The 61,488-nt window shown below is 41.8% G+C and overlaps 1 protein-coding gene across 1 annotated transcript; it reads right to left on the bottom strand.

The window, feature by feature from the left end:
- Positions 1-1,034: 1,034 nt before the first annotated feature.
- Positions 1,035-28,583, bottom strand: SLC26A3 (solute carrier family 26 member 3). Its single transcript, XM_047849546.1, has 20 exons — positions 28,453-28,583; positions 27,650-27,789; positions 25,826-25,936; positions 25,398-25,570; positions 23,935-24,099; positions 21,491-21,643; positions 20,998-21,080; positions 16,631-16,778; positions 16,419-16,532; positions 16,235-16,312; positions 12,765-12,860; positions 11,765-11,871; positions 10,595-10,664; positions 10,411-10,503; positions 9,016-9,111; positions 8,228-8,461; positions 6,363-6,417; positions 4,034-4,176; positions 3,844-3,909; positions 1,035-1,168 (listed from the first exon to the last, which is right to left on the bottom strand). The coding sequence occupies exons 1-20, from the start codon at positions 28,581-28,583 to the stop codon at positions 1,145-1,147; spliced, it is 2,280 nt and encodes a 759-aa protein (XP_047705502.1). The 3' UTR covers positions 1,035-1,144.
- Positions 28,584-61,488: the final 32,905 nt, after the last annotated feature.

Genomic DNA, 61,488 nt, shown 5'->3' with positions numbered 1-61,488 from the left:
GACAGTAATAAAGAGTGGGAGGGAGCTTTGACAATAAACCTTCAGAGGGGAGATCTAGAACAATTGGGATTTCCCCATTGACAAAGTTATTTTTTACAAAGTTACAAAATTATCTGTTACATAAAATAAATACAAATTTGTACCGAGAACAATGCCAGCAAAACAGAGAAGCGCGTATGCAGAATCTTCTTCTCTAGCCAAACTGAGCTCTGGAGTGATTATTCTGCCCTGTGTGTTACAAATAATGACCAGCAGTGGGGGAAAAAGTCAAACTGGGTCCTACCATCTTTTCTTTTCTCTAAGACTGGAAAGAACTGTTTACCCATCATGTTTTCTGTTCGTTTTTCACCTTCTTGCCTTTTCATTTTATATCTTCATTAGCTTATACGATTTGCATACTACGAGGTGGAAGAAAAGGACTTGCCTCCAAAGCTTAGTATAGTTACAGATATGACATTAGAAGGATTGTGTCAAAGTCTGGATAGGAGGTTGTTGAATGCGTCAAAAAGCTATAGTGATAATCACAAACTCTGGGCAAAGTTAAGGATCACTGCAGAAGTTTTAGACGATTCTCATGTGGCAGGTTTCCAGCCAGACCTCTACCAAGGGGACCCACAACAAGCATATTCCAGAAAGCTAACAAATTTAACAAAACAAGACATATCCACTGTACGATGGAATTTTTTAAAATGGAGATATATCAGTATGAACTGTATACAGTTCTGTATAAACTGTATACAGCATGAACTGTATACAGTATGAACTGTATATAGTATGAATTTATACAATATGAACTGTATAAATTACGAGATTCAAAGCAGTGGTATAAATACAGTGCAAAACATATGCATGAAGGTATAGTGACCTGGAGGGAAATCTGTCAGTGCTATAAAAATACATATAAACAAAAAATTGTCTTCCTTTGAGAAATCTACAAGATAAAAAATTGAGAGTATTTACAAAATTTTATACTAGATAGTGAAAAATATATGATGCTAGAACAATCTCGTTCCAAAGTCTGAAACATAATTCTGCTGAGTAAAAATATTCCTCATACAATGTATGAACTTATCAATAACTTTCTGGGTATAAGGTTGTTCTTTATGTGACAGTCAGATGAGGGTCCTTCCGAGTTATGTGTTGATTAGAATTTTGTTTCAACTGGTACCTGGAAGAAGATAGAAAGTTCTTGTTTTAAAAGATTTGTTAATTTCTATCCCTTTCAATAATCCTATCTTGTATTTACAGTCCATTTTATTAAAATTAAGACCTAGAATTTATCAGAGTCATTGACAAATTTTTCATCTTGATTTTTTAAAATTTAAAATTTTTTGTTTATTTTTGAAAGAGACAGAGTGTGATCGGGGGAGGTGCAAGGAGAGAGGGAGACACAGAATCTGAAGCAGGCTCAAGGCTCCGAACTTTCAGTACAGAGCCCGATGTGGGGCTTGAACCCATGAACTGTGAGATCATGACCTGAGCTGAAGTAGGACACTTAACCGACTGAGCTACCCAGGTGCCCCTCGTCTTGAATTTTAATGATTATGTACCTTCCATTGCAACTTGGTTCATATAGACCCATGGGATACCATGTTGTGATATGTGTATCTTTCAAAGGCCTGATTTAACTTAATCATCAATATAATGGCTGTAGCAATGTATTTCCTTCACAACTGTTTCAGAGGCCACACAATCCCCAAGGGCCTATGTGTACTGGCTTTCAGCTTTTTTGTGAATCACCACTGATGACCTTATTTATCTTCCTCTAAGTGATGAGGTAGGGAATTGGTGTTAAATTTTTTGTTTGTCAGTTTTAATATGGGAAACAGGTACAGGATGGTACTGACCACATTCTGCTAGATAGTTCTGAAGCTTTGATCAGGTTGCAGGTTGGGGTGCCTGGGTGGCTCAGTCAGTTAAGCAGCCAACTTTGGCTCAGGTCATAATCCCATGGTTTGTGACTTTGAGCCCCTCGCCAGACTCTGTGCTGACAGCTCGGAGCCTGGAGCCTGCTTCAGATTCTGTCCCCCCCACCGCCCCACCCTCTCTGGCTCTCACTCTCTGTCCCTCCCCTGCTCGCACTCTGTCTCTCTCTGTCTCTCAAAACTGAATAAATAGAAAAAAAAAATTAAGATAAATAAATAAATAAAAAGTAAAACTTGGTAACAATTCTGAATCCAGCCATTAGGGAGAGGATTTCTAGTAAGGCTCTCCTTGCAGGGGGCTCAGGCAAAGTGCCACATGTGGATTTCTCTAGAATGCAGCCATGAGAAACATGGCTGGTTAGACATATGACTGGTGCTCTTGGACGCTGGGCTCTGGGCTGTCACTGAGACCTATCTAGCTCCTGGGATGGCTTTTTCATAGAACCTTTTTCTATTTGACATAATTTTTTTTTTTTTTTTTTTTTTTTTGAGAGAGAGAGAGAGAAAGCACACATGTGAGTAGGGGAGGGGCAAAGAGAGAATCTCAAGCAGACTTCATGCTGTCAGCACAGAGCCTGAAGTGGGGCTCAATTTCATGAACCACGAAGTCATGACCTGAACCAAAATCGAGATTTGGATGCTTACCCCACTGAGCCACCCAGGCGCCCCTATTTGACATAACTTTTTTTTTTTTAATTTTTTTTTCAACGTTTATTTATTTTTGGGACAGAGAGAGACAGAGCATGAACGGGGGAGGGGCAGAGAGAGAGGGAGACACAGAATCGGAAACAGGCTCCAGGCTCTGAGCTGTCAGCCCAGAGCCCGACGCGGGGCTCGAACTCACGGACCACGAGATTGTGACCTGGCTGAAGTCGGACGCTTAACCGACTGCGCCACCCAGGCGCCCCTGACATAACTTTTAATAATGGTCTCGGGTTATCTTATGCAATATACTTCTTCATTTCTAATGTAAATTCCTTTTTTTCTTTTCTTCTTAATCCTTTGCTCAAATAAGAGAAACACCACTAGCCACCTCCCGTACTTGAAGAGAATCATTAGATTCTTTCTTAGGACCCTAATTCCATTAGTCTTTCACCAAAGGATAGAGCCAGTATGGCCTGGTGAGTAGAGCCCAGGTCTTGGCATCAGACAGATCTTGGTTCAAATCCTGTTGCTGTCACTTTGGTGTGTGACCTTAAGCAAATTAGTTAAGCTCTCTGAGCCCTTCCTAATTTTCTCATTTATGAAATGAAGATATCTTCTTTGCGTATTGTTGTAAGATATGAGATATTGAATGTAAACTACCAGGTACCTGACCTGGAGCAGATATCCATTTTGACTTGTGATTCTGGTTTTACCAAACTGGAGACATTTCCTTAAAGGATTGAATATTCTAAAATGAATGTTCTAAAATGAAATAGAACTATTCAGTTAAGTGACTTGACAAATCTTTCTAATAAGGAAGGAGAGGAACCTCACTTTCATTGCTGCACTGGGCCCTGTGCTAGGGACTTCCTGGGTGCATCTGGGAGTCAGGAAGTGGGTATTGGCTTCTCAGCACCCTCACTAATTCATCTGTAAGTGGAAACAGCATCCCTTTCTCTGCCCCAAGCCTAGAATAAGATTTTAGTTGTAAGTACTTTAAAAACAAAGAGATCTCTCTCTATATGATCAATATTGCACTAAAAGAGATCTAATATCATTATTTTCTATCCTTTTTTGTCCTGTCTGAGTTTATTCCTACCCCCCCCCCCCCAACCAGGTCCCTGTGAAAACTGGCATTGTTTCCATTTTCTAGGGAAGAAGCACAGGGGCTCAAACTAGTGCCGGACTTTCTGCAGCATGCTGGAAGAGGCCTTACTGCTTTTCAGCTTTGCTGTTCTGTTGTCCAGACAAAGCTACACTTGAAGAATCTTACCTGACATTCTCGATTACGTAATCCTCCATTTGTATTTATGGTAAAATCAGATTTCGGTTGTTTTTCCTGAGAAAACCAGAATGGAATTATGGATTAGGAACATTTTTTTTTTTTTAAGGTCGAAAAAGAAAGGCAAATGTAATCACAGATGCTTTTTATACAAACAAGAAAACCACCAGAGAGCTGGTACCTGACTGGAATTAAACTTTGAAGCACTGTAATCCTTCTTCATCAGAATGTGCAAAACAGCATCATGGATTGTTAAGAAGAAGATGGAGTCCTTGACTTCATCATCAAAAAATTCACACTGTACAAGCTTCTCGATGAAATCATCTAAAGATAGGAAAGGAAGAATCACAGGAAGAAGCACCTGTGTGGCCACGGGCTTCTTCCTGAGACGGCAGATTTGAATTTCCATTCGCCAAGGTGCAGTTCATTTGTATTCGGTTAGGTGTTTGGGGATTGCAATGGTGTGATACCAGTGTGCCATTAGTTTAGTGTTTTCTGGAACAAAAGGATACTTTTTTATTATTTATTTATTTATTTATAGCTTTATTTTTGAGAGAGAGAAAGGGAGAGAGAGAGGGAGACACAGAATCCAGAACAGGCTCTAGGCTCTGAGCGGTCAGCACAGAGCCCAACGTGGGGCTCGAACTCACAGACCGTGAGATCTTAACCCGAGCTGAAGTTGGATGCTTAACTCACTGAGCCACCCAGGTGCCCCGAAAGGATACCTTTCTGGTAAAAGTATACATTGAATGCCCCATTGTCAAAAGAATGAAGGAAAAGATTGAAATGAGGAAGGCTTTTAGTACTTCTCAGAAGAAAAGCAATCTGTTTTTGCTCTAGTTGGGAGCCTAGTGGATTCTCTCCCTGGCTAATGACGAGAACAGTGAGTGTGGCTTATAAAAAATTGGGGTTCTGCCAAAATAGAACATATGCTCATAGACCAGTGACATGCTCTTGTTCTGGATTGCTGGACCTGTTACTTACCATAGTCTGTTTCCTTAAAGCTGCTGTGTTCCATCAGAAAACACCTTCCTTGGCACCCTGCATTAACTCTCGAGTTATCTTTGAGAAACCCCCTTCCCGTAGGCACTAACCAGCACTTGTTTGTACAGATCCCTCAACCAAAGATTACCTCATGTGAACTATGTGCAGAGCCCTGGCTGGGTAATGGGGAGGATGAAGAGATAAATTAGACAGACATATGAAACTCACCATCAAGGAAGATAGAAATTGTATATACACCTATAGTAATGAACGGAAAAGTGATGTGGAAGAATAAAGACAAAGTGATCAGAGTTTTTTCTTGAACGTTTTCTTGGTTCTTCAAATCATGACCCGTGCATAGTAGGTCCCTGGGGTTTTGTTGAACGAGCAAGACAGGTACAGAAAACGTGCTATGGAAATTCAGAGAGAGGAAAGATGGTTTCTTCTTGATGGGCGTCTGGGAAAACCTGACAGAGCAGATACCATTGCCAAGAATGCCCAGGTTTGGAGAAAGATGGAGGAGGGAAGCTACAAAGGCGTGGAGGTGGGCAAGTCTGTTCACAGGCAAGCTTCCGACACTGGCAAGACTTAGTAGTGCCTGCAGGGGGAGGAGACAGGAGCACAGTGTGGTCTCCAGAGCCTGGATGGGACTGTGTGGTGCGCAACGGGCAGGAAGGTGATGATCTTAGTTCAGGGCTAAGAGAGGGATGCCAGGCAGCTGAGGCAGCAGGACAAGGCACTTTCAAAGAGATCTGTGATGATGCGGAAGGAGTATAATTGTTTAGTAGATTAAAGGGTTACTGAGCTCAACGGAGTATTTTTAATTATAAGCAAGCCTCGAAACTAGAATATAGATTTTACGGGCAGGAGCCAGTAGAGAGGAAAAACAGAAGATGCCAATTTCATGCCTCCCTCGGGACCCGGGCACTTGTCCCCTCTCCTTAAAATGCTTTCCCCCAAACTACTGTATTATGGGCTGAGGAATCAGGGGAGGGGAGGAAGAGAGAAAGCAAGCCTGCTTTCTCAGGAAGATGAGGGTTAAAAGTGGTTGTATCTTCACTCTTCTGCTGCCTATTGAAATAGGCCTCACCGGGGCGCCTGGGTGGCTCAGTCGGTTAAGCGTCCAACTTCAGCCAGGTCACGATCTCGAGGTCCGGGAGTTCGAGCCCCGCATCAGGCTCTGGGCTGATGGCTCGGAGTCTGGAGCCTGTTTCCGATTCTGTGTCTCCCTCTCTCTCTGCCCCTCCCCCATTCAAGCTCTGTCTCTCTCTGTCCCAAAAATAAATAATAAAACGTTGAAAAAAAAAATTTGAAATAGGCCTCACCTTGTAAAGTGGATTTAATTACATATCAATACATCCAAAATATGAAGAGGCTATTTCTGTGGGGATTTCTGTTGGTTTGGCTACATGTTGGATTTCCTTCTTGATCTATAAACAAGCTCTATACTTTGGAGAGGCTGTCTACCTTGACAGTTCGCCATGAGCCTGAAGTGATTGTCAGAACAAAAAAACCAAACAACTTACCGTCACTTCCAACAATATACACATCTACGTTGATCCTGATAAATTCTTGCAAAAGCTGTTAGAAAGAAAATAGATCTTCCTTAGGGAACAGCGTTACTTGCGAGAAATATAAAGAAAACTCATAATTATACCTTATGGGTGATGTGTTGGTTAAAGAACCTTTTACATTTTGAAAAACGACGATAGTGTAAAGAGAAACTAAAGTTAAAAACGAGACTCTGACAGAAGGAAATAAAACCGAAGGAAGGAACTCTCCTCCTCAGGGACAAGTTAAAAATCACCATTCTTGCGGGGAAGGACAACAGGGAAATCTTCTGCTTCAACTCACAAGATGAACTCTGATTTAACTTGAAAGCTGTTTCTTTTATGGGATGACCTTGGCCAGAGTTTTCTAGCTACACAGAATTAGAAAAAACCAAAGCCCTAATGACATCATTGTCCCTGCCCACAGTGACTAGATGTATCTAACACCAATGAACCGTTATGTTTTCCAGGTCTCTAGGCTAAGAATAAATCCCAGTAGTGATGTAAGGTCATATAAAGGTAAGAAAAGTCGCTTGTACTATTGATCCATTTAGATGATCAATAAATTATTGTCATCATCAGTGAACACTGAACTTCTACTAGGTTCTGAGTTAACAATTAGGGCTTTAAAAAATCACAACACAGAGTCCCTGTTCTTTCTGCTAAACTGCTGGGATTGTGTGTGTGAGTGTGTGTGTGTGTGTGTGTGTGTGTGTGGTTTCTCCTTGAAAGCTAAAACAAGCAAACACAAAAACGGAGAAAGAAAATAAAAGGCAAGCAGTTGTGAGAGTTCTGTGATGTTAAGATTTTTTTTTTCAAGCTTGAGGGAAACAAAATTGATTCCGTTTTCTAATTTTGTATCCATTTCACCCATGTTTCATAGATCTTATCTTAGCTCAGCTTTTATGTAGGCAGATTTCTGGGAAAAAAACAAGAAAAAGAGTGGTAAATGTGGAATTTCTTAAATTTTCTTTACTTCTGTTTGTGCATCTCCTTTGGAAACTAATTTATTTTGAAATGCTGACAGAACCATGGAAAGAGAACAGAGTACAACTGGAAGGTTCCAGTCCTATTTTTAAATCACATGTGACATCATTTCTTTCACATAGCTACTTTTTTGGCAGAGCGGTGGGGGCGGCGGGGAGCAGATTTTATACAGCCAACTCAAGTTCCTTTGGTGTATAATGGGTAAAGACAAAAACGAGAGGATCCACGAGTCCACTTTGGTCCAAGACCTTCTCAAATATTCTGTATTTCAGGACAACTTAGATCCAGTGCCCACAAGGGTCGGAAGGTCCTGCAGAACTAGAATTTGGTAGGAGTGTCTACTGACAATTTCAGCCATACATTAGACATGTAGGTGTGGTTGTCTTCAAAATTATATGCCACTCTCCTGGGAAATGCTGTTTGAAAGACTTCACTAAACATGCCCCACCCCACTCCCTTCCTCTCCATGGAATATCCTGAGATGTAAATCCTGACGATTTACTTCTACTTAAGTGTGTATTATCTAAAGGAGCATCTTTCTACAAATAGAACTTTTTACCTTTGGTTACTGACTTTTTTTCCCATTTTTAAAAAAGTTTTTTTTTTGATGTTTATTTATTTTTGAAAGAGAGAAAGAGATAGAGTGCAGGTGGGGGAGAGGCAGAGAGAGAGAGAGAGAGAGAGAATCCAAAGCAGGCTCCAGGCTCTGAGCTGTCAGCACAGAGCCCCAAAAAATCACAAGCCGTGAGATGATCTCGCGGCTCGTGAGTTCCAGCCCCGAAATCGGCCACTTAACTTACTGAGCCACCCAGGCGCCAGTGATTGGTTGTTTTTATTAGGAAAAAAGAAATTACCGTTTTGAGACCTCTCATTGAAGAAATGTCAAGAAATGACACAGCTGAAAAGTCGAGAATGAGGCTATGCAGGCTGATTTTAGGGACCATAGTGTTGAGAGGGAGGTCGGCATTCCAGTCTATCTCGAAAGGCAGGTCGGTGGTATTGATCGGTTGATCCAGTCCTTCTATCTGATTGTTGTCCAGCTCTTCGTCGGAATCTTTAAAGCCATCATTGGTACATATAATTCCTTTCTGCGAGAGAAGACAATAATATGCATGATAACTCTGACCAAGAAAAACAGTGCATATGTCAAAAATAACCAGTGGGTTTCTGAGGCACAGATTCAAAGTTAGGTCAAGCAATGACCTTTTCTCTGGAAAATAAACACTTTCCCAGGAAAACAAAAGTTTTAAGGAGACCCTCAAAGAAGCCATTTAAAGATATGACATCCTTGTTACCTAGCATTTCATTTAAAGAAATGGAGCCAACACCTTGAACTACTACGTTTTATATACCTTCAGCTATAACACCCAGAAATGTGGTCAAGAAACTTACTGGTTTCATTTCCAGGAAGTAGATCTGATTCTCGCGGGACTAAAGAAGCCCTTAGGAGAATTAAGGAGGCCTAGAAGGTTTTTGAGAAAATGCTCTAATTTGGTCAAATTGTCAGGTGTATACATGCACAGTCAATGCTGGGCTAAGGTTCTGTTGGTTCCAGGAATCAGTGCATAGCTGAAATGATAACCCACGTGCTGTTAAATATAAAATATAATACTTTTTCCCATAAAAAAAAAAAGACATTTACTGGTGTCACTTGCAGCAAGCCTTTTTTCTGCAGTTTTCGGATTTTCTTCAAAGCTTTGTTGCGCTTGCGTAGAATTCGTAGTGGATTAAAGCCAACCTGAAAAATCCATTGCTATGTTACAAGAGTGCTGGATATTATACTGCTGAATATTATAGCGCAGAATTCTAATAACTGTAAGTGGGATGGGTTGGGGTTGGGGCACGTAATAAAGATACTTGTAATAAAATTTTAAAATGGTTCAAACAACATCAGTGATGACATTGTGTCCGACTCTGGTCTGCTCAGGCTGTGTGCTGTTATCAACATGCAAAAACCTCTGTGCCGCCCGGGTTTGTTATAAATTATCCATCAGTAGGTCTAAACTCTATTTAAATCTGTGTGTGTGTGTTTGGCTTATGCAACCCTTAGGGGATTTTATTTACTTTCTATTTGTTGGATATGGTGACACTTGATTAGTACTTCTTCTATGTAATTTTGATTCTATTAAACTTTATATGATTGTATTTTACGATATCTATCATTTTATGATTTTATAATTTTAGCATTAGATCTGAGGGCAACCTTCGTTTCCTCCTTTTCAAAGTAAATGTGTTCTGTGGCAATATTTAGCTCCAGAGTCATAGGGAAGAAGAATCACATTATGTAATAAAAAAAATCCTTGACAAAAAAATGTAATTAGATGGAAGATAAGATTAAGTGAAAAGGACAATATAAAAAGCCATATGAGCAATATAATAGCATCTTTGAAAAAAAATAGCTGGGCAGGAAAATATTTAATGCATGCCAAATGAATAATAATAGGGCTTAAGGCAGAAGCTCTATGCAAAGTACAGAGCAGACCAAAAGGCAGGTTAGAGAATAAGTGCTGGTCTTTTGTTTCTTAACCTTAAAGGCTGCTTCTCTGTCATCTTCTCTTCAGCCCATCAGGGACATTCAGCTGTCCTTTGGTGTTAAATATTCATGTAAGTTATATTTACTCATTTCCATTTAGATCATAAATATTCACTTGCTATCCTGAATATCTTCAATGACAGTCAAATAATAAGTACTCTCTTGTTTCTGAAGTTGGTGCCTAAGGAAAATCTGTACGTTACTCTCTACGAAAACCCAGCAACCCCAAATCCTGTGATACGTCCTTTCATTCTATAGCAAAATTGGATAAAAGTTGGCTCTGTATTGAATCTCATCCAAAGGGCCTTACTTCCCAACATATGCCTGGGCCCCTTACAAGGTAGTTTCACCTGCTCTGGAACACGGGACAGAAAAATACTAACACAATCCGGCGTCAACATATGTGAAATCATTAACCCTCTGTTGGCAGAACAAACACTTCACTCCTAGATATTCAGTGGAGTTACAAAAAGTATATATATATGTAACAACTTCAAACCTTACAGCATCGATAAGTTTCTGCTTAAAGAAATGAATGTTTGCAAAGTAGATGGGAGATGGACACCTGAAGATCTTCACCCCTTCTGGTTCATACATCTGTAAGGCAGAGAAGTACTATGAGATGATGCCCATTGGATTCATATTGATATCTTTCATCAAGTCAAAGTCAAAAATGAATCTTCCTTACGTCAGAGTAATCTTTTTTATTCTTATAGACGTTGCTCCTTCCAACATTCGCCAGTGTGCTACATTTTGGACTGTAGGGGAAAATCAACACCAAGTGAATCACTCGTGCGTGTTCGTTAACAGGGACCTTTCCCAGCCTATCAAAGACGGCTCACTTTCAAAATTTAAAAGGCTGGGGATTCATCATGCCATTAGGCACCCTGGAGGGCAAACAACTCGTTGCCCTCCCACGCCTCCTAGAACAGGGCCTCCCACTTACCACCTCCCACTCTACAAAGTGCTTCCATATGCTTTTGCTGTTTGGATCCTGAATACCACAGTTATTCAGTGTAATAGACAGATGGGGTTACCCATTTGTAGTGATAAGGACGTGGTAAAGCATAATGTTTTGCCTGTGACCACTTGGTTTGTCTCTATGATTGATGGGTCCCCAAGAAATGAGTGAAAACATAAATGAATAAGAGAGTGCAGGAACATTTCAACATAAACGTGTTCCATCAGTCAGGTATTAACGTTAACTATACCACCTTCTGTTCTAGAACTCTTAAAGCAACCAAGAAGCCTGTTTCTCTGTCACACCATGTCACCTAACACAGGCTGAGTGACCACATGGTGGTGACACTGTATGGCAGAGATGTAAGAATCAGGAAGATGTTTGGACTGGACGTTAAGAATCAAGAATGCTAACTAGCTTTTGTGTCCTTTTCAGACAAGAGGCTACTTGGAGAAGTTCTCTAGTCCGGCTCCCTGTTTTTCAGGTGGGAGCACAATCTAGCAACCCCTAAAGAGGAACAGCCCTCCACTAGACGTGGAGAATCCCACAGTCTTTGTGGGAACACATTTCCATGTCCAGCAAGGCTAGGGCAAAGACATCAAACCTGCTCAGAGGATAATGACTTTTGGTTTACAGCTGGGCAAACAGGCTCCTAGATTTATATGATTTCTTTGAATTTGTGGCAAAGCCATTGGCCCGCCAACAGCTGGTGGGACCTGGGCTGACGTTCTGGGGTCACCTTGAGGCGAGCAACATGAGGAAGAACAGACTGCCCCATCTTGATAGATAAGCATGCCTGTTAACCAAACTACATTCCCCTTAATCAGTGACAAGTATTTTTCCCCTTCCAAGGGCAGGTTGAAGTCTGCAAGGATGCAGAGCACGACAAACACTCACAACTGGGTCCTGAACACAATGGTCAGGAGCTGGAATGCCACGCTGGCCGCCAGGCCCAACCCGAGTCCCAGGACAATGGCAAAGATGAAGGTCATGATCCATATCAGCTGTAAAGAGAAGACAACGCATGCAGCACAGTTTAGTCCGACTCAAGTCCAGTGTCTTAGGTCCGGAGCTCTGAGAAAGCATGAGCTTCTAAAGTCAAAGCAGAGGCTGGACATGTACAGGACAAGAGACCTGCCTCAAGAGGTCATTTCTGTGGGTTCATTCGGAGCCGCAGAAACGCATGCAAATATTTTTACAAGTCCGAAGAGAGTGGGTCCATTTCTAATCCCATCCCTGAGCCAAAGAAAGGACTGAGTCTAACACCGTCGAAACAGGACCTGTTGGTTACAGTCAGCAAACTAATGGGCAGCAAATTAATTTCTTACTTGTAGCCTGCTGTTTTAATCAATGGCTACTATCTGTACAAGAATCATAGCTTGCTCAAAGGGTGTTAAGATCCCCAACAATTATCTATCAGGAACTAAAGTAAACCAAGTGTAGCTGATTACTTTATTCCTGTTAAGTACCGTAGGAGATGTAAGCAACCTTTTTATGCCCCAGACTTTGATCCTGATAAAATTATGGACTCTGCTTCTCCTCCTCGCAAGGCATGCCAAGTGCGAGGGGAGACTAGAGTATTTCCAAGAGGAATGTTCAGAATTTAAATTCCTCCCAGATCCTCTGGAAACGAACGTGTGATCTAATGAAGAACAGGAGTACTAGTGTTTCATGGGCATTTCCTACTTGCAAGTGGCTCGTTCTTTTAAATTAAAATCCCTGAGGATGATCGTTAGCGTATGCAGTTTAAAAGCAGCAAGCGAAATAAGCTCAGATATTTGAACAGACGTAGGCAAACAACATTGCACTTAGCTTACACTACGAACACGCACTTCCCATCAGCATCAGGACGGCGTCCCGATTCCTCCCTCTTTCAAATGTCGTGGCCTCTACTCACACAATCGTATTTATCCTTTTGCCACAGTCTTCGTATTTCTGTGAACTGCATCAGCATTCCCTTCAGGTTCCCAAGTGCTAACGCTGCCAGGACAGACTGCAAAAAAAAAAAAACATTGAACAGCAGATGTACTGAAAGATAATCAAAGAAGCCATGCAAAGCAAAGGTGAAGGCTGTAGATAAGTTGTGTCCTTTAAAGGGCCTCGAAGCCTATCACAGAACACACCCTTTTCCGGTATACAGTGCCATCAAGATGCACCAGGTCTGAGACTCTGACCTGTTCCCAGTCATGGCTTTGTCTCCACCATAGTGTCGGCTGCAGGCTATGGATGGGATGAAAGCACTTACTAGCCTGTCCTTTGGGACAGAGCCAGGCAGCTCTTAAGACCTACACCTTGAAAATTTTTTCCCAAAGATAACCTGTTTGGTGATGGGGAGGCAGGTTGCTTTTTGTTAAAAACAAAAAACAAAAAACCTTGGGAAGCTTGGCACACCTGGAATCGTAATTCAAGCCTTTGATGATCAGCATTCAACCATTTGTTAAGAGGAAGCTGAGGTTAGCTGAGATTTGAGGCACCCTCTCTGGCACAGCATGAGCCATGTCTGTCTTGTTCCCTGCTATATCCCCGGGACTGCCAGGACTGGTAAACAAATGCATATAGGATGGGTTTTGATACTTCTTCGGTGAGTGAGTGGATATGCTAATGAATTAATATTTCCCAATATTAGCCAGCCCTAACCACTCATTAACACGGCCTCTTTTAAGAAACCCTGATGTTGGGGCGCCTGGGTGGCGCAGTCGGTTAAGCGTCCGACTTCAGCCAGGTCACGATCTCGCGGTCCGTGAGTTCGAGCCCCGCGTCAGGCTCTGGGCTGATGGCTTAGAGCCTGGAGCCTGTTTCTGATTCTGTGTCTCCCTCTCTCTCTGCCCCTCCCCCGTTCATGCTCTTTCTCTGTCCCCCCCCCAAAAAAATAAATAAACGTTGAAAAAAAAATGTTTAAAAAGAAACCCTGATGTTGATACAACTTGATTAGTAGATTCACGAAGAATGATCTGGGTGGTAAACTCTCCTCTAACCCCAGCAACACTTGGGGCTTCTGCTTCTCCACGTGCCAAAATGAAATCATTTGTCTTGCAGGAATTAGGATAGTTCTGGTAGAAAAAAAAATGCAGACTAGGCAATTATGCTCTCTTCCTTATTCGGATTTTAACACAACGGTAGGAACATGCTCCTGACACCCACCCCCCACCCCCAATTCAAGCTGTTCGTTTTGAATGGACGATGGCATTTGTGTATCGACTGCTGTTATGCTGTCACGGCGCAGTGCGTGTAGAAGACCCCGACAGCTTTTATTTTCCCATCTCAAAGATAGTTTGACTGGTCTGGGTGTTTTTTGATTTTCACAAGTAACATTCAGAACTTAATATCTAACCGGTTAATTTTACTCACTGTGAGAACAGAGGCCATTGTTTAGGGCACTAAATAATGGCCTTGGTGGCATGAAAGGGAAATTGCCAGTTAAAAAAATGGCGAAAACCGAATAGAGCCTGTGATCTAGTTAGCAGTATGGTTTTGTACTGGTTTTGGTAACGTACTGTGGCTACATAAGATGTCACCACCGTGGTGGCCGGGCGAGGGGTCTGCCGGACTCTGTACAACGTGCTCTCCCCCCTCACCTGGTCAGTATTCCACGGAGAAACAATTTTTGAAAAATTTTCATTGAGATCCCTACACAACAGAGCCCTTTCAAAAAATAAAGATTACAGAGCACTGAGAAGCCATAGAACGGAAAAGGGGGATAATCTTAGAGGGAACCAGGCATCCATACTGCAGTTGATATAAAGCATTAAACACGGATGAAAGGCTTTGAAGTCCGCTGATCCTTAATCAGCACTCAAGAGACATTTATCATTAGCTACTGGCATATTTCCTATGACACGGAGAAGCAAGCCAGCTGTTCCAAGCAAACAGATGTTGCACGCACAATGGCAGAATGTGTCACGTGGATCCTTTGTAGCAGGACCTTTGATTCAGGCCCTTGGTGTGCTTTATTCATGAGGGAGAGAGAATTTTAAATGGCAATTACTTCTTGAGGTTCTCTATCTCGATGTGCGTGAGGTAGAGCCCAAGCATATCCACGGGAAAAGCACAGTAAGGCAGAATTCTCAGTGGGGAGGGGGGCTGTATGCACACTTGTTTCTATTGAGATCTACATTCTTCTATTTCTTTGAGGGGCTTCTTGATTCCTTTGGAAATCAGTTAGCTCGTGGAGAAGGCACCTTTTCGGCCGATAGTACTCTGCAATGCTTGAAGACAGATTTGGCCAGTGGGGCTCTTTGGCACAACCACACTGTTTGTCCAGAAACCTGGGAACATCGTCACTTTCCAGCCACCAACCAACAAGGAAAAAGGCCTAGATACCAACCAATAAACACTGGGGGCCCGTGTCTTACCTCTATGCCCTTTGTAGTCAGAAGTGTAATATAATGTTTATAGAGTAACAACAATACGACGGTAATAATATCAATAATAATGGCTGCCATTCGTTACCTGCTTGCCCTGTGCCAGGCCCCGGGCTAAGTCCTTAATGTACAATATTTCATTTCGTTTTCACAGTGACTCTGTGACGCGGGTACTGTTTCCCTCCCCATTTTACAAACGGAGCACTTGAGGTTCAGAGAGGTTAAGTAATTTGCCCCAAAGCACACAGAGAATAAGTGCCAGGGCCAGGATGAGAAAAGTAGGCCTACAGGACTTGAGCGCCAGGGCTCCGTGGAGCACCTCAAAATTATATGACCACCACGAAGAGCAACGCATTTACCATTGTCGGTCTCCTAGAGATCCTCTGTTTCCCAGGGCCCGCTGCTGTTTTTAAAAATCTGGGTGCTGTCGCAGGTTGCAAAGCACGAACCTAAACCCTCAAAGATGACAGCAGAGATGGACGAAGGAGCATGAGGGTGAGGATGGGAGGCCTGTGTGTGGCACTCGCTTCCATCCCGCAGTCACCCGGTGCCGGGCTTGGAGTCCAGACTAACTCCGGGAGCTGCAGGGCGGATCCCTAAGGGCGGGTTGTGTGGCTGGTAGCACCACTCCCGGAAGCTGATAGCGGCCCCAGCTACCTGGGCCTTTAGGAAGATCTTCACTCCCATCAATGCACATGGAGGCAGTGGTGCCAGCGTGTCTTCCCGTCCAAACATTAGTTATATTTGGGGCTACAGACACGCCGGAGGGTAGAGTAGATAAGGTAGCTGGGGCATTTTGCATTCCTAACATTCATAAAATGCCGCCAGTGGAAAAAAATAAGTATTTTTGGCCCACGAGTATTGATTAGGAAGAGTGCTTGAGAGTCTGCAGCGAGCTCATTTTCCCATTCAGTTTGTGCTTCCAGAGTTGAAGAACCAGGGTCTTGGATTCCTCCCACAAAGCGGAGAGACAGAGAGAGAGTACCCAAACACAGACAGGCGTTACCTTTTGTAGTGGCTCCAGAAGAAATCCAATGGATACAATGACAATCAGAACGATGATAGCAGAGAGAAGCCCAGCAATCTGTTAACGACGAAAAGATGCTCATCATGGAATTGCCTTCTCCCCTGGCTTGGATTTCCCCGGCACAATCGCCAGGGGGGCCCTGGCAGCAAAGACCCTGAAATACCTGTGTTTTGCCTCCAGTGCTCTCCTGAACCCCCGATCTGGAGAGGGCAGTACTCGCGGCAAAGCCTTTGAATGATCCACTGAATATGTTACTCAATCCCAAGGCTATTAACTCCTGGCAGGAGAATGAAGAGGAGAATCTTTTTTAGAGGTGGCACCGTCGAATATTACTCACAGTGGCCAAAGGACCCCCAGCATAGGTTGTAAACTTACCTGATTGCCATCAATCGGGTAATCATACTTGAGGGAATAGACGCTGGCCACTGAGAAGGCCACCACAAAGCCAACGATCGCGATGCCGAAGCTATCCCCGATGGTCTCTTGGAAAATCTGCATGTCGGGTGCACTGGGGGACTGAAATCTGAAAAGGAAATTGAGCCGAGTTTGAATGTCACCAACCTACTAATAAACCTTCAGTGGCATCCATTTACCCTCAGGAAAAGCCCGAATTCTTTAGCAAGGCCCCCATCCCTCCCTTCCCCCCCAACTCCTGCTCAATCGCTATCATTTCCCAGAATTTATTCTCCAGCAATACCAAGATTTTTTGTTTGTTTCTCAAAGGCATCACCTGTACTCTTAACTTGGAAGCTTCGAATTTGCTGCTCCTTCTGCCCGTACCATTCCCTTCATCCCCCTCCCTCCCTCCTTCCAGAAAGTCCTCCCTCACCACCAAGGTCAGGGTTAGTTGACATTCTCCAGGCTTCTCCAGCTCTGGATGCTTCCCTTCCTTATCCCTCCCTCCCACCCCCCACCCCCCCCAGCTCCCTACCCCGACACAAAGCAAGGACTATGACTACTTCATTATTCTATCACCAGGACTGAGCATTCTTCATGGCGTACATCATGGCGTACGTCAATAATCGTCTGGCGAATCAATGAATGAATGCAGTCCAGGCTGACTTTTGTCTCACTGTGGAGTGTGGCCAGCAAGAATTTAGCACCACCACAAACTTTGGAATCTGTTATCTTACTGTTGAAAAGCAATGCTGCTTGATTTTGATACAAGAATACCAATCCAGTCTCATGATAACGGTGCATCTGATATTTTGCTAGTATAGCCACGCCATAAGGTACACTTGTATCCCTCTAAGCTTCATGCAACATGTCTTAGATCCCACTGGTATTGTTACGCTGGATTGAAAAGCATCACCCGTAATCCCTCCAACAGCCATCCATGGATGAAGGTCTTTGAACGAACACAGTTCAAGACAAGGGAAGCGAGAAAATCTCCCCTCCATTGATAGCAATACCTTTCATGGAAAGCTGTTCGCAAACACATGGGCCTCGGACTCTGCCCTAGGTTCCACAGAACTGCTAGAGCCAGCTATAGCCCCGATGGAGAAGGGCATTTATAGTGACGTAGTGGTCAGGGAAACGTTCAACTCAGAGAAGAGCCGTCTGTGTTTGTACCTCATGAATTTAGAACAGTTCAGTGATACTTACTAATTGTATTATAAAAGGTACAAGTATCTCCAAGTCAACGCCGATTTACTGACATGCTCAACTCCTGTCAACATCTGTTTCTGACCTAAATCTTAATGAAAGTAGGTTTATTGGATCCATTGGACAATTTCCTGCTTGCTGTTCATATTTTGTGAGTATCTGTGCTAATATACTTTCAACCTTAATCTTTAAAGAAATTTTTTAATGTTTATTCATTTATTTTTTAAGAGACAGAGTACAAGCGGGGGAGGGGCAGAGAGAGAGAGAGAGAGAGAGAGAGAGAGACATAATCCGAAGTAGGCTCCAGGCTCTGACCTGGCAGCACAGAGACTGACGCAGGGCTTGAACTCACGAGCCATGAGATCATGGCCACGAGATGAGCTGAAGTTGGATGCTCAACCGACTGAACCACCCAGGTGCCCCAGCTTTAATCTTGAAGAAGTACCATGACCACAAATTCTGCAGCTACCATGAATCAGAAAGTTAGCTTGGAATATTGTTTTCTACAAAACAAACCCCAAATCCATGATACAATGAAGATTTGCGTTTTATACCAAAATAACCAGAGGTCTGCTATTATTCTTGTGTCCTGGCCTCTAAATACCTTAGACAGAGTGGTGTGGTGGAGATTTACAGTCTGAAAACTTGGATTCATTTCCTGGCTCTGCTATGTACCCTTTCCTGAGCCAGTTTCCTCATTTGTAAAGGGAAGATAATAATGCTTGTTTTATTTACTTCATAATTTGGGGAGGGGGTCAGATAAAATAATGAATACTGTTAGAACTATTAGAATACTAATAGAACATGAATACTATTTACACACTGTAAGGTACGAAGTGCCTGTTAGCTATTATTATAAGATCCCTCTGGAATCAGAATATGTCCTGTGTGTCTCCTTTACTGCTTCAATGATCACTTTCAGTCAGTGGGTGTGACTTTCTTTCAGTCAGTGGGTGTGACTTCACAAAATCATTTCTGGGGTGTCACACTTATTAACAGCAGCTGAGCAATAATTAATAATCATTGTTTTCCAGGTGTATTCTTTTTGCAGTCATCGGAAATTTAAAATGCCCTCTCGGGGTCCTGGATGGCTTAGTCAGTCGAGCTTTTGACCCTTGATCGCAGGGTTATGGGGTCAAGCCCTGAGTTGGACTCTGCACTGAGCATGGAGTCTGCTTAAGATTCTCTCTCTCTCTATCGCTCACTCTGCCCCCTCCTCTGCTCACGCATGCGCTCTTTCTCTTAAAAAAAAAACTTAAAAAATTAAATGCCCACTCAATTATCACTCAGAAAAAAATGGAGTGCAAAGAGCCCAGCACCTAATTTAAGTGCTAAATTAGCAACAGTTAGTAGTCATGCAGTATGAGCGCTTACTCTAGGCCAGGCACCTAGGCATGTCACCTGTATTAACACACTTAATCCTTACAAGAAGCCAATGTGAGAGCTACTATTTTTAGCCCTGTGTTTTCAGCCAAGGACACTGAGGCATAGAGTTTAGTTATTTGCCCAAGATCAAAAAATAACTCAAGTAAATCCGAGGCTCTTTGCCTCGAGAATAGCCGAGCTTGCCTACCAGGCTACACTGTCTCCCTAAATGCGAGTTATTCCTTCCCCCACCCCACAAACACTGTGGAGAGAGGTCCACCGACATTCAAGGTTTATTCACTAAGAAAAGTCTCTAAGACTGTAACTAAGTGTTCTTTTTTTTTTTTTTAACGTTTGTTTATTTTTGAGACAGAGAGAGACAGAGCATGAATGGGGGAGGGGCAGAGAGAGAGGGAGGCACAGAATCAGAAGCAGGCTCCAGGCTCTGAGCCATCAGCCCAGAGCCTGACGTGGGGCTCGAACTCACAGACTGCGAGATCGTGACCTGAGCTGAAGTCGGACGCCCAACCAACTGAGCCACCCAGGCGCCCCTGTAACTAAGTGTTCTTAAGTTTATCTTTTATTTCCCAAATCCTTATGAAAAGATCCTCTTTAATTTTTCTATTTTATTTTAATTTTATTCTATTCTATTCTATTTTAATTTTAATCTATCATCTATCTGCCTACCTACCTATCATCTATTATCTATCATCTATCTATCTGTCATCTAGCTAGCTAGCTGTCATCTGTCTATGTAATTCATGTCTTCTAAAACTTTTAAATAAAGTATAACCACTTGCAAGTTGCAGAGTGAAGAGAAACCCTAGAAATGGTCTTTCAGTTTCAGACTAATTCCTGCTTAAAAATCTTTTAAATTAAAAGTGGTGTTTGAAATTCATTAAGTGTAACAGATGACTCTCTGGTGATAAAAATATTTTTGCTTTAAAATACACATACTTGCTTTTTTTAAAAAAAATGGTTATTTTAAAGTCCACTAAGCATGTGAATGCTGATTTCTGGAATTCTCAAAAACTCTTTAGGCATGGGGAGGGAGGGAAGTCTTTTTTTTTTTTTTTTTTTTTTTTTTTTTTAACAGGAACACAATTTGTCCTTGGAAACCAAATCAAAAGACATTGAGGCTATGGTCAGAGGGCAGAGAGAAGAAAGCCCAAAACTGGATCCTTCTTCTCAATCCGATAAATGCAATGCAATCAATACATTTTCAATGTCCTGGCATGAACTGGACCTCCCGTCCTGATCTGCAGCGTTAACTGTTGCTCTGGCCTTGTTTTGAATTTGATCACGAGGAAGGACAGAGTGTGCTCTATCTGGATTGCTCAAGCAATGTGCCACAGGTATTCCTTCTGTGTCTCTTTTGAACTGTTGGAACTTGGCCCCAGTAACCTCAAACAAAATACTACATATTGTTTATAGTAATTTATGGACAAGGAAATCTGGCTTCATTTGGTTCCTTTTTTGGGAGGAAAAGCAGGTTTGATTTTCCTATTTTTTTACTTTGTTCTACTTTTACCTGCGTGGGAATCCCTGCTCATCTGGCGTGTGCATTCTTCCACGAGGACAGACTTTCTGACATTAAGAACTGCAGAGCCTCTGTGGCTCCTTCCTAGAAGGAGAGTATCGTGCCTTCCTCATCCTCCCAAGAGGTAGGGAGGGTTCTGAGCTGGATTAGTGCATTTCAGCTTGCGGCCCTCCGTAGCTACTGCCCACTCTCTAATCAGTGCTTGGAGACTGATCATAAAAGACACACTTACCCTCTTTCCATCTCCCCAACCACAGCCACCTCAAACCTGTTTTTGAAGTCAAAGCCATAGGACACACCTGTTGCGATCACAGTCTGCAAAGTTGCAAATTGCCCAAGTTAGAAATATGAGATAATGACTAACAGTCTGCTTAGATAAGAATCTCAAGCCCAGGCTTTGCTACTTTTTACAAAAGTCCTGAAGCAATTCTAATGTGTCACCAGAGTTAAGAACCACAGCTCTGATTCCCGTGGGTCTGTCACCCTCTCCGAGACCTTGCTCTCTGAGCTGGCCACGTCTTACATGGAGAGAACGAACCCAAAATCATAAAAGGAAGTAATTTAATTCTGCATGAAGAGAACGCCATACTAAAGATTACACCCAGAAAATGCAGAGATGGCATCTGTCCCACTAACACCTCCTGATCTGCAAATGGCAAAGGGCTTTCAACAGAACAACAGGAGACTAATGAATTCTGGAAGAAAGTCTGAAGATGATCAGTTACCATGATGAGTTCAATTGGGATGGGCACCGGAAGTTTGGCTTTGTAGCGCTGATTTATTTCCTTAACCACAAATACAATCAGCAGAATAATCAAGGATGTCACAAGGTCTGCAATGTTAGTCTTCTCTATTTGTGTGAATATGGAATTCAGTACCTAAAATCATAAAAGCGAAAGACAGCCAAGTGCTATACTTTTTCTTTCTTTTTAAAAATCTTTTTTTATTCTTACTTTTTTGTGAACTTTTTAAAAATTTGAGTGCAGTGGACACACGATGTTAGTTTCAGGTGTACAATACAGTGATTCGGCCTCTCCAGACGTTATGCTGTGAACATCACAGGCATAGCTCCCATCTGTCACCATGCAACTCTATTACAAGATCACTGACTGCATTCCTTATGCTGTGCCTTTATTTCCGTGACACATTCATTTTACAACTCGACTATATCTCCCTCTCCCCTTTACCAACTCCGCCCAAACCCCCAGCCCCACCCCTCTGGCAACCATCAATTTCTTCTCTGTCTTTATAGGTCTGATCCAGCTTTTTGTTTGTTCATTGGTTTGCTTCCCCCTGGCCAAGTGTTATATTAACGTACAATGTGGATGCAACATTTGATTATTTCCAAACAGATTTACAAGAAACATTGAGGCAAAAAGGCAGACATAGATGGCATAGCAATCCTCTGTTCTGCTCATGTTAACCATGAATCAGTAATTGTAGCTACTACCATGGAGGTAGGAGAAAGGTAGGTTAGCATAGTATTGGCACCACACTGGTTTAGGGATGCTTTTGGCATTTTTGCTGGGAAGCTTTTTGGCCGGTGTCCAAAATTTTCACATTTTTAACAACTGGCCTCTCCGCTCTTCGGTCTCGTTGGCCATTATTCCACAATCATCATCATTGCTCTATCCAGGGAATAAACTCTGGTCCCCAAAAGTTTTCTTAGCATGTGTCTCCTTAATTCCCGGCCTTTTTTTTTTTTTTTTAAAGGTCAAAGCCCTTCACATTTCTTGGTTTACTATCTGTCTCACTTTTGGGAATTCGTTTCCTAGCTAATTGTGCATTGTGCATAATCTTAATTTTTTTTTTAGTTTTATTTATTTATTTTGAGAGGGAGAGAGAGTTTGTGTCTGTGCACATGAGCAGGGGAGGGACAGAGAGAGAGAGGGAGAGACAGAGAATTCCAAGCAGGCTTCTCATTGTCAGCCTGCCTTGGGGCTTGAACTCACGAACCGTGAGGTCATGATCTGAGCCAAAATGAAGAGCCACTTAACCAACTGAGCCACCCAAGAGCCCCTGCATAATCTTAATTTTTGAGGCCACTTGGATTCCATATCCTTGGGATCCATATAGCTCAAGCAGGCCCAAAATAGATCTCAAATTGTTCCTCGAACATTCCACTTCTAGAATAGCTCTCAATGGGAGTGAGAGAGTGTTGGTTCCAATATGGAGCAAATTCTGTCTCAACTCCCAATAACTAATAAGCCCAACTAATAAGCCCAAAGTTAATCAAAGCAAGGACATAACAAAGATCGGAATGGAAATAAATGAAATAGAACTAAAAGGACAATAGAAAAGATCGATGTAACCAAAAGCTGATTTTTTGGAAAAGATAAATAAAACAGGTAAGCATTTAGCTAGACTCAGCAAGACAAAAAGAGAGAACTTAAATAAAATCAGAAGGGCTAAGAGGCACCTGAGTGGCACAGTCAGTTAAGTGTCCAACTCTTGATTTCCGCTCAGTTCATGATCTATGGTCGTGAGATAGAGCCCTATGTGGGGTTCCACCTTGAGCTGGGAGCCTGCTTAAGATTCTCTCTCTCTCCCTATTTCTCTGCCCCTCCTCTGCTCTCTCTCTCTCTCTCAAAAAAATAAAATAAAATAAATTGGGCTTTAAATAATCAGAAGCACTAAGGACACGGTCATTCTACAGTACATCCTCAGGTAGAAGAAAGAGCGACTGCCCTATTTACACTTTGGCTAATGTCCTTTTGCTTTATAAACACGGATGCATCGAAGAGTCAGAAGAACCTCAATTTTAAAAGAACAAGACCTGCCTTTGAGAAACAGCGAAACGTTAACGTTCAATTAGCACATTTCTTTCAAAATAAAATTTGGAGGAAAGTTTTAAATCTTGGGACAAAATAGGAAAGCCTTTAATAAGGCACTTCAAGTTTTTCTTTTAAATAATACTTAAGAGTCAAATCTCAGAGCACTGGTACTTAATTTCCTTTGTTCACGTTGACCGGATGGTAGACGTGGTTGATATTCAGTGTTCTGCCCTTTGCCACTAATTTTTTCCTAATGTGACTAAATATCACCACCCGTTGACTTCTTGGAAGTTGTAGGCAAGCCCCACGACGAAGGCATTACCGGAAAGTTCTCCCAGACACATGATAGTAAATTTCACAGACTTCGATACTTTTTAGGCCAAAGGACTACTCACTTTGAAAATTGAAAATGGATCAGTGTGTGCAGGAACATTCAGCTGAAGCATAAACTTGAGCTGAGAAACCAAAACGTGCACGGCAGCAGCTGTGGTGAAGCCACTGATTAGGGACTCCGATAGATAGATCACCACGAACCCAATCTGCAGAACTCCCATGAGCAACTGGGAAGAGAAGGGCAAAGGCCTTTGTTAGTGTAGATTACCGGCACAGCTCAACAAACTAAAGCGCCAGCCGCTGAAATCATTCAAAATGTAAAGGTTCAGCCTGTATGCCTGTGTCTTGAAGCAGGTGTCCTTGTCTCCTGGAACACCTCGGGTTCAGGGTGCCTCCCTCCCCTTCCTTCCCGTATCCTACCCGCAAGGTCGATCATGACATAGTGTTCACATAGCGTGTGAGTCTAGTATATCCCAAGAAGTAGCAGGCTTATTCCTCCCCGCTCCACCTTTTAAGATGCCGTACCTTTAGAAGACTCACCCAACATACCTTCCATAGCAAAAGCTTATCTAGAATCAGCCCTCATAAATTTTCCCATGTAATTTTAAGTGACTTTCTAGCTGCTATGGCATTCATGGGTGATCATCCATTCATGTTCCTTCCAACAAGTTACTTTCATAGGAAGGACACAACTGTGTATTAAACCTCAGAAGTGCTCGCTTTTAACCAGGGGCCACAGTTGTTAATTCCCCCAAAGCATCAGTATTTTGCAGTAACATGAATGGACAGATTCTCCTTCCTTTGGATATCTGGATGGCCTTTCCATTCGCGTCTTGGAATGCAGCCAGATCTGTGGGCACGCAAAGGCACTAGATGCAGAAACGTTATTTAAAAGAACCGGCCATGTTGTCTGTCAGTTGGACACACTGCTGATGTCCTTGTTTAAATTGACTTTTTTTTCTTTAAAGAATGGCCTTAGCCAATAATATCACTAATCATAAACGTAGGCAACATCTTGAGGAATCCATGACATTTTCACTATTCCCTAGCAATGGTGTCAGGGGCATGAATGAGGCTTTAGCCCCTCCATAATCCTCTACAGCTTTCCCGAAAGTCTGATGTGGACAGTTCAAAGTGCTAAACCCCAACCCTTCCAGCTAGATTACAGTCCCTGAGGACTTAGAACGAGAAAAGTTCCAAAGATGCCAGTGTCACTATTACTTGCGTATAGTTATGTTTAGTGACTATATTAATTTCAGGTATTTTACTGCATTAAGCATTTCTCTCCTCACCACTGGTGCCTCCCTGTTTCCACCTTTCCTTCTCTCTAGACCTACATTCACTCATCTTTGCAAGGTGGATCTTCTCTTCTGCTTCTGGTTGGGGGGAGGGACCCTTCTTATTTCCCGAAAGAGGGATACAGTCCAAAGGGAAGAGTGGAGGGGTGGCAGGAAGGAGAAAGAACGGAAAGATGTGCACCAGGCAAGCAGCATGGGGAGGGCAGATCACACGAGAAAGTGCTCACCTGAATGATTCCAGAAAGGATTGTAACCGTGGCAGCCACCATCACCTTATACTCATCTGCTGATGAATCATTACTCATTGAGCTATTAGAGAGTTCCAGAGCAGCTGTACTCTCCGACGGGGTTAATCTCACAACTACTGCTCCCACCATCATACTCAGAACTGGAAATGGACCTAATTAGCAGAGGATGCATTGTAGTCAATATACGCCTCCCTAAGGCACAATTATCTTTCAACCATAATGTAGTGGATAAAAAGACCGCTCCCTGTAGCTCTGGCCTCCTTCCCCAGCCCCCAGTCCCAATTCTTACAAGAAACCATGACTGCCGTCCTGGGTTATGCACAATTTGAAATTAATCCAGTGCGTGGCTAATGGAGTCAACAAAGAAAAAGCAGTGTGAGCATTAATTAGCCGAAGAATTCACTTACCCACAGATATGTGTTTAGAAGTGCCCAAGAAAAAGTAGATTATAACTGGGAAAAAGGCTGCATACAGTCCGTAGCTTGGGGGGATGGTGACCAGCAGAGCAAATGCTAAACCTGTAAATACACAAGCATCAGGGTCTTTACTTCATGCAAGGGGAATCATGGAAGTCTTCATTAAGTCCTTCAAGTGTTTCAGACTGAAACTTAAAAATAAGTTACTTGATTAGCTCAAAGTGATTGAAGATGTAAATGTAGGAGCTCAAACTATAATACTCTTAGAAGAAAATATAGGCGTAAGTCTTCTTAACCTTGGATGAGGCAATGGTTTTCTTATAAATGACACCTACAGTGTGAGCAACAAATTGAAAACAGATAAAATTGAGCTCTGTCAAAATTAAATGTGTGCTTCAAAGGATACCATCAAGAAAGTGAAATGACAATCCACAGAATGGGAGAAATTATTTGCAAGCCATATCTTGGATAAGAGTCTAGTATCCAGAATATATAAATAGCTCTTGCAACTCAACAATACAAAAAATAACCTAATTTTAAAATGTGTAGAAGATTCATTTCTCCACGGATATACAAATTGCCAGTAAGCCCATGTAAAGATGTTCGACATCATTAGCCGTCAGGGAAATCAAAATCAAAAGTAAATGAGATACCACTTCAGACTCACTCGGATAGCTAAAACAAGAAAGGCAGATACTAGCTAGTGTCCACAAGGCTGTGGAGAAATTTGAACCCTTGTATGTGGCTAGTGGGTTACCATGTGGCAGCAATTACTCTCCTAGGGATATACCGAAAAGAATTGAAACACAGGTTCACACAAAAACTGGCACACAACTGTTCATAACAACATTATTCATAATAGCCAAAAAATGAAAACAACCCAAATGTCCATCAACTGATGAATGGATAAACAAATGTGGTATACCCATACCATAGGATGACAGTCATCACGGAAAGAGGGGAATTACCCTCACATGCTACCACCTGGATGAACCTTGAAAACATTGTGTTAAGTGGAAGAAGCCAGATACAAAAAATTCTGTGATTCTGTTTATATGAAATGCCCAGAATCGGCAAATCAATAGAGACAGAAAGTTGTTACCAGGGAGATGGATGGATGGATGGATGGAAAGTGACTACTAATGGACAAGAAGGTTTGGGGATGGTGCTGGTGATAAAAACGTTCTGGAATTGCATAATGATGATGGTTGCACAACCTTGTGAATATACACAAAGAACATTGAATTTTATACATTAAAAGGATGACCTTTATGATATATGAACTACGTGTCAATGTTACTTTATTTTTTGTAAATGTTTTTATTCACCGTTGAGAGAGAGAGAGAGAGAGTGAGGGAGAGAGAGAGAGAGAGAGACAGAGTGTGAGCAGGGGTGGGGCAGAGAGAGAGGGAGACACAGAATCCGAAGCAGGCTCCAGGCTCTGAGCGGTCAGCAACACAGCCCAATGTGGGGCTTGAACTCATGAACCGTGAGGTCATGACCTGAGCCAAGCTGGACATTTAAGCGACTGAGCCACCCAGGCACCCCAATTACATCTCAGTTTTATTTTTTAATCTTTTTTTATTTTTATTTTTTACATTTTATTTATTTTTGAGAGACAGAGCACGAGCAGGGGGAGGGGCAGAGAGAGAGGGAGACATAGAATCCAAAGCAGGCTCCGGGCTCTGGGCTGTCAGCACAGAGCCTGATGCAGGGCTCGAACTCACAAACCGTGAGATCATGACCTGAGCCGAAGTCAGACACTTAACCAACTGAGCCACCCAGGCGCCCCACATCTCAATTTAAAAAAGTTACCTTGCAGTACAGCTACCAGCCCTGTGCTGATTCCGGAAACAATGTCACTGAGTAGCCATTCCTTTATCCGGTAGGCTGGTAACCAAGATGCTATGGGGAACAAAGACAGGGCGATTCTCTTGGCCTTTTGTGTGGAACAGCTGAAAACATTGAAAACCATACTCAGTTAATTATTATCAAATTTTAACACTGGGACCTAATTGTAGAGGAAAATTGATAAAGGGGATACCATATTCAAGAATGAACGACCACGTTCACTACCTTTCCCACTAACATTTGCCTGCTTATCCATATGGACTGCCTCCTGGTCACTACCAAAGGATTTTCTTCCTTTCTTTCCTTCTTTCCTTTCCTTTTCTTTCTTTCTTTCTTTCTTTCTTTCATTCTTTCTTTCTTTCTTCTTTCTTTCTCCCTTCCTTCCTTCCTTCCTTCCTTCTTTCCTCCCTCCCTCCCTCCCTCTCTCTCTCTCTCTTTCTTTCTCTCTTTGTTTCAAAACATGCTGATTCTCTTTGGCCATAATAGAGCTTATGTGTCATCCTCAGCTTGGATTTTACAATGTTTCAGTGGAGAATTTCCCTCCGCCCTCATTTATTAGTCCTTTGATAGGGAAGTTGGGGTTGAGAGCTGAGACGATGTTCATTTTAGAGATTCCCTTTCCAGCTCTGACAGGGAGTAGGAGGTTTGGACACCAAAGATAAAAAGACTCTGGAGGCTATGGGCTAAAGCCAGAAAGGAGAGCTTGAGAAGTTAAGGAGAAGGTGTCTCACTTATTCCTCATACCAGTACCTTAAAAAGTATCTTACCTACAACACACTTTGAGATGATCCAGAAAGGTCTTGTGATGCCTCTGCTTCTTCTTGTGTTCTTCCCCAAAAGCATTCGCAGAATACACTGGCCTGGCTACAATGTACTGATTCCCAATGGGTTCGATCATTTTGCTTGCTGTGACGACTGTGGTAAGTGGGAGACCTTTGGAACTGTGTGGCAAACTGTTCTTGCCTTCAGCAGGTTCAAATGCCTGAAACCAAACAGGGCTTGCTTCTTAAATAACTCGGAGATAATGTGATGCAATTTACAGATGAGTGATCTCCGAACTGAATGTTACCACCTTTTGAGATCAAAAGAGACAGGATTAAGGGACCTAGATTGTGTTTTGCGACAGTGATATCACTTTTTACTACAGTGAGCTGGACGCAGCTCCTTTGGGTAAGTAAACAAGGGCTTTTATTATTTATTTTTAAAAGATCACCAAAAAGCAATAAAAATGGACTCAGTTTACTAATCAGTGAGTGCATTTTTGTTGTTGTTGTTGTTGTTTTTTTACTTGTTAGGTGTGATCTTATCAAGAAAAGGAATTTATTTTTTTTTCCTTAGGAACGTTTCCAAGGTTGTGGCATTAGAGTCCTGGGACAGCTGAGATTTAAAGTCTATTCATTGCCTCTTAACTTCCTGTCAAGGCTATTCCATTTTATACATCTGAATTTTTGTAATACCTATGAAATGCTTGAACTTTGGGAAATTCAAGGATATTGCCCATTTATTTTTCTATTGTTTCTAGGAGAGTTTTTCCCACATGTAGCTGAGGAAACTATTGCATAAAGCAAGTATTACTTGCTTACTTCGTTGACCAGTGAGGAGATCTTTTTAAGAGATTTTGGGCAACTTTGCCAACCTCTCTGAGCCTCATCTATATCATTGAGCTTATAATACTCAAGGTTCAGGGTACCTGGGTGGCTCAGCCAGTTAAACGTCTGACTTCAGCTCAGGTCATGATCTCACGGTTCATGGGTTTGAGACCTGCGTTGGGCTCTGTGATGACAGCCAGGAGTCTGCTTTGGATTTTGTGTCTCCCTCTCTCTCTCTGCCCCTCCCCAGCTTCCACTCTGCCTCTCTCTCTCTCAAAAATAAGTACATTAGAAGTTTTTTAAAAATAATACTCAAGTTTCAAGGTAACTCTGAAGATTATATGAGAACGTTTTTACAGCATCTGGAGCATCTGGCATGGCGCCTGGCACACTACAGACTTTCGCTAAGTGATCGTTCACATCCTAGCTATTTGCATTTTCTGCCTAAGATGTTTGTATTTTTCGTTGTTGTTGTTGTTCTTATCTCAATCAATTTTGCAAAATCTTTTTAATGCACCTGACCTATTTGGCCCTCACACTCCTTTAAGGCGCTTCTTGTTCTTAGTGTCCTCTTCCTACTAATGAGAAAATAATAGCACGCTCCTCACCACAAAAATCCAAGTACTCTTCCTCGGGTAAGAGAGCTAGCGGAGGGTCAAAAACACAGCTTCCGATTTCAGATTTCTTTGCTGTGTCTTCTACAGCATGTGCGGCTTCTCTATTGTCCAACGTGCAGGTGAGTGAGGACCTTTCCAACTATCCTTAGCATTTTCCCCTGTAACCTTGTTTCTGTGTCGCTACCCACAATCCCCAGAATTTTGTTCCCTGACCTCAATCACAGTTATTAATTGAATCATTTCAAACTAGATCGTACCTTGTGGCATGGAGCTCTCTCACTGCTCAAGGGATTTCCGGCGTGTTTGCGGAGCTCAAGTGACAACCGGGAATCAGACGGGGCCGCAATTTCCATTCCACCTGTCTTGTTTTTGACCACCCATTTCTCTCCCCCATCCTATTCCCTAGTGTCCTCTAAAGTCCTCTCTACTGATCTTCTCTGACCACTGTGGAGTGCTTCTGCCTCGTCTTCTGGCTTGACCTCCAGAATCTGGGGTGTTTTTGAGCTTTGTTGTGACTGTTAGACCTCCTCTGTTCTTCTTTCTGAGACTTCTCCCCTCCAAACGAGCTGCTTGTTTTCCTGGCCTCTTCTCTATCCGCCCCCCTCCACCCCACCCCTCCACCCCAGGCCCCAAGTGTCAAATCTCACCAATTACACACTACTCCTCATTGTCAGAAGAATGTTCAAGAAGTGGGATTGGCTCACTGATTGCTATGCATGGCACGGATTTTTGTCCTTCTGTGCCAATTACCGACAATACAGCTGGGGCGTTAACACTTCACAGCTAATCCCCGTCAATGACTCTTGACACCTTAGATCTCTTGCAAACGCTGTCTGGAGTGTCTTTCAAGGACAGCTTTCATCCTGTGAGGTATCCCACCTAGCCACCCTTAGGATGGAGAAGACGCCAGCACCGTGCCCTTATTTCATATGTCAGATGCTGCCGTGGACAGAAAAGAGAGATTCCACTATTTTGTCACTTTACTCCTATTTTCACCAAGTTGTCCAGAAAAAGTCATCAACTCTTTCTTAAGAAAGTACTTCTTTTTCTTCCTTTTGCTTCTGTATGTTTTTTCTCTGCTAAGACACGGTTTGATTTTTTTTTTTTTTCCAGTTACATCGATGGTGGAAATAACTTCGTTTCTCTTTGCTTCCTTGCCGGAGGATGACCATGGCTGGTTCTTGAGTGGGTTCCGTCATACCTCCAGCTGGATCAAAGGCCTGGACCCCGCCAGCCTGTCCCACATTGGAAAGTTCCTCCTCACCCCAAGCACCTACTACAAGGGGAAGCGCTCAAGGGTAGGCATCAGGGCAGCTAAAGAAATCTTTCCAGAATTTAGAGAAAGAGACCTTGAGGGTCACATTCCAGTCTTGTGGTTTGTTCTTTTGCTGCCCTCCTTGCTTCCAAAGCTGCTGCCTCCTGGTCCACACGTAGCACACAATGTGAGCCACTGAATCAACCACCGTGATGGCAATTCTGCCCGGAGAAGGTCCAGATAGTCATAAATTACTGTCATTCTCCGTTTCATCGTTTCTGGGATTCTTTAGTATGACCTACATTAGTTAGGAATTTGAAAACAATTTTCTTAACTTTTTTTGTTTGTTTGTTTTTTTACCTGAACAAATTACCTTGCCTCGGAAATTCTTGGAAAAAAATTTTTCTTGGTTCCTAGAATTACAATTCCGGTCTTGTCTCCAGGATTACACCCATATTAATATATGCCTTTTCATGTTCTGATTTATCGTCATGCCTCACATTTCTCTCTGGGTTTCCTAGGGTGTCAGTGGCTTTTAGGGGATTGAAATTTTTTCTTAGGCATCTTTCCTCCTAATAATTTTAGAATTCAAGGCCTTGTTTGTACACATTTCCACTTTTATTTCCTTTCCGATGATGTGTTATTTAAAATTTTTTGGCCTTTGTGACGTATATGTCATATACGTAGACTCACATATATGCATATGTATAGACCTATGTGGTTCTGAGGCTCAGTCATACACACTCGTCTTTCTCGGCTTTTTTTTTTTTTTTTTTCTGAGCAGGAATTTAATCCTGGATTTGATTTCTGAGGTTCAGTTTTTTTAATTGAACTATTCTGGTTTATGAATAACTTTTTGATATTTCTAGTGATTAAGGATGATCATGTGCATTACCCCTCCAACCCCACCCTGCACCCAGTTCCGCCCATCTCCACCCTGCAGCCAGGCACTGAGTGTCACCGCCTGCCTTCCAGTTACCGAGAACCTCCACGCTGCCTGCCCCCTCCGCTGAGAGATGTCGAATGGCCTTGAGTTTTCCACTCCTCAGCATTTATCTATCCAAGTGTTCTAGTCTCTCCGAGCGCTGCCCTTTCTGCTAGGAAACAGCTCATTTGAACCCAGATGCTCCTAAAACAGTGCTAGTATTTCTCTTTAATTGGTGGTGATTAGTTTTTTTAAAATTTTTTTAACGTTTATTTATTTTTGAGACAGAGAGAGACAGAGCATGAACAGGGGAGGGGCAGAGAGAGAGGGAGACACAGAATCTGAAACAGGCTCCAGGCTCTGAGCTGTCCGCACAGAGCCCGATGCGGGGCTCGAACTCACGGACCATGAGATCATGACCTGAGCCAAAGTCGGATGCTCAACCGACTGAGCCACCCAGGAGCCCCTAATTGGTGGTGATTTGAAAGCAGGAGGCAGGCAGGTATGCAGAGTATTTGTCAGTCCCCCCCCCCCCCCGCCAGTCATGGTAGATACCCGTACCACTATTGCCCAGGGTGGGTGCTCAATGATCCCATCCTTTAGTAGGATCTCTGGGTACCCCTGCGCCAGTCAGGAAAAACCAGGGGAAGCAGCCCTGTTTCATGAATTGCCCCTTGGACAATGGGAAATACAGTGGTGTCTTGAGAGCTATACTTATGGGAGGAGGGAGATATAGAAGAACAGGCAGAATAATTGATTCAGTGAGCAACTTAGGAGGAGCCGCAATCTACAGCTGAAGACGAACCAGAAATCAAGGGTACCTAAAGCCCCCATTCTGGCTGGTGTCAAACCAGATGGAAGCAGGGAGAGGGTGGCACTGGAACTGGAGAAGGCCAGATGGTGATTAGGAGTAACTGGGCTGGGGGTGGTGGGCGGGAGGGCAGATCTGTGCTGAGAGGAGAGGTCAGAAGGGGTCATGGGCTGGGGCAGGCAATAATTTCTGGTTAAATGCTGTGACTCCTGTGTGTTTCAGTCACTTTTGAAACACGGCAGGGTAATTAATTAAGCTATATTATAAATCTGAATCTAGAACTATTTCATTAGGAGAAACAGATGGGTCCATTATCACTTAGAATGTGAAAAACACTCCTGTTTTCCCCTATTTCATAGTGATGATCTTTCGAAAGCTATCAGCATCTCACAGACACTTCCAGATTGTTTTTGAGGCCAGGGTTTTTCCCTGCAGAGAGGAGATAAAGTGACATAGAAAGCAATTAGGGGGGATGGATCACGGTGAAGGTACCAAGGATGTGGAGCAGTTTCCCCAGAGAGTCCCAAGCAAGGCAAGATGCCCAAAAGAAAAGATTTTGGAATTTTGGTTTTTTGTTTTTTGCCAAAATAATATGGATAATTCATACACCTCTTGCTCACTCATAGTGAGTCTTGCATTGCTGACTCAAGAAATTTGTTTCTGTGACTTAATTTATCATGGTCTTTCGGTTTTTATATTTTTATTTTTTAAAGTTTATTTGTTTAAGTAATCTCTACACCCAACATGGGGCTCAAACTCGTGACCCCAAGGTCAAGAGTCCCATGCTTTCCCGACTAAGCCAGCCAGTCACCCCTACAGTGGCCTTTTAACATCTTCTAGGAACCTAACTTTAGCTTCATATTACTAAACATTATTATTATTAACAATCATTTTTAGTCACAATTATTATTATTGGCCATCCTGCTGAAAATGAAGTCAAACCCAAGGCAGTTAGGAGGTGCAGTAGGAGACAGTGAGATTTGGCAGCTAAATACACCTGGCTTCGCCGCTGCTTAACCCTGTTGCTAGGGGCAAGCCCTCCAAGCTTCTGTTTACCTAGTGGTGGAAGAGGACGCCATTACCTTCCCTGTAGGGCTGTCGTCAGGATTGCAAGTAGGGCTGTTGTCAACACACTTCTTAGCTTTAATTGCATCGTTAATGGCCTCATGACAGAGTTTATATTGACTGGGTAAACAAGTTGTAAATTGGGTTTAACAAAAGTCTACCAGAACCTGTCTGAAAACGTTAGTGCTACCAACTTTTCTATGACTTCATGTCTGCTTTGCATTTATCCAGAGTGACCAGTTGTCCATTCTCACTGGTTTTATGTTAACATATTTGAAAGCATGCACCGATCTAAGCTTCATAGCATGGCGTGCAAGGCCCTTTACGTATTGGCTCTGGCCTATCTCACTGGGTTCTCAACTTCCCCTCCTCCTCCCATATTCACCATACCTTCCATGCCTTCATGCATGTCGTTTCTTTTATGTGTGTTCTTCTCTTCCAACCCCTCGTGAATTCCTACTCATCCTTAAAAATAGTCAGCTGTCCCTGAACATTGATTCGTCCCTTCACTTCCCTCAGCGAGCATTTATCGGCCTATTGTTTGTCAGGAACTCTGTCCCTAACGTAGTTGTGTAAGATAAGAAGATGTGGAAAGGCCTTCATGGAATCCCTGAGAAAGAGTTAATCATTTCCTTCTTGTACATACCTCGTATGTATTGCTCTTCCATAGTGTACTACACTGTCATGATTTGTTTACAAGTTTCTCTCCCTAGTTAGCCTCATTTTCCCGGCGGCAGGGCCTAAATCTTACTCATTTTTCCCCTTTGCATAGATTATAACATAGAGTAATTGCCCCCAAAAGGTTTGTTTACATAAACTAGACCGGGGACAAAAGAGAAAGAAATGGTAAATGGCGGTAATGGTAAACTCCAAAGTTTATATGCATTTACAGGGGGAATGCCCAGAATGATTGGCACGGATAACAAGTTGTAAGAAGAAGGGCCATGAATGTGGGTTGGAATTGAGGAAGGTTTCATGAAGGAACTGTGGGTCCTGAGTTAAACCTGAAAGAACAGATAAGTTTGGGAGAGATGATGGGAAAGCAACAGGATGTGAGCAAACCATGTTCAAAGGATAGCGACCCAAAGACTGAAACAGAAGAACTTCTTGGTTGGCCGTACAACTAAGTTGTTAGAGAAATGTTAAAATATGCCACAGCAAGGAGTTTCAGACCCAGTAGGTGAGAGAAGAATGCAGAGGATCCCTGCACTTTCTATAAAGGCTTTAGGTTTTCCAAGCACTTTTACTTTTTGCTCTTGAATATTTATCCTAAGAAGTAGGCACAGAAGGTAGACATTGTTATTGCCAATTCACAGGTGGAGAAACTGAGATCTGAGGAGATACCTGACTTTCCCAAGTCTCACAGCTAGTAAGTGACAGAGCCAGGACAAGAAGCCAGGACTTGTGAGTGATTCTCTCAGAAACACACCCCCTGCTGCCATGTTGCCGTGGGGCGCCCAACTGCCCTAACTCCGAAGAGAGACAAGGCCAGAGAACAGAGTTCCAGGTGGGGACCTTGAGCCTGGAGCCCCTCCCCCCATGTCTCTACTCTCAGTATCACATGCACAAAATACGGGCCATTCTCACTTTGTGAACCTTTTTGTGTCTTGGTTGAATACGAGCTATTTAGCAGATACTGATACATTGGTTAATTTATGTACATACTCATTTATTTATCCCGATGGAAGAGGCTAGGTCTGTATTTACTCGCTGTAAAAGACTTGTTTCTGAAATCAAATAGTTGTCTCCTAAATTCTCAATAGGGACCATCTTTTTGTGGCTAACTTTCACTACATTGTTTCTCTGAATAACAATTTCACTTGGGAAAAGAGAATTATTTAGTCACATGATTTAATACTTAGTCTCTCACTTGCATATTTAAAGCCTGTTGGGTTACCTTTTCTTGGCATTTTAAAGAAAGAAAGAAATTTTATCTCATTAGGGCTGGTAATCCATAGGATAAGTACCCATGCACAGTTCATTACTCAGGCATATGGCATTCTACTACTTTCCAGTGACAATTTCCTTCTCTCTCTCTCTCTCTGTCCCTTTTTTTCTCTCTCTCTCCTACTTGCTTCATTCCCTTTTCTCCTCCCTCTGCTTCCCTTCTTGGACTTTCTGGGGGTGTCTAGCAGATAAATCCCTCACCTCTGGACCAAAGGGTCTTTCTCAACACCTTCTAACAGCTGATTCTATCTCCTAGAAAAACTGTTCCTAAAAGCTTGCTTTCTTTCCCAAACTTCAGAATAGATGATTTCCCTATAAAGTCAGATTGGGGTCTGGAGTTAAAAGAATTATGTGAATAATTAAGGCAAAAACCTCTACTATTGTTGAAAAGGCTATTTAAAGCTTAACAATGCAGACAACGATTTATTTGGTTAAATCAAAGTCTACTCAAATATTTACTTCACAACGCTAGAGCTCTGGGCATACATTTTAAACCCATTGTTAGTGGAATCATTCGTTCCTGCTCATGCAACCCTAACTTCTAAATAGGTTTTGACCAGAAGACATACCATATTCAAGAAATAGCAGACCAGTTGGAGTAAAATGATTGTAAGTTTGGTTCCTACCTGGGACACACTCAGTGAGTCACTTCAGCGACAGCAGAAAATTTCTGAGATAAGTTGTCAGGTTCTCAGAAGTGTCCATCCACTTAGGTCTATAGGCTCTGAATGCATCCATATGTATGGAGATGTCTATATGTAGGTTATGTAAGGCAGTGGGGAAATTACCATTCTGTCAGCTTTAATAATTAACTTTCATTAACTTTTACAACAATGGAAAGACTCCAATGTGGTCTTGACCTTTGAGACTCCGATCAGCAGAAGGGATGGTGACAACAGTTTCCTCAAGTTCCTTGTGAGATTATACCACTCAATGCACTCTGTGTGCGTGTGTGTGTGTGCATGAGAGAGTGACAGAGAGAGAGTTTTATTGGTTTGCAGAAATTTACACAGAGAGGTGCACATGTAAGTTAAAAACAAATCTCTGCAAGTGTTACCTCCTTGACATTTGACCTGTCAGTCTAGAAGGGAGGTCCTAGTGACTTTCAAATTTCTAACACCAGCCCTCCAGACCCACATATTTAACTGCCTACTCATCATCTCCACTTGGATGACCCGTAGGCATGTCAAACTTGACACATCCAAACCTGAACACTTGGTTTTTTTTCTCCCCAATCCGCTTCATCTCTAATCTTCCCCCTCCCAGTAAAGAGCACCCCCTGAACTCACGTCAGAAACCTGTTGCAAACACTCTTCTCTTGCACTCTCCCCACCCCCAGACAATCTATCATCATCAAGGCCTGATGAATCGATTTCCAATATGTACCACAGAGCTATCATTTTCCATCTCCACATGTCTCCCTAACCTGAGCCACCACCCTCTCTCGCTAGAGCCCCACGCTGCCCTTGCTTCCTCTCGGTCCTCTCAAGTCTCTTTGCCACCCATAGGTGTGATCTCTTTCTGCTAGACTCTTCGAGGAGCTAATAATTATCCTTAAGATGAAAGGCCTCCAAAGTCTTGCATGATACCCCCCTGCTCACCTCTCCAATGTCTTCTGGTCCTGCTCTCTCCATTGTTTTCTCCACTCCAGCCACAGTGGCGTCTTTTAGTCCCCTGAATTTTCCACCTCCTTCTAGACATTGTTTCCTTGCTTAAAAGCTCTTCTTTCCTGCCTCTCTGGCTTTACTTAGCTTCAGTTTCTCAGAGAGAGCCCATTTGATCCCGGAATCTAAAGCAGCTACTCTAGTGGTATTCTTCCGTAGCTTCCTGTACTTTTCTAACATAGCATCATAATTTTAAGATAAATGTTTTTGCGACTTCTTGTAATGGTTGCCTCCCTCATTAGAAAGAAAGCTCCATACAAGCAGGGACCTTGGACTGTCTTATTCACTACTGTGAATAAGTAGCTAGAATAAACCTATCACAGAACTGGTGGAATGACAGTTAAATGGATGAATTATATTCCACACAACACAATTCCAAAAGAATTTGGACGAGTCACTAGAGTTTGTTCTAAATTAATGTCACCCGTATTTTTAAAAATCTTTTTAATGTTTATTTATTTTTGAGAGAGAGAGACAGAATGTGAGCGGGGGTGGGGCAGAGAGAGAGGGACACGCAGAACTTGAGGCAGGCTCCAGGCTCTGAGCTGTCAGCACAGAGCCCGACGCGGGGCTCGAACCCACGGACTGTGCGATCATGACCTGAGCTGAAGTCGGACGCCCAACTGACTGAGCCACGCAGGCGCCCCAATGTAACCTGTATTTTTAAACTTGGCTCAACCAGATACTAACTGTGTAATTGAGTTAGATATGGCATCATTTAGAGCATATAATAGTGCTTTTGAACTATTGTGCATTGATCAAACTGTGTTCTTAGGTTTGGTTGCTAAAAGAATTAGAAAATAGTGCATGTAAAGATAGAATCTCAGAACCATGAATCATACTAAACATGATTTACTTTGGAACAAACAATAGTTTGGTGAGGGTGACAGGATACAAGTTGAACAAAGATGAATCAAAAGCATTCCTACATACTAACAAAAACTAAACAGAAAATGTAAAGAAAGAAAGGTGTCATCGGTAACAGCAACAAAAGCTATTAGGACAGGTAGGAATAAATTTTACCCAAAGACACATAAGACTTTTATAGAGAAAATTGCAAAACATTACTAGGGACCAAAGGAAACTTGAGAAAAATGTACAGCCATCTATCTTCATGAATGCAAAGGCTCAATATCAAAGATAAATTAACCTATTACAAATTACTCTGTTACATTAAATGTTACTGCAATACCAGTCTAAAAGTTTTCCCCCCACAGAACTTGAGGAACTTGTCCTGAAACTTGTATGGAAGCAAAAAAGGGCCAAGAGAGTCAAAACTATTCTGGTGAGGAAAAAATGGGAAGACTCGCTCTGTCAGGTATAAAGACGTATTACAAAGCTTTGTTAATTCACTCTCTCGTTGTGCTATGGGAGACAAATAGAATAGAATGGAAGGCCAGAAACATATATTAAAACTTAATATACAATGGAGGCTGCATTATAGCAGAGAAGAGGTGAACTGCTCCAGGATGGTTATCTACGTACAACAAGTACAATTTAGACCCCAATTTCACAACATACACACAAAAAAGTTTTTACGTTGACGAAAGACCTAAATGTGAAAAGCAAATTTTTAACCTTTCAGAAAAAAAAAAAAGAATACCATCGAAACCTTGGGATAACGTATTTTCTTAAACAAGTCACAAAACTGTGCACATCGTAAAGGAATTTGGTATCAATAAACCCTACTCTGTTTGAATTAAAAATGAAATTCACTGTAACAAAAGTGAAGACGAGCTGTTAGACTGGACAAGATATTTGCCCCAGTTAAGTCTTCAGAAAGATTCATGTCCAGAATATACAAAGAACTTCTACGAGTCAACAAGACAAAAGGCAAAATCTCCATATGAACTGTCAATTTCCGGGGAACCTGAACTGCCAGTTAATATATGAAAAGATGTTCACCAGTAATCTGGAAAAGTAAATCAAAACCACGGTGAGGTACATTTCACACCTTTCATTCGGAGGGGTGGAACTAGGTTTGGTGGAGCCTGAAGTTTATATAATTTGTGGAGTTCATTTTAAGAAAAAGAATACAAAATTACAAATACGAAATGAGCTGTGGGGCTTTAAAGGGCCCCAGGAAAATGAAGGGCTCTGGAAGTTAAGCTCCATTTACTTCGTGGTAAATCTCTTTTGCCTGCAATGCCTCAAAATGCCAAGGGTACCAGGATGTGGAACAACAGGAACTCTTACACTGCTGTTGTGAGTATAAACCGAGGCAATCACTTCAGAGAGCAGTTTGGCACTGTCTTGTCCAGTTGAGAACACACGTATTCTAAGACTTGGCGGTTCTCTGAAGTACATATCCTTCAGAAATGTTGCCAAGTGTTCGGAAATGTTCATAGCAGCAATGTTTTAATGGTGGTGGGGTGGATATCCTAAGTGTCCAATTATAAGACGATGTATAAAGAAATTATTCTTTGTTCATAAAATGGAATTGCATACAGTGATGAAAATTAATGTATTAGAGCTGCACATAACACGAATTCATCTGGTAAGCAGAAATCGAGTGAAAAATATTATGAAGTAAGTGCAACATGATTCTGTTCGTATAAAGCTAAAAAAAACATGAAAAATACATATGATTCAGAGACACATAGCAACTGTCTAAAAGCAAGCAATGGAATGATAAGAAATTAAGGATAGAGGTTACTCTTGTGGCCAGGTGGAGGAAATTTACCGGGGAAGACCTACTGACAGGGCTTCAACTACATCTGTAACATGGTTAACATTTCTTTTTCCTACTGCAGATTTCTTTTGTGTTAAAATTTGAGGTATGAGTTTTCTAGGGTGATCATAACAAAGTACCATCAACTAAGTGGCTTGAAACAACAGAAATTTATTCTCCCACGGTTTCGGAGGCCAGAAATCCAAAAGCAAGGTGTCACAGGGCTCGGTCCCCTGAGAGACCCTGGGTGGAATCCTTCCTTGCCTCCTCCTAGCTTCTGGGGGTGGCCACAAGCCTGTGTTCTGTGGCTGGCAGCTGCGCAGTCCTGATTCCTGCCTCTGGCAGTGCTTGGTGCTCTCACTGTGTCTCTGTCTTCCCTTCTTTTTATAAGGAGACTAGTCATTTTAGATTAAGGGCCCATCTTCAGTATGACCTCATTTTTACTAATGACAGTGGCCCTATTTCCAAATAAGGTCATTCTGAAGTACCTAGTTAGGACTTTAACATATCTTTGGGGGGGGGGGACAATTCAAGCCACTCAAGGTGTAATTTACATGCAGCGAAATATACAAATCTTAAACGTATGTTTTGTGAGTTTTGACAAATACCCACTTGTATTAGGTTCTATTGATCCTGTAACAACCACAAATTTAGTAGCTTAAGACAGCACAAATTTATTATCCTATAGTTCTGTAGAACTCACTGGACTAAAATCAAGGTGTTGATTGAGCTGTGTTCCTTTCTGTGGGCTCTAGAGGAGAATCTACCTCCTTGCCTTTTCTAGTTTCTACAGACATTCCACATACTTTGGATCTTAACCCCTTCCTCCATATTCAACGCCAGCAGTGTTAACATTTCTTTGCCCTTACTTTTGTTGCCATTTTCTCTTTCTGACTATAGGTGGGAAAGATTCTCTACTTTTAAGGGCTCATATGATTAGATTGGGCCCACTCAAATAGTGTCCTCATCTCAAGGCCCTTAACGTCAATCATATTCCCAAAGTCCTTTGTGCCACTTAAGATAACATATTCACAGGTTTGGAGCATTAGGATATGGATGTCCTTGGGGGCCATATTCTGCCTGCCATCCCATGTAACACCCATGCCATCAAAGTATGGAACATTTCAGTCCCCCAGAAAATGTCTTCATGCCTCTTCTCAGTCAATCTCAGCCACCCCCAGAGGCAACCTCTGTTCTGATTTCTATCGCCTTTGATTAGTTTGGTCTGTTCTAGAACTTCATGTAAATGGGGCATACAGTATGTTCTCTTTTCTGTGTAGCTTCTGTCTCACCGCATAATATTAAAAAAATTTTTTTTTAATGTTCATTTATTTTTGAGAGAGAGACAGAGTGCAAGCAGGGGAGGGGTAGAGAGAGAGGGAGACACAGAATCCCAAGCAGGCTCCAGGCTGTGAGCTGTCAGCACAGAGCCCAACGTGGGGCTCGAACCCACGAGCCCTGAGATCATGACCCGAGCTGAAATCAGACGCTCAACCGACCGAGCCACCCAGGTGCCCCTCACTGTGTGAAATTTTTGAGGTTCACCTATGTTGCTACACGTATTAGCTGCCCATTTTTAAATTGTTGAATAGTATTCCATTGGATGAATGCACCAAAATTTGTTTGTACATTCTCTTATTGACGGACATTGGGTTGTTTCCAATCTGGGGTGATTATAAACTTTCTTGTACAAGTCTTTTTTGGACACGTGTTTTAATTTCTATTGGATAATGACTTAGAAGCATTGCTGGGTCATGGCATAGGAATATATTAACTTTATGTGAAACTACCAACTTGTTTTACAAAAGTAGTTTTACCAGTTTAACTTCCCACCGTCCCTGTATGACAATTCCAGTTACTCCTCATCTTCACCAACATTTCGTATTATTGATCTGTGCAATTTTAGCCATTAGATGAGTGCCTGTTTTATTCCTTTTTTTTTTTTTTAAAGCAAAATGTTTTTCTTCAAACAACAAAATAAGAAATATTCCTCAAAAGGTTAGCTCAAGTTTCAAGGGTGTAAAGCTTTGGGAGGATACGTTAGCTAACTATTTTTAATGCCATTGTATGATTATAACTTAGGAGCACTCTTAAAAAATTAGCAGCTATTGAGCCTTAACATAACAAATGTTACTGATTTACACATATCCTAGGAAATAAATCTTTTCTTCATAATCTTTTCATCATCACAATTGACATGATGCCTTGAATTAAATATTTCTCTTGGATTTTCAACATTTTCCCATTTCCCGAACATGGAATAAATAAATAAATAAATAAACATGTGTCTTATTTATTTATCTTTCTATCCCTGGCACAGTGTTGGAAATATCACCGGTGCTCTAAAAGGCTTTTGAGTGACTAACACAAATAAATACGCATATTGATTTAAAGCATGAATATGAAAGACCAGTGTTATCTATCTCTCTTTTAATAGAAAACAGACTTTCAAATTTGCACTAAAATCATAATTTGATACCAGCTAAAAATTTGGGTTGAGATAAATCCTTTTTATCCCATTCTTCATTTATGGTGGAAGAATCTGCTTAATTGAAGAAGAAAATGAGCACTTATAAAAAAGAGAAGTCGAAGACATTTGATGTTCATGTTCTAAACCACGAAGTTTCCATCCACAAAGTTGTTCCAGATGTGGTATCACGTGACTCATAACACTTTCGAGATGGGTGTTTTTATTTTAGTAGCCTGGTATCACCCTCTTCTACAACATGGCGTGGCCTACGAAATGTACTGAATTCTATTAGAAGAGCCTCCGGATGAAATTTTCATGAATCAAACCCAAGTTGAATGTAACAGAAATGCCTGTCTGGGTTAGAATTCAGAAACCCCATTAGCGCTCCGTAAAAACATGTGTGTGAGTGTGCAAGTGTGAATTTTTCAGTGGCCATGGTTCTCATCAGATTCCCAAAAGCCGAGAAATATGAAAATTATAGAGCAGAACTAATAGATTTAATACCGCGGCTACACTGACATGTCAAACATATCCGTTTGTATATAACGATTAGTGGACTCATTTAAATATTGATTCATTTAAATAACTCATTTAGGGGCGCCTGGGTGGCGCAGTCGGTTAAGCGTCCGACTTCAGCCAGGTCACGATCTCGCGGTCCGTGAGTTCGAGCCCCGCGTCGGGCTCTGGGCTGATGGCTCAGAGCCTGGAGCCTGCTTCCGATTCTGTGTCTCCCTCTCTCTCTGCCCCTCCCCCGTTCATGCTCTGTCTCTCTCTGTCCCAAAATAAATAAACATTGAAAAAAAAAGAAAAAAAAATAAATAACTCATTTAATAACTGTATTAAATAACTATTTAAGTAACATGATTTTTCTTCAGAGTTGACCATTTAAGTGTTTGGCTGAGTACATGAAAACAAATTTCCTGGCAAAATGAAGGTGCATCCCCAGATGTCATTGACAAAATGGGCAGAAATTACACCAGCAGGCAAATCTCTCAGTCGGGAAGAGAACTAGAAAACTTCAACTCTCCTAGATTAACTGTTAGGTCTTGACTTTCAGTCATTACTGATTTTTCTAATAGAGCCCAGGGTGTTTTTTCACAGATTCAATTTGCCCATGCAGAGCATCTTTCTCTGTTTCCTTCAGGATTTAGGCAATAAGACAGTTATTTGTTTGTTTATTTGTAAAGACAGACCCCCAAACGATTCCATCAAAGAAAATAATTCCCAGTTTAATATGAATCTCTATTAATCCCTCTTAGTGTCGAAACCAGGCACTGGATGGAAACTCGAATTTCAGAATGGAGAAAAAAGATTCCAACAAACCAGCAATCAGCGATTGGAAGCAAATCAGGAGTGTGCGGGTGGCTAAGTTGGTTAAGTGACTGGATGGATTTAGGCTCAGGTCATGATCTCACGATCTCACAGTTGTGAGATCAGCCTTGAGCTTGGCGTGGAGACTGCTTAAGATTCTCTCTCTTCCTCTGCACCTGCCCTCATGTGCCCATGTCCTCAAAAGAGAGCCCATGCTCTCTCTCAAAAAAAAAAAAAAAAAAAAAGAAGGAGAAGAGAAAGAAGCAAATTAAACCTTTTGATGTCTTTTATTTTGGTTCAACTTGAGACTTGGTTTAGAAAAAAGCACACTGGGAAGAGGAGAAGCAATCCTGTAGAGCACAGTTGGGTAGAAGCCTTTAGATCAGAGTGACCTCGTGGAGGCCAAGTCATCCTGGGTGAATCCAGGGGTGGGCGTGGTGCACAGAGGGAGTGGGAGGTGATGCCGAAACATTTGCAGGAAGTACATTTTGTGCAAACTTGAAGACAGTCACCTGGGGCTCACAACTCTGATTCCAAGCTTAAGTCACATTTCCTTTATTGTTTATTGTCCCTCCGGTTTGTTTTATTATGTGTGGTGGTGTGATAAGACTTCTTAATAGCAATATTGGAATGAAGGATTACCTTTTATATGTTTGAAGATAATATTATAACCTTCTGACCTCACCATTCCGGGCTCCCCTCCCATCCCCCATCTTCATTGCAGAGGTGGGACTCCCAGTACAACAATGGGCGTTATTGCCAACATTCCTTAACGGTTTGGAAGGAAGCCAACTTCATCTTGGGAGGGTTGTAAAAGAGTTGGCAGTGTTTCGCACCAGCTTCATCATGGTAGAATTTTCTAGTAAACAGTAAAGGTTTCCAACAAGAAACGGTAAGAGTCACCAAGACTCCGGACATCTGGACACTCATAAGACTGAATGGATCTATTTTTATTTTATGCCAAAACAAAGGGGTCCTTTTTGGTCATTTTCTTAGTTCCTGATGTCACATGTTACACTTTTTGCTTATTTTCTAGAATTCTTATCCTTTTGTCCATGATCGTAAATTCTCTTTATTCTTCTATCTCTGAGAGCAGTCACCTTCTGGCTTGTTCTTCTATCGGCCATCACCTCTGGTTGCCTGGGCTTTGTTTTGTTCCTCCGCTTTTTTTTTTTAATGTTTATTTATTTTTGAAAGAGAGAGACAGAGAGACAGTGTGAGTGAGGGAGGGGCAGAGAGAGACGGAGACACAGAATCCGAAACAGGCTCCGGGCTCTGAGCTGTCAGCACAGAGCCCGATGCGGGGCTCAAACTCACAAACCATGAGATCATGACCTGAGCTGAAGTCGGATGCTTAACCGACTGAGCCACCCAGGTGCCCCTGTTCGTCTGCTTTTCTAACTCTACATTCACTCTTTTAGAGGAATTCATTCTCTTTACAGTCATGTTTCCAAAATCAGCATCTCTCTCTCTCTCTCTACTCATTCAGGTGTAAATGTCATTCTTCTAGTTGCCTACAAGAATGTTCCCTTTAAGCCACCCTGCAGCTTCTCAAACTAAGAACATCTAAAATTACTGTTACCATGGGTCCATACTAGCACAGTTCAGGGTACTCCTCATGCAAAGTTTTCCCACAGTCAAGCCCTTTTCCTTCCCACCCCTGAGTCCTTTCTGTAAATTCTCATTGAGTATTTGAGTAAAAAACAGTAGGTAAGTGGATGAAGCCCCAAATTTGCTACTCAGTCCTCAAGAATTTGCATCAAGATCTCTATCAAAGTATTTCATTTTCTTTTCTACTTTTCCTTAATTTGACTCAAATCAATCCATTTGTCTATTGTCCTTTCCATGTTCACTTTCTACTTTTACAAGTTACGCATGCACATTGTAAAAAAAAAAAATAGAGAAAGAGAGTTACATCGTATGGAAATACAAAGAATAAAAATGAACGTCCCCTTCCACCACTTCAACTGTGTTTTTCAACAAACAAAGCTAATCAAGAGAGAGCATAGAATTTTCCATTATATCAATAGATTTAGATAAGAAGAGAAATTATAATAATCTTTTACCTTCCGTATCTGTTTAAATAGCACTGACCTTTGAAGATTTTTAAAGGATTTGGTGGGTGCAAGACAAAAATTCTATTTTTCCTCTGGATGTGCTCATAGGACAGGTAGACATTGCTACCTCTGCAAATGCCGAACAGAAGAACTGGAAGCAAATAGTGGCTAAAATAAGCAAAGCAGATAAGCCTTGTATAGGAGTTTCCCAGAAGAACCAACCACGGCTGGGTAAAAGCAGATACCATCCGGTGTAACCAGGTACTTATGCCCTCAGGTTCTGTCTTCTTTCTTCTTCCCCTCCTCCCCCTCTGCTAGTGTGTGAGGCAGAGCGGTGGGCTCACCTCCCCTCACTTGACATAGATCATTTCCCAGGAACCATCTGTCTCCTGCGCCCCAGGCACAACCATTCCTAGGAGTGCTCAACAGTGCCCTCCGAGCCTCACTGATCATCTTGACAAAATTCTTCATAGGCCCTCTCAAATAAATATCATCCATACAGTTTGTTTTTTGGACTGCGTTGGCCATTGATTTATGTACACATTGAAAAGTGTATTGAAAAGTGTATTATTGAATAGTACACAGGCATATAATTTAGAATTGATCAGATGTGAATGCTGTGGTCATTTCTAAAAATATATGTATAGATAGATAGCATCAGGCATTTGGTTACAAACAAACATAACTCTGCTACTGAAGCATTGTTCTTATAAGGAAATCAGATTTGATTGACAATCTTTTGATTTATTAGACGTTTTTGAGGAATGCAACCCGTTGTAATTTTAAGAACTGCTTGTCCTAGTATTACTATTTATAATCACTGGATATTTGTTGAATTCATTATGAAGAGATTGAATAGGGAAGTATAGCCAGCTTTATCGCATTCTTTACCATGTAATCGAAATTGTAGAAATAGAGGGAAAGAACATATAAATCATGGGCACTTGGATATGAAAAGGAAGAAAAATTGACTCCCTTTATTGAAAAGGGAGGAGTTTTCTTGACAAATTCACTAATGCTAATGACAGTTAGTGCTGTTTTGCTCTATCTCCAAAAAAATTAAAAACAGGATTCCTATCGACTTTTCTCTTTTGTGCCAGTAAACATTAAAAAATATTTTATCGTGGGGTGCCTGGGTGGTTCAGTCGGTTGAGTGAGCGTCCAACTCTTGATTTCAGCTCAGGTCATGATCTCAGTTGGTGGGATCGAGCCCTGCATCTGGGCTCTGTGCAGAGAGTGGAGCCCGCTTGGGATTCTCTCTCTCTCTCTCCCTCTCTCTCTGCCCCTCCCTTGCTTGTGCTCTCTCTCTTTTTCTCTAAATAAATAAATAAACTAAAAAAGATTTTTTTTACCGCCACACTCTATGATGGAAGCAAGGAAAGGCAGCCAAGATCAGAGCACAGGCTATTATCTTTAGAGACATAATCGTTAGCTCAAAGTTCATTACCTTACATTTAATTTAAGTGAGTTATCAGCCCTCAAATGTTATCTTCTACTTCAAACATTTATAGAGCCCTGAAAAATCTTCAAATTGTGTTAAGTCCCATTGGCTTGTCTTTCACTCTTCGAAACAATGTTGTCATAAATAAACTTTTGACCATCTAGTCCCTCTTCTTGATATTAAGGTATTTGGTGAGACCAGACTCAGCAATTAAGGCTAAGACCCCTTGGTTAACCCTTTCCTGTCTGCAGATACTCATTTTTGTCTTTATCCTTTCTTTCCTGTTAGTTTGAGGTAACTCACTTCCTCATATTCAAGTTCTTAGATATTTCCCCCCTGTGTTTATAAAAGGAAAAGTTTGACACCCAAGAGTATGAATTGGACATTCCCATATCTATTGTGAGTTTCAGGGTGTGCATTGCAAAATCTCCAGTTCTTGCAACAAAAATCAGCATCTTCTTGCTCTTGATGTAATTTTCTAACAAGTTTGCTGCAATTTGTCTTTTATCATTCATCGATCCATCCATCCATCCAGCTTATTTTACAGCATTAGGAAAAAATATTGTTTAAAATTCAAATTAAATTATATAAATGATTGCCTTCCTTCCTCTTTTCCTCTTCCTCCTCCTCTTCCTCCTCCCCTTCTTCCCCTTCTCCTTCTTTTTCTTCTTCTTCTTCTTCTTCTCCTTCTCCTCCCCCTCCTCCCTCTCCTCCTCTTCCTCCTCCTCCTTCTTCTTCTTCTTCTTCTTTTCTTCTTCTTCTTCTTCTTCTTCTTCTTCCTTCTTCTTCTTCTTTTCCTTCTTCATTTTCTTCTTCTCCTTCTCCTTCCTCTTCTATGAAAATCTAAAGGATTAGTGATACATGAATTTCCTTGATTAAAATTCATGGCCCTTACAGGGACAGGGAATGATTTTGCTTCTATTTTTCTTGCTGAGATTTCAGATGTGGTGGTGAGTTATTTTGGACCATGTGGATATAGGCAACAGCTCTAAGGAAGTAGAACAAGGTAGAAGAGCCAAGGTTTCTGACACCCTAAAGACTCTCTGCCAGCCCCCATAAGATATCTTTGATTTTGTGTTGAACAATATCATCTTCTATTACAGTCTTACAGCTTGTCCAGGTAAAGAAGTTAGACTCTTGAATCCATACTTCTCAAGGCTTCTCAAAAAAGTCTTTTTACTGTTGGGTTTTCAGCTAATAAGGAGGCTTTGTCACAACTAAAATTAGTATTAAAACTCATGGCCATTCTCCACCCCACTCCCAATTTTTTGCAATGATTCCAATTTTAAATCATCTGTGTCACTGTCCCTTTAGTGCATATGAACTTGTAAAACTCTGTATTCCCACTTTTTGGTGGGAAAATACTATATTGTTACTGAAATAGATAGCTTTTGGCTGCAAATAACCCCAAAATAAATCCCCAAATCAGATAGGTTTCAACTTAAAGAAAAAGTAATGGCTCATGCTATTGAAAAGCTCAGAGGTAGGCTTCAGGTAAAGTTTGGTCTGGTTTCATTTCTTTGAGAATTTCTCGGCTCTGCTGTCGTTGGTAATTTCCATCATCAGGTTGGATTTTCCTTGGGAGAATGGATGTAGAGACTATTCAATTCCAGTGGTGTTTTTAGCTGGATCCCTGATGGCCCAGCTATCTTTCCAAGTGCCTTTGCAGCTGGTGTAACCACATGATCAGATCTGGCCAACCAGGTAAGGGCAGAAGGGTTGGAAACAGTTTTTAAGCCTGACTTTTAGAGATAGAGTCCTCCTTCCACCTTTTTCTTCTTCTCATTGGATTTTGGATGTGGCAATGAGTCATCTTGAATCATGTAGATGAAGGCAACACTTTTGAAGACAAACCACCTCGAATCCTACAGATTAAGGTGGAATAAGAGGAAACGATTCTGAATCCCTGACCCTGTGGAACCCACCATGCCAGCCTTGAATTACTTATGCCTCAACTGTAAAATAGGGGAGAAAATACTCCTATTTTGTTTAAAAAAGTTTGAATCTCTGTAGAACAGCCAAGAAGGACCCTTGGGGTCTCTGAGACCCTTTTAGTAGATCCCTGAGGTCAAGTCTATTATTATAATAATACAGTTGTAAGCTGAATAATGGTCCCTTAAAGATATCCACATTCTAATTCTTGGAACCAGTGAACACGTTACTTGAAATGCAAAAGGGACTTTGCAAATGTGATTAAGGATCTTGAGATGGGAGTTTACTTTGGATTATCTGGGTGGCCCAGTGTCATCACAGGGACCTTATAAGGTGGAGACAGGACAGCTGAGTCAGAGAAGCAGCTAATGATGCTGCTTTGCTGTTTTTAAATTTTTATTTAAATGCTAGTTAACATACAGTGCAGTATTGGTTTCAGGAGTAGAATTCAGTGATTCATCACTTACATACAACACCTAGTGCTCGTCACAAGTTCCTCCTTAATACTCATCACGCATCTAGCCCACCCCCCATCCACCCATAACCCTCACTTTGTTCTCCATCTTTAAGCGTCTCTTATGGTTTGTTTTCCTCTCTTTTTTATCCCCCTTCCCATATGTTCATCTGTTTTGTTTGTTAAATTCCACATATGGATGAAAAGATATGGTGTTTTTCTTTCTCTAACTGACGTATTTTGCGTGGCATAATACGCTGTAACTCCATCCATGTTGTTGCAATATTTCATTCATTTCAATGATTGAGTAATATTCCATTGTATATATGTCACATCTTCTTTATGGATGGACATTTGGACTCTCTCCATAGTTTGGCTATTATTGTAATGCTGCTATAAACATCAGGGTGCATGTACTCCTTTGAAGCTGTATTTTTGTATCCTTTGGGCAAATACCTAGTAGTGCAGTTGCTGAGTCATAGGATAGTTCTATTTTTAACTTTCCGAGGAACTTCCATACTGTTCTCCAGAGCGGCTGCACCAGTTTGCTTTCCCACCAACAGTGCAAGAGGGTTCCCCTTTCTCCACATCCTCGCCAACACCTGTGTCTTCTTGTGTTGTTAATTTTAGTCATTCTGACAGATGTGAGGCGGTATCTCATCATGGTTTTGATTTGTATTTCCCTGATGCTGAGTGATACTGAGCATTTTTTCATGTGTCGGTTGGCCATCTGGATGTCTTCTCTGGAGAAGTGTCTACTCATGTCTTTTGCCCATTTCTTTACTGGATTATTTGTTTTTTGGGTGTTGAGTTTGATTAGTTCTTTATAGATTTTGAATATTAACCATTTATAAGATATGTTATTTGCAACTCTCTTCTCCCATTCCATAGGCTACCTTTTAGTTTTGTTGTTTGTTTCCTTTGCTGTGCAGAAGATTTTTATCTTGATGAAGTTCCAATAGTTCATTTTTGCTTTTGTTTCCCTTGCCTCCAGTGATGTGTCTAGTAAGAAGGTGCTCTGGCTGAGGTCAAAGTAGTTGCTGCCTGCATTCCCCTCTAGGATTTTGATGGTTTCCTGTCTCACGTTTAAGTCTTTCATCCATTTTGAGTTTATTTTTGTGTATGGTGTAAGAAAGTGGTCCAAGTTCATTCTTTGGCATGTTGTTGTCCAGTTTTCCCAACACCGTTTATTAAAGAGACTTTTTTCCATTGGATATTCTTTCCTGCTTTGTCAAAGATTAATTGACCATATAGTTGTGGGTCCATTTCTGCATTTTCTGTTCTCTTCCGTTGATCTATGTGTCTGTTTTTGTGCCAGTACCAGACTGTCTTGATGACTACAGCCTTGTAATATAGATAGAAATCTGGAATTGTGATGCCTCCAGCTTTGGGTTGCTTTGACTATCTAGGGTCTTTTGTGGTTCCATACAGGTTTTAGGATTGTTTGTTCTAGCTCTGTGAATAATGCTGGTGGTGTTTTGATAGAGATTGCATTAAATGTGTAGATTTCTTTGGGTAATATAGACATTTTAACAGTGTTTGTTCTTCCAACCCACGAGCATGGAATGTTTTTCCATTTCTTTGTGTCCTCTTCAAGTTCTTTCATAAACGTTCTATAGTTTTCAGACTACAGATCTTTCACTTTTCTTGTAGGTTTATTCCTACATATCTCATTGTGTTTGGTGCATTTGCAAGTGGGATTGATTCCTTGATTTCTTTTTCTGTGACTTAATTTTTGGTGTATAGAAATGCAACAGATTTCTGTATATTGATTTTATATTCTGCAACTTTGCCGAATTGATGTATTAGTTCTAGAAATTTTTTGGTGGAGTCTTTTGGGTTTCCTACATGGAGTATCGTGTAGTCTGCAAATAGTGAAAGTTTGACTTCTTCCTTGCTGAACTGGATGCCTTTTATCTCTTTTTGTTGCCTGATTGCTGAGGCTAAGACTTCCAGTACTATGTTAAATGTAATGGTGAGAGAGGACAACCCTGTCTTATTCCTAACCATAGAGGAAAAGCTTTTCCCCATTGAGGATGGTATTAGCTGTGGGTCTTTCATATATGGCCTTTCTGGTGTTGAGGTATGTTCCATGTATCTCTACTTTGTTGAGGGTTTTTAATCAAAAATGGATGCTCTATTTTGTCAACTGGTTTTTCTGCATCTATTGACAGGATTATATGATTCTTATCCTTTCTTTTATTAACGTGGTGTATCATGGCGATTAGTTTGTGAATATTGAGCGGTCCCTGCAGCCCAGGAATAGATCTCACTTGATCGTGGTGAATAATTCTTTTAATGTATGGTTGCATTCAATTTGCTGGTGTCTTATTGAGAATTTTTGCTTCCATGTTCACCAGGGATATTGGCCTATAATTCTCCTTTTTAGTGGGATCTTTGTCTGGTTTTGGAATCAAGGTGACTGGCTTTGTAGAAGGAGTTTGCAGTTGTCCTTCCATTTCTATTTTTTGGAACAGTTTGAGAAGAATAGGTATTAACTCCTCTTTAAATGTCCGTCGAATTCCCCTGGGAGGCCATCTGGCCTTGGACTTTTGTTTGTTGGGAGATTTAAAACAAGCTTTTTAAAAAATATATTTACTTTTGAGAGACAGCAACAGAACATGAGCCGGGGAAACACAGAGACAGAGAGGGAGACACAGAATCCAAAGCAGGCTCCAGGCTCCGCACTGTCAGCTCAGAGCCCGATGCAGGGCTTGAACCCACAAACCCTGAGATCATGACCTGAGCTGAAGTCGGACACTCACCTGACTGAGCCATCCAGGTGCCCCATTGGGAGATTTTTGATTACTGATTCCATTTCTTTGCTGGTTATGTGTCTGTTCAAATTTTCCTATTTTTTCCTGTTTCAGTTTTGGTAGTTTATTTTTTTTTATTTTTATTTTTTAATTTTTTTTTTCAACGCTTATTTATTTTTGGGGGGACAGAGAGAGACAGAGCATGAACGGGGGAGGGGCAGAGAGAGAGGGAGACACAGAATCGGAAACAGGCTCCAGGCTCCGAGCCGTCAGCCCAGAGCCTGACTCGGGGCTCGAACTCACGGACCGCGAGATCGTGACCTGGCTGAAGTCGGACGCTTAACCGACTGCGCCACCCAGGCGCCCCCAGTTTTGGTAGTTTATATGTTTCTAGGAATTTGTCCATTGCTTCCAGCTTGCCCATTTTATTGGCATATAATTGCTCATAATATTCTCTCATTGTTTGTATTTCTGCCGTGTTGGCTGTGATCTCTCCTCTTTCATTCGTGATTTTATTTATTTATCACAACAGCTTGAGCACATCAAACATGAGAATCCTGTTGTCTTTTACTAAGCTAGATATTAAGAAGTTTGCAAAAATATAAAAACCACTACCGCTTCTCTCACTAATTTTTGTTTTGTTCGGGAAATTTTAGTTATTTTTCATTTAAAATACTTCTTTATATTAACCTATGAGAGGTCTCTTTGTTTTCATTTTAAATGAGTTAATAAATAGTTTTTAAATTCTCAGTTTTAATTTCTAGTACAGTAAATACTGATAAATATAACCCGCATAAGTGAAAGCTATTTCTGGTTTTCAATAATTTTTAAGGATGCAAAACGATCTTAGATCAGGAAATCTGAGAACCATTAATACACCCTAAATCACGTTGTACCAAAATTGACTGTTGCAATTTCAGGTCACAAATCCACTCCCTACAAAAGAAAGAGAGGGCTTTCCTCCCCAAACATCAAATAGATGCGCCAGCTTTCACTCTGATTGAACCAAACTTAGGATCTCTGCCCACTCTTGTACCAATCACTGGGACAAGGGGAGGGATGACTCTGATTCAGTACTCAGGGCCCAAGCCCGGAGCTGGGGTTGGGCTCGATCCCACTTACACTGTGTGGCTGCTCCATCGTCGGAGAAAGGGACATACGGATGCCAGGGCGTCAGCCAACAATAGTTACTGTACAAAATAGTAATAATGATGATTGTAAACACACAGCGTTTCTTGTCAGGCTGTTCTAAGTCCTCAGTTAAATCTCACAGCCACTGAATGAGAAAGGTATTATTATTTATTGTAATATGGGGATATACCCTCTGCCACCACGTCAGCTCAGAAATATGCTTGAGGAGGGGCGCCTGGGTGGCTCAGTCGGTTGAGTGGCCAACCTTGGCTCAGGTCATGATCTTGCGGTTCGTGGGTTTGAGCCCCGTGTGGGGCTTCTGTGGTGACAGCTCAGAGCCAGGAGCCTGCTTCAGATTCTGTGTCTCCCTCTCTCTCTCTCTGCCCCTCCCGCCGTTCACACTCCATCTCTCTCTCAAAAATAAACGAACATTAAAAAATAAATAAAAAATGAGAAAAAGAAACATGCTTGAGGAGTGTTCAAACACTTGACTTTCCTAAGATTTTGACCGAAGCTTAACCGTTAACATAAGGCCAGGAGTAGAGTGCGAGAGTTTGCGGCAGAGGCTTTGGGATAGGACCAATGTTCTCACACTGTGCTCAGATTTTGACTGAGAAAATGCTAGTGTTTTTAATCTATAACCTGTATGATATCCTTTATAACTCCCCTGCCCCATGGTATTTGTTAGTGGGGAAGAGTTATATTTTACTCTGCTTATATAGTATAATTGAAGTCAACAATGTGAACAGTCTCTTTAGAGTTAAATATTGTTTCTTTCGGGACCGTGCTCAAGTTTGTCAGCTTCTGGCCCCCTCTTCCAGAAAGTGCTAAGTGTTTTGGGGAAAGGGTGGGAGGAGTGTGATTGGAGCCTCTGTGGTGGAGGACTGTAAGAGCCTCAGAACCACATCCTGGACTGGCCTTGGCTGAGGGTGATTGGACCGGCCCCTAGGTATTCTGTGGGTGTCTGCGGCTGAAGTGGGAGGGTGGTCTTCTCATTGGTTTGGTTAAGTCCCCCTTCTCTTCACAAACACCTCACCCCCATCTTGGTCTTTTTGCTTTTTTAATGTTTTAATTTATTTTTGAAGGAGAGAAAGACAGAATTTGAGTTGGGGAGGGGCAGAGAGAGAGGGAGACACAGAATCCGATGCAGGCTCCAGGCTCTGAGCTGTCAGCACAGAGCCCAACACAGGGCTCGAACCCACGAACTGCCAGATCATGATCTGAGCCTAAGCTGGATGCTTAACTGACTGAGCCACCCAGGTGCCCCCCATCTTGGTCTGTAGTCGGCCTGAGGACACGATGGACATGATCGCTGTTGGCAAAGTCCTCAACCAGACTCTAAACTCATGTTCCTGTCATACACTCCTGCCCTCCGACCCCAAATATCCCACATGGGAGCAGAAGTTCTTAGGAGAACTGAAGGGAGGCCCTCCTCCTGCCTAACCATGCTGCATTCTGAATTTACGCCAACATGGCTGCCTCCACGTTGGTGCAGGGCAGTTCATGAGGTGGTTCCTTCCCAGAGTCCTTGGCAGAAAGCAGAGCAGAAGCCCCTCAAATTTAGGCTTTCTCTTCACCTTACCTTCTACTACTATTCTCTCAAGGACATTAACACACAGAAGGAAGATTGGGACGCATGTGTCTCCCTGCCTCTCTGATTCCACTCTTCTCTCCATAGACCATTGAGAGGAGAAAGAGCAGGCTTTTCTCTATAGAGACCTCTCCTTCGTGAAAGGCTGTGATCAAGTCCTCCAGTCATGGTTCTTGATGTGGCGAAGGAGGACCTAGGAGAATTTAGAAAAATCCTTTTCTCTATTGACAAAACCCGACTTTCAAACCTGTTGTCTTGCTAAGGAACTGAAAATCTGATTTTGGATGTTAGAAGCTGAATATTCTCTCTCTCTCTCTCTCTGTCTCGTGTGCATGCACGTTCTCGCTCTCTCTCTCTGCATTCCTGTTATAATAATCCCAAACTCATACTCCTACCGCTCCTGGATATGCCTTGGGTGCTCTGGATGGAAGATTGTATACATATGAGAGAAAAGAATACAACATGAAAATATGCATGTGGGGGGAAAAGGTACAGCCATACACCTGGTAAGTTTACCCCAAGACATGGACAAACCCGGATTGGATCCTGGGTCCGCTACCCATTACTTGTGTACCTCTGGGCAGGTTAACACCTCTAAATTTTGGCTTCTTCGTCTGTTATTCAGAGAAAACAATAGTATCTACTTCATAGATTGGTTGTTAAGGTAAAATGAGGTAAGCTACATAAAGCACTTAGCAGAGTTCCTGCCACCCATTGGTGTTCCATAAATGACAATTATATATTCATTGTGAGCACATATGTTTTTTATATGCCTGCCAATCCCATTTACATACTCATTTGGTTTAGCACTTGCCCTGTGAATAGACATGCTCATGTGGCTCAAGCTACACCTTGTTCTCAAATTAGCCGTGTTAGTCTATGTTCAGGATGAAGTGGACCTCAGTTCGTACTGTGAGAAAATGTTACTCAGTGACCGGTTAAACCACTTTGTTAGCACTTTGCTTTTCGGTCAGTTCTTTCCAATTCTTACAGACAGTGAAAAATGAGACCTCTGAGTCTACAGGGACATCTTTACCAGGTGGAAAAGTGGTCACTCCCCTTCTTGAGTGATGGAAAAGTGAGACTGGAAAGAAAGGAAGGAAGGAAAGGAGAGAGGAAAAGAGGGAGGGAGGGAAGGGGGAAGCAAGAGAGGGAGTCCTAAGCAGCATCATTATAATCTTTTTTATAACTAAAATATTTTTTGTCAATGTTTATTCACTTTTGAGAGACAGAGCACAAGTGGGGGAGGGGCAGAGAAGAGACAGAGGGAGACACAGAATCCAAAGATGGCTCCAGGCTCTGAGCTGTCAGCACACAGCCCGACGCAGGGCTCGAACCCACGAACTGCGAGATCATGACCTCAGCTGACGTTGGACGCTTAACCGACTGAGCCACCCAGGCGCCCCTATTATAATCTTTGATACTAATTTGGCTGACCAGTAGAAGACTGCTGTCGCCCTTAAGTAGAAACCTCCTACACATAATGGGAAGGCAATCTAGTTATTGTGGGAGTCTTTAATGGACAATTCAGATTTTCACATACTTTATTCAGTTAACAGATTCCCTAAGCTTCTATAAAACAGGCATGAAATTACGATTCTGCGACTAATATGGACTTGTTCTGTAGCTCACAGAAAAGTGTTTTAGACGCACAATGCATACCTATAAAGAGACAATGTAGGCAATCACCTATATCAGCATTTGGCACACTTTTTCTGTAAAAGGATAGATGGTTAATATTTTAGGCTTCGTGGGTGATCCGGACTCTACTGCAAGTGCTCAGCCCTGCTGTTGTAGCTGAAAGCAGATATAGACGGTACGCAAATGAACGAGCATGGCTGTGTCCCACTAAAACTACCTATGAATACAAACATTGGAGTTTCATATAATTTTCACTAGTCGTGAAGTACATTTCTCCTCTGATTTTTTTTTCAACCAGTTAAAAATGTGGGCAAAAAAGCAACGGGCTACATTTAGCCCCAGGTCTGTAGTTTGCTGACCCCTGATATACAATGTCATTTTGGAAACACTGAGGGCTCTTTCTACTTGCTTCCACCAAAACCCTGCAAGTCCACAGTGGGTGTTTGAATCCTTTAGCACAGGGTTTCTTATTTTTGTTTTTGTTTTCAGGAGATACAAATTCCCAATTGCCAAGTGCAATGGTTCCACTTAGCAGCCTTTACAGTTGCATTGTAATAAAGTTCTGATTCTTGGTCGACTGTAGTGGGCAGAATATAGGAAGACTATTACATGTTCTCAGGAGGAAAGAGGAGCTATTGGAGTGTTGGTAAGAGGAAAAGCTGGACTAAGGGGAAGCTTCGGATGGCGTGAAAGCCCCCCCTTGTTCAACATTTGGCCCATAATCATGGCGGCTTGAACAGACTTTAGAGAAGGAATTGATCGAGTGTGGAAGGCCTGAAGGTGATGTCAATAATGATCCTTTGAAGAGAAAATCTAGGCTATTGGCATCAACTTCACAGGGCTTTGAGAAAGCCAGTCTAAAGACATGTTGGACAACACCTGCCAGGGCCTGCTTCCCAATGGACTTTCTCCACGTGGGCATTGTCTTTTGATAGAAGCAGAAAACTCCAGTTAGGAAGCCATGGACAACACCTGCCAGTGCTAACTTCCCAATTGACTTTCTCCACGTGGACACTGTATTTTGATAGAAGCAGAAAACTCCAGTTAGGAAGCCATGGATGGAAAAGATAAGAGGGTTACCTTCCCCAATTGGTCAGATGAAGGGCTTGCCCTCAGTCACAAAATTCTCTAACGCACCCACCCACGCATTATTTCACTAGACTTGTTCTTTCCAGCATGGGAGCTACTAGCCAGGTGAGGCTACTGGGCACTTAAAATGTGTCTAAATTGGTAAGTGCTGTCAGGTATAAAAGACACATTGGATTTTAAAGACTGAAGAGAAAAAAATGTGAGCTATCTCACGGATAATTGTAAAATATGGATTTTATGTTGAAATGACCCCAAATACATGGGGTTAAATAAAATGCATTAAAATCAATTGCACCTGTTTCTTTTTACTTTCTAAACTATGGTGATCAGAAAATAAAGTTACACGTGTGGTTTGCATTGGGTTTCTGTTGGAGGGTGCTGAACCAGACTTTGGTAGCAGAGTCCCACGAAAAAGTACTGGAGGGAAGTCAGAGGCCTGGGTCTTACTCTTCCCTTTGTTTCTTACTTGTTTTATGACTTTGGGTAAGCCACCTATTTAAAAAAAATTTTTTTTTAACCCTTATTTTTGAGAGACAGAGCACGAACAGGGAAGGAACAGAGAGAAGGAAACAGAATCTGAAGCAGCTCCAGGCTCCGAGCTGTCAGCACAGAGCCTGACACGGGGCTCAAACTCATGAACCACAAGATCATGACCTGAGCTGAAGTCGGACACTTAACCGACTGAGCTACCCAGGCGCCCAGACTGGTAAGTCACCTATTTTAATCTTCAAAATCTGAGCATGGAACTAGATGATCCCGAAAGCCTCATCTAGATGGAAAAAAAATTATTCGGGCTAAGAGTATTCTTATCGTCTCTCTCTAGAGAAGCCTTTGCATCCAAACGAGGAGCAGCAGTAGCAGAATTAACTACAACTAATCTCGAACATCATTATTATTTTTATTATTTCACATAATGGAAAGCTAACATTCTTCTTCTACTTATCTCCTGGGCTTTAAAGATAAAACTATGAACCATTTATAAAATTTATCACTTAATATTCCAAAGAAAATGTAAGAAAATGCCATTTGATAATGACAGTGTCAGTGTAACTATAATTAATCTGTCTGAGGCTCTCTGGACTTTGCTTTGCCACATTCTGTCACCTCTCCTGTCTTCTGGCTCCTGAAATGGGCAGAGACCTGGCTGAGAGGTCAGTAGGAGCTTCATTGTTAGAGCTTTATCCAGCCATAGCTTCTAGCGGGTTCCGGATCTCCCTGAGACCACTGGCTTGAAATTGTCTCTGCTTTTCTTTCACCCGGGCTGAAATCACACCATTCTGTGGATGCATTTAATCACACACCCTGTGTCAGTATTATGAGTCTTCGAAGAAATAGATATAAAGAGGAGAGGTCCTTCTCTCAGGGACAGAACTCAGAAACAGTAAATGAAAGGATTCTTTGGGTCTTAAACCCCACAACAATTTTTCTTGTCACTTTGATTCAGTGGACTCCTAAATAGGTCTAAACATTACTGTAACCCATGATTTTTTGTTTATTATGTTAAATCCACATATTACATATTTTTCTATTTATTCATTTTTGTTGGATGCATGATAGCCATAGCCTTTGGAAGGTATGTCTGAATTCAAACTATATTTTGGTTCCTTGGAAAGGGTGGACCTCATTTATATTTTTCAAACTGAGTTTTTTATTTTCAAATAGCTTCAGATTTACAGAAAAATTGCAAAGTTAGTACAGAGAGTTCCCATATACCTGACACCCAGGTCCTCTAGGATTAACGTCTTAACTTAGTGTGGTACATTTGTTTTGATTCATAAACAATATTAGTACATTATTAGTTCAAGTCTGTACTCTCTTCAGAGTTCTGTAGTTTTATCTAATGTCCTTCTTCTGTCCCGGTGTCCCACCCAGGATACCACATGACATTTGCTTATCATGTCTCTTTAGATTCTTCTCTTGGATTGTGGTGGTTTCTCAGACTTTCCACTTATGTATTTGTTTGTTTATTGAATCTTTGTGGGCTTTTTCTCTTTTTTATTTGTATCATTTTTTAAAGATTTTATTTTTATTTATTTATTTAATTTTTTTTTTTTAGTGTTTATTTATTTTTGAGAGAGACTGAGAAAGACAGAGTGTGAGTAGGGGAGGGGCAGACAAAGAGGGAGACACAGAATCTGAAGCAGGCTCCAGGCTCTGAGCTGTCAGCCCGGAGCCTGACATGGGACTTGAACCCACAAACTCAACTGCAAGATCATGACCTGAGCCGAAGTTGGATGCTCCACCAACTGAGCTGGCCAGGCTCCCCGCTTCTGTCTCTTTTTAAATCGAGCTATAATTAGCATACAATGTTATATCGGTGACTGTATGAGTTAGGGTGCTTTAGAGAAACTGAACCAATTGAATATATGTACTACACACACACATACACACACACACAAAGAGATTTATTTTAAGGAATTGGCTGATGTGACTGGGGAGGCTGGCAAGTCTGAAGTCCAAAATCTGTTGAACAGCCTGGCAAGCTAAAATATCAGGCAGGAGAGGCGCCTGGCTGGCTCAGTTGAGCGTCTGACTCTTGATTTCGGTTCAGGTCATGATCCCAGGGTCATGGACTCAAGCCCTGCATCAGGTTTCGTGCTGAGCATGGAGCTTGTTTAAGATTCTCTCTCACTCTCTCTCTCTCCCTTGTCTCTCTTCTTTCTCATTCTCTCTCAGTCTCTCTCCCTTTGCCCCTCTCCCCTGCTCACACTCTCTCTCTAAAAACAAACCAAACAACCCCCTCCAAAAATCAGATAGGAGTTGATGTTTCAGCTTTGGGGCAGAATTTCTTCTTTTCTGGGAAACGTTTTAAGGCCCTCAACTGATTGGAGGAGGCCCTGTCCACATTATAACCTCCTTTATTAAAGACGAGTCAACTGATCGTGGATGTTGACCATATCTCAATACGGCAACACCCATATTGGTGTTTGATTAAATAACTGAGTATTTCAGTCTAGCCGAAATGATACAGAAAACTAAGCATCACCATGACCCTCACAGTTTTGAGGTGTATTGGTCAGATATTTTGTACAATGTTCCTCAGTTGGGATTTGACTGTGTTTTCTCATGATTAGAGTGGGGTTATATATTTTTGGATGAACTGGATTTTATGGGTCAATGGACTGAGGAGTGACTGTGGCTGGGTTGTTTGGAAATAGGGTCCTTAGAAATACAATCCTGGCCCGGGCCCTGGAATATACATACATTCCTGCTCTGGTCTACCATTTGTATTCTGCTGGGATGTTCAATTTGACCTGCTGACTGTTACTATTATTTAAACCTAAAAAAAAAAAAAAACAGAACTATTATTATCAGCACTATAACAAGTTGCAAAAATAGTACAAGAATTCTTATAGACACTTTACCCAGCTTCTTCTAAAGTTAAT

This window comes from Prionailurus viverrinus, chromosome A2 (genome assembly GCF_022837055.1).
Source record: "Prionailurus viverrinus isolate Anna chromosome A2, UM_Priviv_1.0, whole genome shotgun sequence".
Classification (NCBI taxonomy): domain Eukaryota; kingdom Metazoa; phylum Chordata; class Mammalia; order Carnivora; family Felidae; genus Prionailurus; species Prionailurus viverrinus.
Note: the sequence above shows the minus strand (reverse complement) of the source record. Positions and strands in the feature narration are given on the sequence as shown.

Excerpts from the sequence above, each read along its gene's own strand:
- SLC26A3 (XM_047849546.1), bottom strand. The coding sequence starts at position 28,583 with ATGATCGAACCCATTGGGAATCAGTACATTGTAGCCAGGCCAGTGTAT. Across the intron at positions 16,779-20,997 it reads GTTGGGGAGATGGAAAGAGG|ATTTCAGTCCCCCAGTGCAC; the intron begins GTAAGTGTGTCT and ends TTTCCTTTTCAG. Across the intron at positions 10,504-10,594 it reads ATAAAAAAGATTACTCTGAC|ATGTATGAACCAGAAGGGGT; the intron begins GTAAGGAAGATT and ends TCTGCCTTACAG.